Here is a 70,843-nt window from a genome sequence, read left to right on the forward strand (position 1 = left end):
AGACCTGTCTGCATTCGTGCCATGTACATATTTTTCTCAGGAATGCTGGCTGTAGCGAGTGCTGGACACGCACCTTGTGCAAACCCGCGTACCCTGGACGTTAAACACTGCCCATGAAGTACCGGGGCGCCGGGTACGGCGTCTCGGCACAAGCGCAGCTCTGTGCGCTCTGTTTGGGCCTCGGTTGCTTCAGCGCCCCGTTATTTTTAGGCAACGGAAAGGCAACCCCCGGACCCCGCTCAGGAACTGCTACCAGAAGCGCCGCCGGGGCGCGGCGCGGCCCCTTTAAGGCGCGGCGCGTCACCTGACCGCGGGCGGCACGTGGTGCCTCCGCCAACATGGCTGCGCCCGCAGCAGGCTGCGCTCGCCTGCCCCGCTGCTTTCTCCTCCTGCTGACGGGGCTGGCGGCGGCCGCGGCTCCCGACGGGGACTGTGGCTGCAGCGCCAGCCGGGCCGGCGGGGACGGGCGGCACGCGGCGGCGCGGCGGTACTCGGCGGCGGCGGGCGGCGGGCAGAGCGCCGGGCACAGGCCGGTGAGCGGCGGGGCGGTAGTTTCCTCCCCCCGCGAGGCGGGGGCCGAGCGTCGGGCGGGGCCGGGCAGCGTGGCCTCCTGCGGTCCTCGAGGGTGAACGGAGAGCCCCGAGCGGCCCTCTGTGTCTGGGGACTCGAATTCCAGCCGCTTCGCAGCCCTCGGCTGCGGGTGCTCCGGCGGGTCCCGCCTTGCTTTTTCCGCTCAGAAACCCCCCCGGGCCCTTCGTGTGCTCCTGTAGATGGAGGGAGGCCTGGGCCTGTGTCCTGGGGGCCTTCCCTGTGTTCCCACTCGTGTGTGCCCCGACTGCTCCTCCCTGGGCAAAACTCAGATGTGATGAACAACTTCGAGGTGTTTTTCTTGGCTGGCTGTTTTGGCAGGCCTCCCCACACCCTCACCTGGCTAGCATCGGGAATATGTGTGCCCAAGTACATGCCCGAGTGGGGCTGTCCATTGCCAGGGAGGTGGTAGCTCGGTTAATGTTGTCCCTGACTTAGTGACTATCAGTATTACTGTGGCTCTGGTTTGCCCCCGTCACCTCTTTCCGGTCTATGTTGCTATCAATGGAATTGAAACAAGTGGTGTGTTGGGTCTCTTGGGTGTATTTCAGCAGAGCCATCATTTATGTATCCTGATCTAGATAGCCTTTCAGGTTCTCTTAATTTCTCTTTAATTGCCTATTCCTTTCTATTTCTGCTGCTCTTCTGAACTCTTATGACCTTGTCCAGAGGTGAGTGTGCCTTCTTGATGAAGGCAGCGCTTCATGTGGGCTGATGTGCTATGATGGCACCTACTGCGATACTGAGACTTTTTGTGTTGTTGGAGACAAAATGCCTCACTGGATGAGACAGCTTCAGTTATTAGAAACGTGATAGCCGTTTCATTTCATAAAAGGTGCTAGTAACCTTTGGCAGACAAAATCATATCACAGCAGACTTAAATCTTGCTCTTGGGCAAGATGACTTGCAAACAGTTAAAATGTGAGGAGCTGCCTCTCTAGTTGCCTCTTGGTGTTGTAACACTGGGAAGCTGTGTCAGCTTGGGGACAGCCTGGCAGACATTTAGAAGGTAAAGGGAAGGATGCACAGTGGTAATTATGGCTTTACTATTGCAGGCTGCACTTAAGAAATTTGACTATATTTATAGAGTTTGAATTAAATAATCTGTAGGGCACTTGGGGACTATGTCACTGATCTACATTTCATGTAACAAATTTCAGCATTTCACTGTGAGTCTCACTGTAGGGTGAAAAAATCACTTGACTCTACCTTATGCAAGGCATCTGGCAACTTCAACAGCAGATAATGAAAACAAATTGCTGCTGGATTTTAAGCTATGTTCACAACATAACTTGTTTATGCTTAGCTAGAAAACATTTTTACCAAAAGGGAAATGAGGGAAAAATTGGCTTTTACCTCAACGACAACTGAGATGAATTATTTCCACTACATCTTTAGAAATGGGGACCCAATACTTCAGTGGGTCTGCTCTACGTTACCGTAATACTTTCAGTGTAAGTGTAATCATAGGCAAATATGGTCCCTGTTGTTGAAGTTGAGTTTCAAGGGCAATGAGCTGCATGCACTAGCTAAGTAACATTGTAAAGATGCAGGCAATTATTGTTGCACGCTCTACCTAATAGGGTAAATGATGTGTCTGTCAGCCTGTGCTGTTGGATTTCTGCCTCCACAGTTCAACGTTGATATTTATTAGAGATTAGTTCCTCTGTGTTAGCTACCTGTATTTTAAAACTGGATGTTAAAGCTGCTTAATTAACTGTATAAATGTGGTTTCTGGATGTGATGTCTATGGAGAAAATGTGTTCTTCACTTAGTGCTGTATTCCACCATTTTCAGCTGGAGAGTGCTGTCAGACCTCTGAGCCTTGCAGCCTCTGATGTGGTGTTATCGTGAAGCTGTCAAAGGAAGGTCCTGTTTCCAAACAGGAGGTGGAGCTGTGAAATGAGCCTTGGTGTGGAATGAATATTTGGTGTCAGCGTTGAACACAACATTGGTGGACCTGCCAGAGGTCTCAGGTCTCACTGTGTGAGGGGGCTGTAAAAGCAGCAGGTTTATAAGGAAGCCTTTGGACGTTCCCAGCTGAACATACCCTGGCTACCTATTGAGATTTTTCAGGGTTTGGAAATGAATGCTGGGCTGCAAAGCAAGAGTTAATTTTTCACATGCTTTTAGACGGCAGCTCACTAGTGAACTCTGAATCTTGCTTTGAAGACTGCTTCAAGGAGGTTTTTTTAGCTACAGTGGATTGGAAAGAGATTGGAAGGAAGTGGTGCAATATTGTACCACGTTGTCATTCCCTAAGTCCTAAAAAATGTAAGCAAATTTATCCTGAAGCCCTTTTATGGATTCAGTTAAAGGCAATCTAAGTGCTCAGATTCTTTTTAGTGGAGGAAAAAGTTATGAGGATGCAGCTAGCTTCAAATGTGGTTAGTTCAAAGGAAAAGTATTTGTAGTACTTCTTACAGGCCTTTTGCAAGTTGTGTGAATTTTAAGTGCTGCTGGGAGAGATCCAAGCAAAAGGAGAGATCTATAGTGGAGAAGAAACAATGAAATTGGATATGTAGGATTATGTCAAATACTCCAAGTTCTCATAAGAATAGGGAGAGGTGCTGGACAGCTGATGTGAACTTATTTTCTGATCATTTGGTATGTTATAACTAGATAAATAACAGTAAACTTCAGAAGCTGGAAGGTAACTAATGATTCTTTTTGTTTTTCTGGTGTGTGAGTCATTGTGGGCATCCAGATAAGCTGTTCTGGTAGAAGCATCCAACTTTATGAAGAGACTCTTGTAAAGTAAGAAAAAAACCCCCAAAAATTCCAACTATAGAAGAATCAAGGCCCTGTAATCTAGACTGTCCTGCAAAATGGCTATATATACAAAGTCCAAAGTTCATGTTTGGTTCTGTGAACTGGCCTCTTCCTTTAAATAGTGTTACATCAGTTCACATTTTTTACAACCCTATCTCTGGATTTTTGGCTATTTTCAATACACATATTGTACACTGTGTTATTCCACTACATGTATATGGAATTTTGTTTCAACTCTTGTACATCTAAAACCCAGGCTGCTTTTTCGGTCAGAAATTAAACTATGCTTCTGGAGTAGTGTTAGAAGTGTGCTACTCTGGAAACTCTGTCTCAGTGAATATTTCTGTTATTAGACTTGCATTTTCTGCGTACCAAGCGTCAGGATCGTGCAAAATAAAATAAATGCTGCGCTTAGAACGGGCTTTGCTCCTTTTAGGTTCTGTCACTGGTGTATCTGCTGGAATTCCTTGTACAAGTAGTGTGTGATCACGGATCACTGCTAGGGTATGCAGGTGCAGGATGACATGCCAGATCACTTTCCACGGGGGGGTGCCTGTGTCAGTGCTGGCTGGCTTTCTGGGGGCTCACCCACTCACAAGTCTCTGACTGTTGCCAGAGGAGGAATGAGGAGGCTGAATTCAATGTGAAGGTAGCTCAGGAATATTGAAAAGAAAGGAGAGGGACTCTTCTTCCCCAATTCTTTCATCTGTTGGTAATCAGCTGGGTGTAACATCTTGGCAAGGTAGCTCTTGGGTAGCCAGCCCTTGACATGTCCTGCCCATTGGGAAGTTTTTCTGCAGCCTGAGTTGTCATTCTCCATTCCAGCACAAGCTTCTGAGTAGGCATCGTGGATCCTCATGTTTTTTTGGTGAGGAGTGTGTTGCTCAATCTATGGTCTTTAGAGGGCTCCCAGGAAACATCTGATGAGGCACGAAAAGACCTCTGGGGCCCCTGTCTTCCTGAAAAGAGCCCACTAAAGCTGAAAGAAAATGTGTTTTGTTTCTCTGGAAACTGACTGAGGCCTTAAAGGGAAAACATCTTATTGAAAATAGTTAAAATATGGTTCTTCATTTACTTCTGAAGCTTGAGACTCTTGCCTGAGGCCAGTCTTCCAGAGGAGTGGAATACAACTGACTCGGAAGTCTGTCTCGTCTCTGGCACACAGAGCTGCAGGTGCTGTGCCTACCTGCCAGTGAGCAGCATGGTTGGTCGTAAAATGCTGCACGTGCCTGTTATTAAGTGAAAACCCATGTGTAGTTAGTAAGCAAACGAGCATAGGCTTGTCCACAAAAGAGCGCTTTACAGTTTCATAATCTCCAGATTCTTCATTGATGCATCAAGCCTTCCTAGGAATAGAGTGAAATGCCAAAATTCCTCATCTAAAAATGAGCAGAAAGGACTCTGCATTGTTTCTTGGCTATTTCTTGACTCTTAGGTACAGCAGGGGAACGTGTTTCTCCTCATTAGAGCACAAGCATTACCCTCAGTAAAAGTTCTGAATTACCCAGACCTCATGTAGAAAGAGCTGCAAATGGGGTTTTTATTCTCAATTTAAGTTCTGCTTGCTATTTCTTCCAAACAGGTGGTGATCAGGATGACACTGTTGCCATTTTGTTGTGCTGTTTTTGTTGGTGAAATGCTGCTCAAAGCAAAAATACCTCCAAAAATGAGGTGGGGGAGGAGTAAGACCGATAAGAGAATTTTCAGTCTTTCATTCTCATAATCTTTTGGGTGGTTTTCTCCGCAGATGGTCGCTATTCCAGGAGGAGTGTTCACAATGGGCACTGATGAGCCTGAAATACAGCAAGACGGAGAATGGCCTGCTAGAAGAGTCCACGTCAACAGTTTCTACATGGATCAGTATGAGGTCAGCAATGAGGAGTTTGAGAGATTTGTGAATTCTACTGGATACATTACTGAGGTAAGGCGGAAAGGCATACAGTCTCCTGTCAGCTTTCTTTGTGTTGGCAAAATCCCTGTTAAAAACTCTAGGGTTTTTTTTTTTTAAGGACATCACAATACTTGCTTGGGATTTGCACAGTATAATGTTTCTGCTGTACACAGTGGAGAGATGAAATTGTTTTCCCTTGCTGCCCAGGGGTTTGAAAAGGCCTTTAAATGTATACTGTTACATTTAGTAAGTGTCTTGATATCTGAAATAATTATCTTCCCTTCAGCATGGCTGAGGCAGACTGGGTGAGGCTGACAGATTGCTGAAGATGTCTGTGCAGGGTTTTTTGGGTTTTGTTTGTTTGGTTTGGGTTTTTTGACCTTTGGGTCCCAGGACATCTTTGTACCAGCACAACTGTGTTGTTAGATTTTCCTTATTTTGGAGGAACAGGGGAGAAAGGATTTTAAAAAACCATGATAGCTGAGGACTCTGCAGGCTAGTTCAGCACAGCTACTTGCTAATGAGCTGAGTGACAGAAAGCCCTGCTGTCTAAAGAAGATATAATAGCAAGTATAATAATAGTTTTGTGCATGTTAGTGGGAACAATGGACTAGGAAAGAATATGTTAAGGTTCTTCCAAGAAAGAAGCTACCTGTGCCTGAGGCTCTGATCTTTCCTGACAGTTGACTGTTCCTACGCAACTTTTATAAAACCCTGACAGGCCTTTTAGGCAAATAAAAGCTTCCTAATGATCAGGTCTCAAAGGAGGCACTTTGCTGAATTTACTTGATAAACTGGTTCTCATTTGGAAGACAGGATCCTTCTGGGTGGAAGAAGGGCTGCTTTTATCTATAGCACAATTTCTGTTTTTAAGTTCTTAGCTCAATAATTATGAAAAAAGGTTGCTTAACAACTTTGAACAGGGCTTACTTGTTGCAAACAGCTCCTGGAAGGAGCGCGTGTGCTGTGGCATTTGACAGTAGCACGGCATCAGTTGGAGTCTGTTTCAGACAGGCTTCATGGCTCAGTCGGATGCTCCACTTACCCTTTCTCCCTTCCCGCCTCACATGGGGCCCCTTTTTACGCTGGATTTGGAAAAATAAACTCAGAGTTAGAGTAAACAGCACTGATTCTGCAGGGTTTTTTTTAGGATGCAGCTGAGCTGTTTTTTGTGTATTTAAATAATGTCCACATTACTTACTGCGGGTAAACAGAGCCAACCTACTGCTTGGTTTTCTTTTATTAAGGACTAGACTGAACTCCAGCGGCAATTGAAACCTGAAAGTAAAGAGAAAGCTGAAGGAAAAAAAATCTCCAGATGTACAGCTATCTTGTTGAACCAAAAGTGTTTTTTTTAAACCAACTTCAAAAAAAAAAAAAAAAGCCCTTGATGGAGGTTGTCAGACTGAAATCTAGCGTCCTTCAGGTGATAAACCTGTTTGGGTTTTTCAGATTGGGCAGGAGAGAAAAAATAACTTTTTTTTCTTCTTTTTCCTTTCTGAAACTGAATGTATGAAGATTACAGTCATGTGCTAAAAGTTCTTGCAGTTTGGGTGGTGAATGGGATCCCTCTTTCAAACTGTGCTTCTTGAAGAGTTGTGAGCGTGCAGAAGCAGCTCAGGGTGATCATTCTCAGTCTGTGAATGCCTATAATAAAATGAAGAGATTGAGAAGGGCAAATGTGTTGAATTCCGATAACATGTTTTGACTTCCCTAGTGGTATATCCATGCACTTAGTTTACCAAGGGAAAAAACTTCTATGTGGGTATTGTATACTGGGATTCATTGAAATTATTTCTAGTTTTTGTTTCTTTTGGCTTTATCTAATGCTAGATATGATGATTGGGTTACTTTAAACTCTTCTATTGTTGTTGTAACAGCACTTTAAAACATGGTGCTAGTGATGATGGAGCAGCAGTAAGTGACAAGGCTGAAGTCTTTTATTGTGATTCCCAAAGGAAAAACAAGAGAAATGAAATATGCCCTTGAATGTTAGATTATTGACTGTACCATTTTAAAGCAGTTGGGACAATTGGAACTGCATTTTTAATTAACAGAAGTAAAAACATTTGCAGAAGCTCTATGAGCTGCCATCTGTCCAGTGGCTGTTGAAGAACGACATCCAGAGATAAAATGCCTTCTCTTCTGTTTCAAAATAGCTTCCTTGAAAGAGAACTCAAAATTACTATTGGAATTTCTTTATCCTTGATAAAATAAGGCTGTAAGCATGAGTGGCATTTTGAGACTAACATTCCTTTGATAATATGGTTGAATCTTTTGCTCTTTCTACAGGCAGAGAAATTTGGTGATTCCTTTGTGTTTGAGGGAATGCTGAGTGAAGAAGTGAAGGCTGACATCCACCAGGCAGTGAGTAACACAGCAGGGTAAAACTTACTTAGCAATCACTGGGGCGGATGCGTTAGCAATTACAGCAGTAATATCTAAATTGTGGGATGTTCCCAAAGCTATGTACAAAAAAATGGGGTTTATGGAGGAATGTTGGGTCTCAAATAATAGACTCCCTCAAGCGTGGAGAATTCGCAGTCTATTCTCTAGTCTCTTTTTTTTTTTTTTAAACAAACAAGCAATTAAAAAAATCGGCTCCTGGTTAGCAAAAGTTAGTATCACCCCCTGCTTGTCTTTTTTTGCCTCCTAAATGAGAGAGATTTAAGACAGTAGTAAATGGTGCAGATATAAGGCTGTTTATTTGCCTTATGTGTAACACAGCAATGCTCTGGAAGTTCAGATGTCAGTAGTGGCTCCACTGAGTGATGTGCTGTGTAGGCAAAGAACAGGAGTGCTTCTGGCTCCCAGGGCATACGTACATGTGACTGGCACGCTCTGCCAGTGCAGTCCTGTGTCCAAAGTGGGTAAATCCCGGATTTTACCGATTTAAGAAAATGAGGATAATCTGTGTATCTGATATGATAGCAATGCTTGCATGAGTGCTTTTTCTAGGTTAACTAGGGGCAAATATTCCAAAGAAGTGTCATCTCTATGGCAGACCTGAGTCTATAAGACTTCTTATTATGTTGTGAATGTTATACTGTCCCTCCTGCCTGTCTGTAGAAGATCCTGTATGCCTTGCTGGTTTTTCAGTTCCCTTCATCTTGCTAGGGCAACATAGTGATGCTGGTAGGTGCAGGGCTCATTAAACTAGATCTGATCCAGTTTTCCTGTTGACTCGAAGTGAATATTGGTTTAAAAATAACCAAAAGTTCAGTAGTGAAGCTTTGCTGCCCCCCCCCTCCTTTTTCTGTTGTGAATGTTTTGCTGAGCCTTTCTTAGGCTTCATTTACCTCCTCCTTAACCTTAACAGGGCGCTTAATCTGCTTACTATCAGGAGTGGTAAAGATTATGTCTTGTCATCTCCTGGATGAATTTATCTGCTTTGAGCAGAAGTTTGGACAAGATGACCTCCTGAGGTCCCTTCCCATCAGAATTATCCTCAGTTCTGATGAACATGCTGCGTTTCCAGATCTCTTGTCCCATGCCTTTAAAAAGGCCTTAGAAATGAAGCATTCTGATGTGCATAGTGTGGTTATTTTGGGGAGTGTGTGGTTTCAAGTTGCATATAGTCTGTATGGGAATTTCTTTGCTTTTCTGTTTAATTTTCTTTTGGATCAGCAAAGCTAACTTGTCTCATTCTGCAACTGCTTGAATCAACACAGGGAAGCAGGATGTACACAAGGCAGGGATGAGGCAGTAGCAGGACTGAAACGGCATCTTTTGGAAATAGTTCAGTTAAATGTAAGTAAGTGAAACTGCACCTACAGAGGAGCCCATCTTTTTCTTGCCACCCTTTGATGCTAGGTAAGCAAAGAGAGAGGTGAGACAGTCTGAGATGAAATTATTTCTTTTAGTTAGTAGCAAGGTTTTACTTGTGTGCGCCATTTGATCCAAGGTACTACTTCAGGAGTTTGGAGGATTATTATTAGGACAAACAACTGAGAATATCTGGAGCTTTAGTATTTAGTAATTTAATTTTCTCCAAAATATTTTATCACACAAAGACTTTTTCTTCCACATGCATGATGCAGTAACTTAGAGTAGTGACTATTCATTGTTCTCTATAAATGATGCTCTCATCATCAGGGGTGAGGGGAGAAGCCTTTTTATCTTCAAGGCACAGACTGATAGATGGGAGGTTTCAAGAAGCCCTATGTGAATGTGTGCTGTGAATGACTGGCAAAAAACGTGGGGTTTTGTTTCCTACTGCAAGGAAAGGATGATTACAAGAATAGTTTGTTGTCTTTTAATTCGTGACTAACATTTGTGTACTGTGAGATATAAGACTAAATTGGACTTCCCAAATGCTAGCATAACTGATGCTGAAGGTAGAATAAATGCAGATGTGCTCATCCCATCTTCACAACAGTCGATATTAGAGAAATACTTCTTCCTTCCCTAGCTCTGTGATGCAAAAATCCCTAAATCAGGGTCTCTGTTTTAAAACAAACAAACAAACCCTAAGAATGCTGGTGTAAGCTCAGTCTTGGCTATTTGTATAAACACATACAGAGTGTTGGGAGCCACTTTCCTGGGTGTGTCAGCCAAATTTTAAAGTGTTGGCTGTAACACTAACAGAACACGTATTATGCCAGAGAGCTGGAATAGAGCCCAAACTGGTCTTTTTGGCTGCTTCTTCATGAAGGCTTTCTGTATTTGTTAAAAGTAAACCTTAGGAAACTGTCGTTTTGCCATGTTTTCAGTATTTATTTGGTTGTTTTGTGAGTTGCTAGCATGCAGAGTATTGTTGAAATAGACACAAAGAAAGATTGTACTAATTATTTTGGCAAATTGATCTGGAGAATAGTGACTGCCTTTTAGTTTGGCATTTCTTAACTTCATGCTGATGCTGTGGACAAACTTATGTTCTAAAACATGGTAATATTGTGAGGAGGTGAAAAAGAAACTAGAAGCTGCTTTTCTTCCTCCTGTCTGCCTGCCCCCTCACCAGCCACGTACCATGAAATCCAGCTTTTAGCAAGGAACTTCTGTCTGCAAGAAGAAGGTGTCAGAAGGCAGCTCAGTGGTACAGCTGGCAAGAGAACTCTAATGTCTGAAAATACAGCTTAAAATTTTGTGTGTATGTGCTTCCGCCTCTCAAAACTGTCTTTTTGTAGTTCTAGGCTTTAAGGGTTCCACAAAAGCAAATTCTTTCTAGGGATCTGCAAGCTTAAATTAAACAATAGAAAATAAAACCTAGCTTCTTGTTACATTGACCAAATGTTTAAATTCTGCTAGTGTCTGCTGGGGAAAAATGATGAAAGGAATCTAATACAATTCAATTACTGTAAAAAAAAAAAAAAAAAAAAAAAAAAAAAACAAACCCAAAAAACCCACCAAACCCACTTCTTAAAACTTGGCTATTGCAGTGTAACTGTTCAAATGTAATCCAAAAAAGTATAAATTGCATGATGTTGGTTTGCATCAGCAGATTGTAATGATCAGCAACAGGGAAGACTAAGGCTTTTTTCTCAATGTATACCTTAGTCAACTAATATTTTAGCTTGTGGTATGTACCTTCTGGAATCATAGCTATCACCACGAAAAGCAGAAATAAGACATAAACAGTGGTATGTTATTGGTGCTGAAAATCCCACCAAATGGATGGGAGAAAGGGCTGTATTCTTACTTTGCCTTAGTGGCTCAGGCATGTTGTGATAAGGTTTTTCTCCAGGGGTGCGAAAGGCAAATGTGAACATAGGGCAAGAGCAATGGGAATGTGTATTTTGGAAGTAGTATTTCATACGCAGTGAAAGAACTGGGGAAAGGTGGAAGTGAAGATATTGAAGTAAATGGTATGTAACAGCTCCTGTAGATAACAAGGTGCATGGGACTGTTGGGGAGTATCTAGGGGTTTTGCTCTATTTGGCCACTTTGGCTTCTCCAGTTCTTAAACCAGACAAATTTGTCATAGGCCCTCAAAGGAGGCAGACAGCTAAATGAGAACAGAGGTGGGGCTGGTGAAAGCTAATGCGGGAGCAAACCAGCTGAGCACGTAGAATAATTGTTGGAGCTTTGGGTGTGTGTTTCCTGGAGGTGAGGTGGTCTCCTAGATAGCCACTGCTACAGGAATGTGGGTTGGACTGAACCCTCCTCTGGAAGGGAAGCAGAAAAAAGGGGTGTAGCAGCCAATAATTGAATTGTTCTAGATTTCTGGGAACTTGAGTTTTAGTTTTGGCCTCTAAATTTGCGGTGGTAACATGGCAGAGAGCAAAAATTTAGCACTGTAACAGATGAGGGTGTTACTGATGGAATTGGCAAGGACTTTTTCAAATAAAAAAAGGATTTTCTAGGGCAAGGGTGGAAGGTCCTTTGAAACCAAAAGGTTTTGTGTGGGCTTAACAAGTTTTGATAGCTTCGCATGTTAAAATCAGTTCTCAGACTTGCAGATTAAAACCAGCTGCTAATTACTGCATCTATTACAGCTATTAAGTTATGGCCTTTCTTGGGTACTTGGCCTTCGGTTTCTATGTCATAGATAAAACACAACCTAGAATTGCCAATAGCTTGGCACTTGGAGATTATTTTTTTTTCTTCTCTTTTGAGAGAATTTGTGGAAATGGAAAAAGCTCAAAATTTAGAGATTTTGACACTATTATTTTATGATTAAACTGTTTTCCTGCTCTTTTATCTCCCTGACTGAGTTAAGGAGGAAGCAGGGAGGGGGAAATGCATGCCCAGTGCTATTATTCCATGGCATTGTAAAATGCCATTTATATGGCATTTTAATGTATCCTAGAGCAAAAAGCATGGGGATTGTGCCTGTGAAATGAGAAGGTACTGAGGCGTGCTCGCCAGTGAGGGGATTTGAGAGCTTTTGCAAATAACTGCAAGAGTTTCACTTGCTGTGCAGCTACCATGAAAAAGGTAAACAGGATAGCACTTACCGAGTCTGCAGTACAGCGTAAGTCAGATTTGCTCACTGGAGAGTAGTGGGAACATTTTTATTCTTGGCTTGTGCACGATAGCAAAATTAATTTTTGTGTCTAGGCCAGATAAATTCTGCAATGAAGAGACCAAAAGCATAAAAATCTGGATATTTCATTTGTCTTTAGGAGGTATTGAATTTTTGGTCTGAGAATGGAATGAAATCAGTTCACTGGCAGACTGAAGCAAATACTATTAAGGAGTTTGGGTCTGTCTAGAACTGTTAGATGCTACTTTCATCCCTGTTTGTATGGAAACCTCTGCGGTGGTCCTGAGCTGTGCAATTTCCCTATTTATAGCAGTGCCTCTAGCCTGTATCTCCAAGGGCATAGTCCCATTCTAAATCCAGTGAAACCATTAGGCATTTCGAATGAGTATTTCAGATCAATACTGAAAGGAACAATGTTTGCAGGCCGGATAGCAGTGCTAGTGTTTGCAGCAGTTACTGTGGACAGTGTGCAATAATAACTTGCTTATATGTGGCTTGAGGGGAGAGCAGGTGGGTTATTGTATAGCTTATCTGATACTGCTAAAATGTCAACATACATAGGATTCATAAGCAGAAGTTGACAAATACACTTATTGTTACTTTAAGGGTAAATTTCATCTCTATGGCACTTGACTTTTGCTTTTTCAGAGGCCTTTCAGAGAGGAAACTGAAATCAAAGAGGTGGGTGAGCCTATTTCTTGTAGTCCCCAACGCTTCAGATAATCCCCGTAAGGAGTAGGGGAGATGGAGCTGTTGAACTGTTAACCTGTATATTATGCTGTACTCCCACCTTTGGGATAAAGAATGACGTGGAGGAAGCATCTCTCATTGGGAATTGCCAGTAATATCAGTCCATATTTATCAGTATAAACTACAACTTTAAAGCAGGCATTGCTTGTGCCTCAGGCTGTAGATATATCCGTGCACGCCTCATTTTCTTAAAACTCATATTCATTTGGGTATTGGAAAAAATGACTAGCTTGAGTGCAGATTTAGATGTTGGCTGAAAAAAAAGGCTTCCAGAGATGGAAATCACCAGGACTATCAGTTCCTCAAAAGAAGCTTCTTTGGATTCCAAAACTTGCACTTAATGAATCTTACTGGATTTTAGCATCAAATATCTTTGGTTCTTTTTCTTGGAGGATCGACATAGCTGTGAAGTATTACACTGTTTGAATGAGATTCAATGACCTTTCCTTATGCAAAGGAAAAGGTCCCTTCGTAAAAGTATAGTGCTAGCTTCCAATTAAGTCTGAAATCTTTTCTCTAACTGATGACTTAAAATATATTTATTTTTACTCTATAAAGCTGCTGCCTTTCCTTTTTGTGGCACTGCAATTTCGAAGTACTTTAAAATATTGTGACTTAACTCAAGGGAAACAATACCAATGTTCAGTATTAAACAAAACCCCTTACTGCTTTCACTTCTGAGCTAATGAGGGAGGCTAGAAACCTTAGAAAATAAGAATGAAAATAGTTTCTTCTCTAATTAGAACTTTTGGGGACCTGGGACTTTTAATTGATATAATAAATAGTATGGGACTTGCAGCAGCACTGCAGAAGCTGGCAACTTCAAGTATTAGCGATCTTCTGGAAAAAATACTCAACTGTCTACTTCTAAGCTGCTTCAGTGTGCTTAATTACTGATTTGGTGGAGAGTTTGACAATCATGTTTCAGTTCAGTTTATGTACATAATTATGGAAGGTTTGTTCTTCTCTGCAGAGTATTTTCAAGTACAAATATGAATTATAGCTGCGTATGTAGATTATGGCTCCCTTATGCAGCTACTATGACAACCTTGATAACTGGCGAGGAGAGATCTATTCTTTCCCTTGCGCCGTGAAGCGGTATTCGCATCCACACTATTTACATTGCAATGTCTCCCTGACTCCCTTACAGCTGTTTCAACTTAAACACAAGCCTGTTGCTATAGAGATGATGTACTGCATGGAAATAGGTCATGTTCATGCCTTTTTTGGTGTACCGATGAAAAGGAGAAGCAGAGCTGCAGAAGGTGAACAGGGAGCGTGCATCTGCCCAAGGGCTTTTCCTTGTGTTTGGAAAATGGCTTGAAAATCGAGTGGGACCACTCCATGGCTCCGGCTTGTTTCAGACTGTCCCTCATGGTGCGATTTGTTCTGAATCTGCAGAGCTGAATCAGAGGAGGGCTAGCCTTTGTCTCTGCCCTCCGCTGGTTTCCTCCTCTGACCCAGAGCAGGACTTCATGAAGGTGGTGGCAGCAGCCAGCCAAAATGCTGTGTGGGTATGTGTCTCCTGAGAACTGGGCTGTGCCGATGCAGCAGCCCGGAATAGCTGCTCCTTGCTGATGTCTGGGAATGCTGAATAGCCATCCCAGCGCTTGGCTGATCTGTTCATAGCCATGGTCAGGCAGGTGGAGGTTAATGTTACCTGATGACTACTGTGCCCAGCTCTGGGGCCTCCAACATCAGAAGGACATGGAGCTGTTGGAGCGGGGCCAGAGGAGGCCACGGAGATGCTGGGAGGGCTGGAGCCCCTCTGCTGGGAGGACAGGCTGAGAGAGTTCGGGGGGTTCAGCCTGGAGAAGAGAAGGCTCCGCGGAGACCTTCAAGCCCCTTCCAGCCCTTAAAGGGGCTCCAGGAAAGCTGCAGAGGGACTCTGGATCAGGGAGGGGAGCCATGGGACAAGGGTGAATGGTTTTAAACTGGAAGAGGGGAGATTGAGATTGGATATAAAGAAGTTCTTTGCTGTGAGGGTGGTGAGCCCCTGGCCCAGGTTGCCCAGAGAAGCTGTGGCTGCCCCATCCCTGGAGGGGTTCAAGGCCAGGTTGGACGGGGCTTGGAGCAGCCTGGTCTGGTGGGAGGTGTCCCTGCCCAGGGCAGGGGGTGGCACTGGATGATCTTCAAGGTCCCTTCCAACCCAAACCATTCTGTGATGCTATGACCAGCAGTGACTGGCAGGCGGAGCGGAGGGAAGGAGGCGCTGTAGTGATGCGCTTGGGAGCTGCGTGTGGATGGTGGGAGGAGATCTCTGCCCTGATTCTGTGTGAGGGAGGACATTTCTGAGGGTTGGTGGGAAGGTACGCTCATGCTACTTAAAAAAAAATAGGTGTAAAGTTACTTGTGACCAAGACCCCACTTAATGTGATTTCTTTGTGGTTTTTGAGGGGAAAATGACAGTGGTTCAGCTGTTGCACAGTAATTATTTTTATTTCTTAAACTCCCTGCCCTACTAAAAATGTTCTATTTTCTATCTGCCTTTTTCTTCAGTAGTCCATTAATCAGCTGTTCAGGGTTTAGGACATGACTTAAAGAAGGAAAAATTGACAGAGATTTATGTCTATCTGCCTTACATGGATAAAATAAAACCTCATCCAAAAATTCTGTTCTTTGCTGAATATCTATTTTTGTTTCTCACATCTTACTGATGCTAGCGATTGGTATATGCTTCATAACTTCCTGCTTCCAGCCTGTACGCATATTCCCTTTGCAGCCAAGAGGATGCTCTTGTGAATTTAAGATGTACAGTGCTTAACACAATCTGATTCAAAAAAGTGGTAACCTATTAAGTCAGCCTCTGAAACTGAAGAGTGCGTATCGTTAAGAACTCACTGCTTAATAAATGATTCTTGAAGTGTTTTCCAGACTTAGACTACTTTTCACTCAGAAAATCTCTTTTCAGATTTTCAGATTCCTAAGTTGCTAAAGTTCTTACTCTGCAATAACTCTTGCTTCTTCCAGATGTTTACCTTGACCTAGTGTTTGCAGGCCTTATATAAAAATAGCATTATAATGCTGTAGCACACTACAAAAAAAGATTTATTTGGTGCTACGTGTCTGGACAACAGCATGAATTTCTCATCATTTTATGGGCCTGACTTAAGGTTAAAATCTACAGCTTTGTTATTTCAAGTGACTTGCTGCATGTTAGAAATGGAATTAGAGCCAAGATTAGCTACTCAGTTGAGTTTATTTTTGGTAATTCTTCTAATATATAAATGTGAATCGAACTTAAAATCTGGAGCTGACGTGGGGGGTTGTGTTTATCTAACACGGCCAGTGCCATGTCAAACGCAAGACCAATATGAATGTTTTCACCGTTATTGGCTGGGGTTTGGGGGTTTTTTTGTGTGTGTGTTTTTAAGGGCATTCCCCTATTGCTCTTGCAGCACCCGTAATGGTGTAATGCTGATGATGAAACTCTCTTTCCTGATGTTTACCCTCCCCTTCATCTTTTCTATGTATATTTAGGAAGGAATTTTCTTCAAGATAATTGTAAAGTAGTCTAAAAATCTTGAAATCGCCAGTTAATGGAGCAATTAGAGTTAGGGTATCCCAGCCTACTTTGAAAAGAAAATTGAATACTTAAAACTTTGAATTTTAAGCAGGCTGATAGTGGGAGTATAGGCTTCAGTTCTGCAAATTGCTTCATTTGAGTGGAAAACTTGTAGGTCGAAGTTAACTGTTAGTGTGTCTTCCCAGTGTCATGTCGTGTTCTCTTTTCCTCACAGCGCTACGGGTCTGTGATACGCAGAACAGTGAGTTCTTAAAGCTTAATCCTGGAGCAGAGAGCTGGATAATCCAAGTTTTCAACTGGATCAGACCAAAACAAGCATCGAGCTTCTCTGCCTCTGAAACGGGCTTTGCTCCTAGAGCTGCATTTCCTTACGTATGGAGGCGGTTGTGGAACACTCGCAGAGCAGTTACGTTTAACAGATTCCGTTAGAAGTGATAGGCTGTGCTGGAAGGAGTTAAACAAAATGAAGGAGATGTTGTCCTCTAATTCAGTATCTCTTCAAGATCTACTCAGCAGCATATGCTGCTATTTTTACGAAATGAATCTGTTGCCAGTCTACAGAGCACATGTTTTGGAGTGAAGCATGAGAACGCTAAGCGTTATGAAAGTAACTAAGCTCATTAGTGGCAAGGGAGGGCTTTGCTGTATTAACTGTGATGTTGTAATATCTCTGTCTAATTAGCTCTTCTACTAATTAGATTTAGAGCAATTAAAAGCTTTAAAGACTTTTGAGAAGTTTTTTGAAAGGACTGTAAATTTCAGGTACATGACTTTCTCTTTTGGAAGGAGCATCTTGGTGTGTGCTCACTGGTTCAGTGTCTTAGATTAGTTTCCAATTAATTATTGAAGGCTGCACGTAGTCTATCACTGTTATCGCTGTCCTAGTACTATATGTGTAACTTCTCTAAAGATCTGGGTGTTCTGCAAAGATTGGCAGCCATTTGGTGTTCAGTTCAGTGGAGCCAGAAACAAAGACATGCACACGTAGTGCTCTCATGTGGAGAGATTATATTTTTCTTGGTTTAAAATAAACCATTTTGATTGAAAGCATCTGCTTTTTCTTTTGCATAACAAAAATGTTTTCCAAAATTAAAGTCTTCTAAAGCGTAAGTCTCTGCAGTCTCCTGCAGAGATTTTTATCCAAAACCCAGCAGTTTAATTTACAAAAATGTGTTATGCTTAAAACTATCATGATGAAGTCTTACTCATGATCTTTCAGGTTCATGGAGAACCTTTACCAAGTAGTACTGCGGTGCTCTTCTTTTCCTTAAAGAGCCATGAAATTCTAACTTGGGATTTCTGTCCTATCTTCAGTATAGATTAAAGGTTAAAGCTCAAAATATGCAAAGAATTGGTTAAATCAAACCACTTTTAAGCCTATTGATTGCAGTATCTGTTTAGGAGCTTAGTCATTCTGAGGCTTTAGTGCTACGAGAGTTGAGTATCTCTCTGAATGAAGACCCCACCTTTAGGTTTGAATGCTCAGTAACAGAGCTGTAGTTTCTAGAAAGAGATCAAATACTTCTCATGCTTTTTTGAAAAGGGTAAGGGCTCCAGTTGTGGGGAGAATGTTGTTAGGTTTGTTAGATACTGAGCCAGAATTACATGGTTGGTGTTGTTGATTTATGTGCTTATCATGCTGGGGGGATCATACAGCAGGATCTTTAAGAAATGTGACTATTTTAGTAGTATGCCTGAAGGGTCCCGTTTAGATGGAGAGCACATGGACAGAACGTCTCAGTCATCAGCAAGGTGCTGAGAGCATCTTTACTTCTCTTGTACTTAACACCGATGTCTTCACTCACTTGGGAAGAGGGAGCATCAGAATGTGAATGGCTTCCCAGCCTGGAGCAATCCTGCAGCAAGTTTAGAGATTCCAGCGCTTTTGCGGAGAGCTCGCAAAGAGCTGTGGGCTCTTCAGCTGAGCTTACGCCAACAACTCTGCAGCTTTAGGCCAGGATTGCTATTGATTTACAGTGAACCCCTAGGTGAGGTACCCAGATGTAAGCTTTAGGCTAAATCTGTATGTGATGATGGGAGAAGAGTGAAAGCGGTCATAGGAGCTGTTGTAGCGAAGATTGATCATATGCTTTAAAAACAAGATAATATGTCTATACATAGTAGCGGCATTTCTATTCCTTAGGCACTGCAGTTTATTTTCCTACTGAAACATTCAAATGAGGGATCTGATGTGTAATTTGGACCAGAGTTTTTCTTAACAACTTATGTTTGTCACAGATAACTTTTTCTCTCGCACACATGTAATTACTTACTAAGTGCTCATCACTATTGAAGGATGCAGCTTCCCCCTAGAAGTTGCTGTTAAAATTGTTTGACTGCATTGATGCTCTGTCTCCCATGTACCAGCTTTCAGTGACTCTTATTTTGGACTTTGCTGCGGAGGATTTGGTGAGTCAAAGGATAATGCTCTTGGCACAGTTCCTACCTGTGTGTGTAACACTTCACAAAGTTGGTTTGGCAGCATGATGTAGAGAAATAAATGTTCTACTTCTTCCCTTTGCCATCTCTCGAGTGGGGAAAGCTGAGGGGCAGTAGAGAAGGCAGAAGCTGCTGAAGGTTGTTCTACAGCTACCATTAGAGTAGCACCTGGATCTCCTAATGTCGGAGCTAACCAGCTGGTAGACTTGTTTAACTCCTAAAGCATTGGAGGCTTATTTACTTTGATTTTTGTTCCTTATGGAAATTATCTCTGTAATAGGAGTATTTTGGAAGCAAGCACTCAAGCTGATGGAAAAAACTCTACTGGTGGTTAGCATAAGTTCTTTTTTGCCTCAATTTTCTGAAAGGACCTACTATTAAGATAAGTATTTCTCAGTGAATGTGAACCGGAATAGAATAGTTAAATGTGCTGTGCACTGACCTTCTCAGCTTTGAAGCAAGCTTAATGGAAGAAATCCTTTATGATTGTATTCTGGGAATAATTCCTTGGCGTTGCAGAATCAAATTTGAGGCTTTTGGTTAGAGGGAAGTACTGGATGTCTGCATTGTTGCAGCATATTTTGTCTGCGTGATGTTGCTCAGCAAACCAACTGGAAAAGAAAAAAAAAAAAGGCTTCACTTAACTTCTGTGGCTCTTCTGTCTCCACCTTCTGGAAGCTGATAGCAAATAATTTAATATCAGCTTACTGAGTTAATTAACTGGAAAGCAAATGTATTTCAAGATGTGTGTTTTGACCCTAGTTAAAAGTTGTCATTAGGATTTTGTTTTAGTTATTCCAAAACACTGAGTCTAAGGAGCAAATAATTGGGATGAAAATTCTCTTTAAGACAAAACTGTCTTTTTTTTTTTTTTTTTTTATTATCTCTGCAGTGTGTGTCAGACTGAAGTCAGGTAGGAGGTCAGCTGGTTTGACTGTACTCTGGGCATACTGTTGTAAAAGAATTGAGTAAAACTGTGATGCTCCAGATGACCTCCTCCAGCCATTACCACCTGAATGTTCTTGGCATACGCTTTCAGAGGCGAAGAGCTATAATTAAGAATTTCTGAGAGGACAGTGTGGACCACCACAGGTAGTTTGCTGAAGGCTCTGCCTTCAAAGAGAATAAACTGTGCCTTGTACCTGGCTTTCAGGTGGGAAAATGTAGAAGGGAAGGAGAGGCAGCCAGAGGGCAGTGCTTCAGAAAAGTATGTCCAGGGTTTGGTCTCCTTCTCGCTTGTTTTTAGGTGGTATTTTCGTTGTGCTGTTCCCTGGCCAGCAGTATTGTAATGTGGATCAAATGATCATCTTTGTTCATCAGAGATGATTTGGAATGTAATAGGTCAATTGGCTGCAGGCAGAGCCATGAGCTGTGAGTGAAAGCTTTGTAGCCTGTAACCTTTGTAACCACCACGCGTGGTGGTTTTTCAGAATAGTCTTTAGCTGGGAATTCAGGTCGTCTTCCCTGGCCGTTCTTGTCCCTTTTCAGGTCGCAGCTGCTCCCTGGTGGTTGCCTGTGAAGGGAGCCAACTGGAAGCACCCTGAGGGTCCTGACTCTAATATCTCCAACAGGTAAGCCACAAATAACCATTCAGTTATAATACACAGTGCTTGTAAATATACCTCTAAACTTAGACCAGGAATGGAGGTGCAAGAAAGGGTTTTTAATTAGTAACCTGATTGCTGCTGCTTCTGTACTATTTTCACATTTTCTACTGCATTGTGTGGTCATATGGTCAATGGTATAATAGTATTTCAAAAGGTTCTATAAGCACTTTCCACCCAGGGGAAAAGAGACCATACTGAAACGCGCCTCAGTGTGTTTTCTATTCACATTTATACATCGGCAGTGAGACAGAGTAGGTCTTCAGAGCATCAGCAACTTTAGGACATTCAATCCAGATCTGGTTTTGGAGAGGAAGACTAAATACTAGCTGCATGCGTACTCTAGGAGTCCATGTAGTGTGTTCTCCATCTGGGATTTGGAGCCCTATCTCTTTGGCAGCAGATGACTGAAGGCTGTTGTGCTGTTTAATGTATTCTGACTTTGTAGGCTGATTATTGTTGAAAATCAGTTGTGTCTTTGTTATCTAGAAGCTCTAAATGCATTGGAAATCTGTGGTTTTTTTCTTAGCCTATAGTTAGTGCCATGCTTTGCTAGCATGAAACCTTGAAACTTGCTGATCCATGTCTTTACACAATCTCAGTTCAGAAGTGGAATGAATTTTATGCCTAGGAAATCAAAAGGCTTTGTCTTTCTCAGGTGCTTTTTGTGGATATGGCAGAACTAGCCCTGGGTTGCACATATTGAAAGCCATTGTTGTGGTTGGCTATATTACTGTATGCTTATCTAGATGTGACTGTCTTCATTTCTTTTTCTCTTGCAGGCAGGTGGCAGTGAAGTTGGCATTACCTGCTTAAGTTGAAGTTTCAAAAATGCTGTTTGAAGTAAAGTCAGACTCTCTAGCCTAGATCTAGTAGATGATGGCATGGTTTTGAGTCCTCTGAGGACAGGGCTATGTAACATCATCTGATGGCTGAACTGCTCAGTAACAAGTCCATTGTCTGTTCTCCAAGGGCAATGAAAGAATTATCTGAGGCAAAAATAGAGATAATATCAGGAGGCGTTGTTAGGGGGAGACAGAGAAATTTAGGTCACAGCCAGCAGATAAGAGTTGTAAACCTGCCATGTAAATCTAGTTGTGTAGAAGTATAGCACAAACCTAACCTAGTCCAACTGCTAGTGAGCTTGCCAGGTGGAAGTAGCCTAATGGACCAGGAGGCGTATGCTGGCTTGGTAAATGAGGCAGGAAGGACCTCCACGTCTGTCTTCTGGATCAGAACCCTCAGCTCTTGAAGTATCTTGGTCTGTTAGAGGCTTGGATGGGGAGGATCCTTGTGACAAGAATGACTAGCCATTGTTTCTGTCTTTTTTCTGAAAAAAGAGGCCACGATTGTAAGGGCAATCCTGGAACCAAACCTGTGTAAACTGGACTGCGTGAAACACCGAAGGAAAAGTACTTTTTTGTTAAATTTCTGCAGTTCACTGTTTCCTGGGTTGGGTGCTGCAAAAGATGGTGTTGCTAGGAGTAAGGGCTCTTTCTCATCTCACCTCTCCCTCAAAAACCCCACAACTGACCGCAAAGAGTGCACAGGGAAGTGAAGAGCATACGCCATTAGATTGCAATGTAAAATTTCCTATTGAGAATCTTGGCTTCTTGTTAAGATACTGTTACACTTTGGGGCCCTGAGCACCTACGATTCCACATTAGCCAGCGTATTGGTGGTTCTTCACTGGCTCCTGGCTGCAGCAGGTTTCTGAGGGGAGACCGTGAGAAAGCACAAACTACAAATGTCTTTAACTGTATAGAGCTGTACATAAAAGAGTGGTGAGACAAACAATTATTTCTTTTCCTCTTGTATTTCCCATGCAGCATCTACTAGTAGCTTGCTGTCTTTCTTTAAATAGCTTCTTTTCTATAAAAGTAATCTGATAGCTTGTCCGGTTGTAACTGAACTGTGAATCTCCTCAGAGCCCTTTGTGGCCATCTCTTAAAAGAGTTTCAGCAAGTGCTTGTGCTATATAGCTGTGAGATTGCCTGGTTCTGCTGATGAGCTTGTCCTGTTTATTTTGTTCCTCAGAATGGATCATCCAGTTCTTCATGTTTCCTGGAATGACGCTGTGGCATTCTGCACATGGGCAGGGAAACGATTACCAACGGAGGCTGAATGGGAATACAGCTGCCGAGGGGGCCTTGAGAATAGGTACCTGTCACAAATGTGTCCCTGATAAATGTTTAAAACTGGTATTGACGAGATAAGGAAGAGTTGTGTGGGTTTTTATTACTCTCGATGTCTTCTGTGCACCTCTGTGGTAAATATAACACTGAATTACTCTGAACAGGTTCCTTTACGTAAGTGAATTTCCCTGAATCACTAAATGGTGTATTGTCATCTGAACTCTGTAGTGGGAGGAGAACGCGGAGAGCCCAAGAGCAGGGGAGATGTGACAAAATGCCAAGACCCAGGACTGCTGCTGTTGCAGGAGATGAAAGGCATCATGAAGGACCTTAGTGCCAAGGCCAAACAAATTGTGAAAGAGCTTAAGAAGTAAATAACTCCATCACTGCACAGCAACTGTAGGGCCACTGGATCTACCTGTTACCTGACTGGGCCTGGGGAGGAGGGGAAGCCAAGGGGAATAACAGGCTTGTGTCTTCTCCGTCCTGTGTTCTGGACTACATGCTGCACAGGGCAGTGCGGCCTTTCCCTCCTCCGTGTACAAACTGTCCTCCTAGAACCCTTGCTCTCCTTGAAAACCTGCTAGAGGTTCCTGCAAATGGAACTGGAATACAAACAGTTCTCTGGGGTAAGGTGGGGAGGAAGGGGAATTTGAGGAATTTGTGTGCTGTCTCTTTTTTTTTTTTAATTAAAAAAAAAAGTATTTGCCAACTGTTCTTCTGTGTGTCTTTTAATAGACTTTTCCCATGGGGCAACAAGCTTCAGCCAAAAGGTCAACATTATGCCAATATCTGGCAGGGAGTGTTCCCAACCACCAACACTGCAGAAGACGGATACAAAGGAACTGCACCTGTAAGTGTGTCCCAAAGTGAATTAATTATATGGAAATGAACTTAGTCGTCTTAAAATTGAGATCTGCGTTCAACATAATGAACCAGGGCTGGTTTCCATTCTGATACTCTTTCACCTTTAGATTTTTAAAGTTACAGTATATTTCACTGCAGGCTTGAGTATTACCAAGGGACACTTTTGAAAAGCTAATTGAAAAGTAACGATTACTTTCATTTAAACTTTTGGTTCCTCTTAACTGACCTCTTTTCCCCCTTTCCAGTCAGTTTATAGTCAGATGCTGAAATCCTGCTTGCACTTTTGACATTGCAATTTTTTGAACTTTTGTTTTTTGGGTAGTTGTTCTCAAGGCACAGAAATTGTGCAATAGTTTAAAAGAAATGAAACTTCCCTTTTTGGAAAGATTGAGTCTGTCTAGTGTGGCAAGCAATGGAGTGAATTTTAAGTGCAACCAAGGGTGTGAATGAAGTATTAAATGGTAGTTAAAGCAAGTCCAAAAAGTTTCATCATCAGAGAAGTCTGCACGTGCAAGAGTTGACAGCCACCCTTGCTCTTCGTGGATGGGAAGGGGAATCAAAGTTTTAAGCATGGGTATAGAGGTCAGATCACTAATGCCATGTGCAGGTCTGTGTCTGTTGGTCCAACAGTGCCTCTCTTTAGAGAATCAACCTCCAAAACCAACGAGAAGATGCTACATGCCATAGTGGGAATGTGGTGCTAAGCACATGAAGGATGATAATAGTTCATTATTTCATTCTGGTTTATTTAAATGGAGTATGTTAAAGTGTTACGGTTCAGCGCTACTAATGTGGTGTCTGCTTCTGAGATATGAAGGTAGAAGCTCCTAGGAGAGACAGATGCACCTTCGGCAGACTGGTCTTCAGGATTAAAAATTGTATTTCATGTCGAGTGGCTTAGAGAACTGGCACTTGTGTTATATATCTTGTGTAGGTCACTGCATTTCCTCCCAATGGGTATGGCTTGTACAACATGGTAGGAAATGCCTGGGAATGGACGTCTGACTGGTGGACTGTTCATCATTCACCAGATGAAGTTCACAACCCTGTAAGTATTTTATTGGCATGACGTAAGGTATAGCATTCCCTCTTGCTACTCTGATGTGGTTGCTGTTTGAAAACCTACTGTTTGCTCCCCTCTGCTGTGTCTGGGGTGGGATGGGCTGTGTTCTGGTGAATTAGGAAGTATCACACCAGAGATCATCAACACTGGAATTGCAATGCAGGGTTTTTTGTTTGGTTTTTTTTTTTTTTCTGGATAGGCCTCCACACCTGGTTAGCAGTTGAATACTTCCAAACTGGCATTGTATTCCACAAATCAAGAATTTACCACTGCAGTGGAATTACTTCCAAAAACAAAAAAAAGGAAGTTTTTTTGTTAGCTTATATTGCTACAAGTTGTACTACTTTTTTTTTTATAAGTAGAGAATAAACCATCCTGAATTATCTTTTATGGCTTCTACTAGCTCATTTAAAACTCAATGTGTAATAAAGCTGAAGTTTATGGGGAGAAGTAGCTTACTAGCTTTGACAGGTTAATCTTTGGTTTTCTTTGTGGCAGGCAGAGAAAGAAGTCCTGCAGGGTAAGCTTTGTGGGGGGGCGTTTCTCGTGCGGTATCTCTCAGCAGATTCAAGTTCTAATGTTACCTCTCTTCCTCTCTTATTTGTCCAGGATGACTAAACCTGAGAAATGCACTGCTCTGCTCTCACAGAGCTTGTTTTGTTCAGACACCGTTGTCTGTAATGAGAAAAACAGTTAAACCTCACGGGGCAGGAGCTCTCCGTTTGCAGGACTTGAGTGTCCCCGTGCTGTGGTCTCTTTGATGTGTGTAGTCTGTCTTTGGTATGCCGGACATGACTGCAGGCCTTTCTGGGAAGTCAGGAATTGGAAATGGCTTGAGGAGCTTATTAAACTTTTTTTTGCTGTTCTGTACCTTGCAGAGGTTGACATTCTGCCTTCTAGGAGGAGGTTGCTAGCATGAGAAATAGACTTACCTCGGGGTCTAGGTTGCCCTAGGTCTGTACCAGCAGTTTCACCACTCTGATGGGGCACCTGGAGACCTCCCAACCCATACCAGTCACATCAGCCCATTTCTAATTAGTTGTATCCCAGTAAGAAGCCGCAGGTCCCTCTAGTGACATCAGCTGTTGTTGGGCAGTGTGCTACATGCATCTTCCCAAGAAATGCTTGGGACTGTAGCTTTTTTTTCTTGTTTGATCTTAAAATAGGATGGCCTATTCTTTAATTTTTGTGTTAGTGGCCTAGCAATAGCTAAAGAACCTCATTTTCCTTGGGGACCTTGGCTGTGTTGTATCTCCATCTACTACTTTTCTCACATACTGCACAAATTCATATGATGTGATTTAAGTATTTCATAGTAGCCAAAATTTTCGGCCAGTTTCTGTAATTCAGTACTAATGGAAAGCTGTATTGCATGAATTGTCTCTTGAATGTATAAATGCACCTGTCTTTTTCCCCACATTGGCTGATGGCTTGCATACATATACAGCTGAAATTTATATAGAGCTTACATTTAGCATTCAAACTGATGCTTTAGAATTATTTTTTTTTCCTGTTTGCATACTGATTGATTAGGGAAGAAACATCTGCTGTCTTGCAGTTCTGTTTCCATTCTGGTGGGGTTTTCACATGCAATTAAGGATAATTTTTTTTGTGTACCTTATGAATGGAAACAAGGCCACTTTAAGAGCAACATTTCTAAAGATGAAGTCTTGAGTAACTGGCAGAATGTAAATTTAGATGAAAGTGAAGGACAACAAAACTAGCAAACTTTCAGAGTAGAGTATTGATTTGACTGCAGCCTGGTAAGTCAGGGGAGGCGGAGCGTGAGCAGGGCTGAGCTTTCAGTTCCAGACTCTGTGGTCTCCATGGTTTGTGCCAGGGAAGTTTCTGCTTTGTCCCTCTTGCTGCTGAAGCTTCACCACGGTGCCTGGAACCAACATCGGTATGTGGTGCCTTAATTGGGGTGGGGGGAAGGACCCCTTGCCCACCCTTTCAGAGACAGACAGCGTCTGGGGAGAGCACGGCTCTGGCTGTTCGCAGCATGTTGCAGCTCTCCCTCTTGTTCCTCTCCCAGTCCAACACCTACTGCAGTTGTGGCTCCTTCTTTGTGCAGTGGCCACTCGGGGCCAGGAGAAGCAGTCGGCTCTCTAGGAGTCGTCTTCCCTAGCAAGAAGTGGCAACACTGGGAAGCAAAAATAGAGTAACTGGGACAAGTATAGGGAATAAAAACACTTTTGATGTTGTTTATATATAGACCTTCAGCCTGGAGAAGAGAAGGCTCTGGGGAGACCTTTGAGCCCCTTCCAGTCCCTAAAGGGGCTCCAGGAAAGCTGGGGAGGGACTCTGGATCAGGGAGGGGAGCCATGGGACGAGGGGGAATGGTTTTACGCTGGAAGAGGGGAGATATAGATGAGATCTGAGGCAGAAATTCTCTGCTGTGAGGGTGGTGAGCCCCTGGCCCAGGTTGCCCGGAGAAGCTGTGGCTGCCCCATCCCTGGAGGGGTTCAAGGCCAGGTTGGACGGGGCTTGGAGCAGCCTGGTCTGGTGGGAGGTGTCCCTGCCCAGGGCAGGGGGTGGCACTGGGTGGGCTTTAACGTCCCTTCCAACCCAAACCATTCTGTGATTCTATGAACGTAGAAGTCACAGATCTTGGGTCTATTGCACCTAAATAGGTTTAGAGATTTTCGTTTGTTTTTGTCTGTAGGTGAGCATAAGGTTCTGTGCATCATTTGTTTAAACAGATACCTGTTACAGGTTCTGTGTCATCCCTGGCAAAGTCTTAGAGCTTTTTTTTATGTAAGGTGACTGGCTTTTGTAGGTGAAAGGCATGGAACAACTAATTCATGTGGAAGTTACTGTGGTAATTGTGGGAAAAAAAACCTCCAGGAATCTTCATCCAAAGAGTAGCCTTCAGCTAATCCATTCCCTGCCATTGGTGCTAATTAACTGCATCTTATTTTGTTTTATAAAGAAAAATAGATTCCTCTGTCTGTGTCAGCCTTCTCAGCTTGTCCGAGTTGCACAAAATCCAGGTAGAATCATATATTTTGCTGAACTACAGCTACTGTGGTATGATGCTTGGAAAAAAAATAAATTAAAAAATCATTTTTCTTAAGTATTGCAGTGCTGCATTTTCATTAGAACGACTTATTTAAACGAGATGCTTTTGTGTTCATAATGTCAATGCAGCAGAGCTTCCGTGTTGAATTAAGGTAATGGTGAGAAACAACCATCGTGTGACTTTTGCTCTCTTAAACTCAAGTGGCTATTGAGTTTGCTTAGGTTTTTAAATTTGGCACAAACATTTTGCAGACACTTCAGAAAGTTTTTAAAAATTAGGTGTTAACAATGATGCTTTTAGTATGTTTTTTTTTTTTTTTTGGTTGGAAACTAATGTCAGAATGTAGTGTCTGAGGCAGAGCACTTCAAAGTGAATTCCAAAGGGTTTTTCTGATTAAATGGATAAGGAAACTGAATCTCATAATGTGAAAAGGTGTCCCAAAATAGCCTGGCTGCCGTATCTTCTGAGACATTAAAAATGATTAGCACCATATCTATCAGAGCCAATCTCTTAAGTCCCTCCAGAGTACAAGGCAGCGTAACCTATATATAGGATGTGTTCTTTCTGCCTAAAAGACTAAGAATTCTTCTAGAGGGTCAGAGCTTAGTGAAAGTTTAATGCATTTAGTTTAACATCTGAAATCTTCAAAGAGGTTTTCTAGTACTGGAGAGATTTTGGGTACACTGTGGACAGGTTACAAGGAATGTATGGAATTTGGCATACAGGTATTTATTTTTCCTGTAATTGATCGGCTTGCATTCACAAATAACTACCAGGAGCAAAAATAAACTGGGACACCTGAAAGTGCTTTGTAAGTTGTTTGCTGCTTTTTAAGGTATTAGATTTAAATTATGCTCTAACAATGGAACAAACGTTCTTCCTCTTCTGTGCCAGGTATAGGACCTGTGTAGGTAAGTATTGAAGCCAAATAAACAAACTTAAAAGACTTTTTTTTTTTTTTAATGCAGCTCAGTTAGTAGATAGAACACAGAGCTTGGTACTGTGTCCTCGAAGTGGTAAGCTGTGAAGTGCCACAGCGCTGGACACCGTTAGCAGTAGCAGGTTTGGGGGATGCAGCCAGACTCGCCAGTCGCTGGAAGTGAAAGGCATCGTAATGTGGTAGGGGCTTGACTTTTAAGAGCAGAGCATCAGTATAACTGGAGATTTGTTTGTACAGACCTTTCTTTAAGAATTTAATTAGACACTTCTACAACTAAAAGCCTCCTCGACTAGTCTAGTCCAAACCCTTATTTGTGTAATAGCAGTGGCTTGTGCAGAACATAAGGAGCAAGTGGCTCTTATTTGGAATTCTTCTTCTCACCAGATCTGTGTAGTGAACTGCAAATGTCTCTGGTTTTGACTTAAGCAAATGAAAGTGTCCCCATTTTACAAGCACACTGGACCGGTGGGGGTCGGTGGGCTGTACTTAGACCCGCTGTGAAAGCAAACAAACAGCACTGTATTTGGAGGGGGTTAAGTAACAAATTGTGTATGGTGAATGACTTGTCATCTGGAACACAGTGATCGGTCCCTCGATTTCCCGTGAGACAGTGGGCTCATTACTCCCCCAGGAAAAAATGGGAAGTATCCAAGCCAGTGACACTCACTTGGTGCAGCAGGATAGTCCAGTGGGAGTCTCCTGTATCAGGAAGCGAGAACAAACCAGAATAAGCCAAATCCACAATAGCTGCTTGTGGAAAACTTTTACAGTTGGAAGTAACTTCTAAACTTTCTGAATTTCAAGTGGAATGGTGTCTCTCAACTGTGACCTGTTCTAATTTCCCCTCGCCTCTCAGCACAGTTCTCGCCCGTGCTCTGTGTTCACCAACCACTAAAAGCCTTTCTAAGCAGGGCTTTGTCCTGCGTTTGAATTTAGGGTGCCAGAGTGGGGTCTGCCACGGCTCTTCCCCAGCACACCTTGTGCGTTCTGGGGATCCTTTCGTGAGGGATTCTGTACTCGAGTGAGTGCTGGGAGACTGGGGAGCTGCCTCTTGCTGCTCTTCTCTGAATTGTTTGGCTTGCACTTGAAGACATCCCGGAGTCGCACAGAATGGGGCCACACAGCCGTACAACCACAGCCTTGCAGCGTGTCTTAATCGTGTAGGTGAAATGGTTTTTTGTGTGGTCAAACTCAGTTTGGAGGGAGTTACAACATCCGCTTGAGAAAATGTAAAACTGATATTCAGCTCCTCCAGCATTGGTCGTGGTGAAAAGCTGCTGGCAGAAAGAAGTGCTTCTGGGCTGATTTTTTCCTAATGAGTGGGAGAAAAATCCACAGTTTAAGACATACTCACAAAACGTGTTTCTTTACTGGATCTTGCAGTTACTATTTGGTGCACAAGGGCAGGACTAGGAAGCACTAGAGTTGGGTTTTGTTGTTGTTTAAACAACGTAAGTGATCATTTGGCAGACAGCAGTCAAGTGGTGTGTGAGATCAATCAAACCACAATCCCTTTATGGGGCCATTTTAACTGTGGTGACTTCTGGCTCAGATTTTTTTGGTTTTTTTATATATATATAGTGCATAGTTTCTTATGACCTGCAGTTCTGTTTGAAAACTGATTTAGCTCAAAAAAAAAAAAGTGGCTGTGTAGCTGACGGCCTAGAAAATTATCATGCAACTTCAGAAAGTATTTGTTTGACGTAATGAAAGAAATACAACTTTCTTTTTCATTTAAAAAAAGCCCAAACAAACCTGTGGTGTTTTTTTAATAACTCTTTAAAGAATAATCCTACTTATAAGCTTTGGTAATTGAACGCATAAGCGCTTGTAATTATGCAATCAGACTATAATATGTCTGTTACAACATTATACTACAAAATAAACTTGCCAATACACAGTAGATTCTGTTCTTTAAATCTGGGATCAAAGTCTGAACAGCTCTGGCGCTCTACGTAGGGACAGCAAACGTCCTTCAACTTCTGCACCAGATGGTACAGTTCTCCAGACAATGGCATAAAACAGTATTGTTTGATGGAACAAAGATTTGCTTGTTTTAATCAAATGTGACCTTAATTGCCGTGCTCTGATTAGTTGTTTATTATGGATAAGAACTATTAAAGCAGGTTTCCTTTATCTATAAGGAAGACACAAGCATGAGCAAATACTAACATTGCAGGGTTTCTCCTTTTTTTAATTACATGAAATAAGTGATACTGGGCTGTGACATTGTCTGGCCAAAGTGAGATAATGTTTGTACGCTTGTACTTTACCAAGTATGTTAAATGCAGGCATTATTCTGGAGGAGCCTTTGACTGGGGCGATCTTGGCTTTCCAGGACGCCAGACCTGAGGTCTGGGTAGTTCTGTGGGAGACAAAGCAGTGAGGTGTTTTGGTGTTTGGTTGGTTTTCTCGGTACTCTCCAAGCAGCCAGCGCTCAGACAGGGATGAGTTTACACTTCTGCGTCTAAAGATGTAGGGACTGGTAAGGTTCTTTGTAGAAGAAGAGAAAGTTTAAGCGAGTGATGTAGGTAGGAGAAAGACCACCCTGAGGAAAGGACTCTGCTCAGAAGGGCACGTATGGAACTCTCATGTGCAGCGTCAGAAGCAGGGTGTTGCCTGTAAGGGACATCTAGCTCTTAACACCTTTCAAGAAATTGAAATCTCTTATTCCCGCTTGTCTGTAGGGACTTGGCTTCTTCCTTTACCTCAGCCTGGAGCTGGGAATAGGGCCTTGTTTTGCATAACGAAGATGGATCACGCTACAGGTAGAGCAAGACCAAGGAGCTGCAGCACCTTTCTACCTACCTGGAAAGAATTGTTCAACTTCATACGCCAAGGAAATAGAGACCAGGCAGCTTCTTCCTGCATGTGACACGTTTGAGGTTTCTTCAGCAAGGCTGGAGTAGAGAAAGGAGTGTAAAACAAGACATGTTTTACATGCAGTCCGGGGGAAGGACAGCTGCTTGCCTGGAGCTTTACCGTGGTGTCTGAGCTGGGAACTTACTGGGAGCTGTAGTAAAGGGCTCCTGAGGCAAAGGGATGCAAATCCAGCCCTTGGCTGCTGGGATGCCAACACATCATCAGGGGACTTCGAAGTCCTCAGTCTCTAGCGCTAAGTAGGGGGCTTGCACGGGATGCAAAAGCAAACCATTAGAGAAAGGATTCCAGTGCCACATTCTCCTCAGGCAGACAAACCTGGGGTGCAGAAGTTCCAAACAATGTAAAGGGTGGTGGGGATGTTCATCAGTCTGTAATAACAATGTCTTTTTCACTTAGTTTTGGTTGCTTTCAGATCAGCCTGCCTGGTTTGCCAGGGACCTTGGTGATGAGCTGCACGCTGAATAATCACTGCCTGCTGTGCTCGGTCTTGTGGTTTGGATTTTAACTCTGCGATAGCCTTCAAATGAGACTGAGGGGCCTTGTACGCTGCATTTTTGACACTAGGAAGGAGAACTGAATTCACTCACCTTCTGAGGCTCTGCGCTCCTTTTTTAACCTCCCTCAACTGGAGCGCAGTGACCAGCTGAGAAGGGTGTTAGTCCACTCGGTCTCTTGCACACAGTTACTTGCGCATTTGATTTTATACCTATGTAAGTAGCTGGCTACAACTATGGGAAATGTGTTTATCCCAGCTTCCTTTTATCTTTTTCTTTGTTCAACTGCAGTGCAAGACAGGGCAATGTCAACAGCAAGGGAACTAAACACAGCCCATGGACAGTTGTCAAATGGGCACATTGTTTCTCTGCCTGATGTCTAGTGATTTTTCTGCTTTTACAAGAACTTTGCCAGTTGTTTTATGATAAACTCTTTACCTTCAGTGTTTTTAAAGTGTGGTGTAATAGAGTAGACTATTGGAGAATACTAAATCAGATTTTTGCAGGTGATAAATCATTCCAGTGCTGTAATCCTGCTTCAGAGGCTGGGGGGTTTCAATTTAACTTGGTTTGTCGTTATCAAATAACCTTTGCTCAGTTTTTGCCTGGCAGAAGATATTTGTAATTAATAAAAAGAGCTTATGCAATTACCATTTTCTTTGGTTCACATGCTTCTTCAGTGTATGTTATCCCTCTGTAATGGCTGAAACATACAATAGTCTTATGGTTGGACAGTAAACCTTCTAATCCGAAATTAGCGTGCTCCTCTTAGTTTATAAAAGTTACTTTGGAGCTAATAGCAAAGACTGCAGCTCTGTGTTTGCGTTACAGTTTTTAATGGGAAATCCTGCTCAGCGGCTCCATTGTTCTCTGGTTTGTCTTGTTCTCATGTGGCTTTTTTTAGGTCAGTTTTATTCTGGCTGGCTCTACCCTGCCTTCCCCCAAAATGAGATTAACAGGCTGTTGGAGTTGATTGTGCTTGTTTAGAGCCTTATCTAGGAGCGGGGCTCGGAGCATCTACAGGCGGGTTTTGTGAAGACTGTTTCCAGAGACCTCGGAATCGCAGTAAGCCTGTCCTGTGGAGGAGCACCCTGGCTTGGGAAGGAGCGGACACTGCCTGTGGGTGGGGTTTCCTTGAGCATTTGTAGGGTATAAATGCAGTAGTAGGCTTTGCTTTTTCTTCTCCCCCCCCCCCCATCTCGTAATATTTTGCACTAAATGTGAAACTGCTGAAGTTTCAATAGGGTAAGCTTTCCATATGAAGACTCCCAAAGCAGTCCCACTCGGTGGCTGCAGTCAGTACCTTCTGTAGTACTGGCATCAGCTTCAGGGGTTTCTTACAGTCCCCGTGGTTTATATTCAGTGTTACAAATCCTTGTGGTCTCTTGATTCTTCTAGAACCTCACCTCTGGTAATGCCGGAGCTGGGTGGGGAACAGCTAGATCTCTTGATAATGAGAAAAGCAGGAGAGGTGTGAAATCCCCTCTTTAGGAACCTGCTTCTTACAGGGAAGCTATTCCTGGATCCAGGAGATGCTGCAGAACTGAAATTTTTCTTTGGTGACTGCATTTATATTGGTCAAGGTGTCATTCTCAAAGCTTTGCAGAACACACGGGACCCTGCAGGTACCTCCAGGATAAATGGCTGGCTGCTGGACAAATAATTGGCAGAATGTCTTTTTCAGCAGCTGTCTGTTTTTAACCTATTATGGTGCTTTTTTATGATACTATTTTATATCAGTTACATACTCTGTAGCAATGAATTCTTTTTTCCTAACTGGTAAAAACTGGGCTGATGGCTTTCTTGTAACCTGTATTTTTTGATTTAGGTAATGGTCTTAGCAGAAAGTGCAGGGATGAATGTCACAGCTTTTTTTTTTTTTTTTCTTCCTCTATTCCACAAGTTTTTCTGATAAGGTTTTGTCTAGAAATGCAGACTTGATTTAGACATGCTACCAACCAGTGAAGAAACAGCTTGTACCTCAAGTTAAGTGAAAAATTCTTCATTGGAGGCTTGTACATCATAAGAAAATGTTTTTGTTGCATGCCAGTGTAACATGTACAGAAATAGAAATACATGCAAATCTTACAACTTTGAGAGGATTCTTAGTGGCGATATGGACTTCTAGGCTAGGCTTGCTGCCTGACTAATAAAACACAATTGATTTTCCTGGTCTTGTTTGTCACTCCAATAAAACAGGTATTCTCGTGGCTCCTTCCTAAAAGTAGTTTCTCAACGCGTGTGGAGCGTAGGAAGCACGTAAGGATGTTTGGTATCAGGAGTGGGAACGTGAAGTATAGCAGCAGTCTCCAAGCAGGAGATGGGCGCAGTAGGAACTTCTACAGCTAAAAGTAATGAGGTGGGGGAATTGCTCGCCTGTGTAATAAATATGCATCAAAGCAAGCAAGAGAGTGTGTTATTGAGGAAGCCCAGGTTTCTTCTGCAACTATTAGGCTGTCCTCTGGAGTTGGAATTGGAAAAGAACAGTGAAATAACCTCGTTAAATCAATTCTAGGGCCAATTTCATAAGCACTTCAAATAAATCTCACACTGCAAATGTACATGCAGTTACAAAATTGTTGTTTGTAAGTGCAGTGCTTTCTGCAGACCTTTTTAGCTGTCACGATCTCACATGGTAACAAATTCAGTGCATAGTGGCTGGGGGATGATACGAATGTCTTGCTGCACAGTCACTAACTTGGGTTTCAGACTTGATTTTGTGCTGAAAGAGAATAAGCAGCAAACATGGGGCACTACAGCCCCTGATTGCGACTGGACACCAAACAATGTAACCGTGTTTAGAAAAGTTAAGTTCTCCCCGTACCCCTTTGGGAGGCTCCTGGGTTTCCATGTGTTTGTTTCAAAGCAGTGGAACTGATGAGAATCACAGATTTTGCTCCCTGTGCAGGCCAATGTGGGAAAATTTCCTAATTTCTCATTAGGAAAAGTCTAGAACTACAGAAAGGTCCCCATTTTCATAGCTCAGTGCTGCTGGTGGTTGCCACCATGCTTTTTCCAGCCTGTGATCAGGTGCTTTATGGAAACGCAACACGAGGTGTTCTTGGGCAGTGGGCAGCAACTCTGATGTTAAATATCTGCAGCTGGGGGGTAGGGAGAACAAGTACTGTCACCTGTCTGCATGCCTCTTACAACAGAATTATTTCAAGCTGTCTGGTTCAGACAGACACAGCTGAAATTTGCTGACTTTGAGTATTTATGGCTGCTCCTTAGCCATCTCCCTCTTCTGACAGCTTTTTACCTTTACCCTGTAATTGGCGGATTTTCTTCCTCGAGTACTAACCCGTGTCCTCATCTCTGCAGAAGGGGCCCGCATCGGGGACGGACCGAGTGAAGAAGGGTGGATCCTACATGTGCCATAAGGTAATGTGAAAAGGCCTGGGCTATTTGCATATTGATCTTGCCCCTGCAAGTACCTGACTTGACAACAAAACCATCTTCTGCTGGAGTTTCCTGGCAGCCTGGGTGCTTGTTAAGGGTTTTCGTGCAATTTAAGGAAGAGTGATACCTGATGTTCTTAAGGAATGCTTTTTGGTTAGTTTGGAATTAAACAAACTTCTTTATCCAGTATGGTTTTTTAGATGTCAGAGTTAACATTGAGGTATGCCTCTAATGCTATTTTTACTCTAGTGCCTGGGTGACACTTGTAAAAGTATGGAGGTGACTTTTTTTAGTTCTAGAAAGACTCTGGATTCAGAAAGGATATCAGGTGTTTGCAGCAAGATCTCTGGGAGATGAATGTTTCAGCTTCGTTGACAGCGGACTTGAAATTATTTCTGAAAAGTCTGGATGCCAGATCGCAATGCAATAGCTGTTCATGAGATAAATCATGTTTTAAACTCTGTTCATGCAGTGCTGGAAAAAAATGCTCATTGTAGATCTCCTTTTTCATTAAAGCTGTCCTGTTCTTTTTCCCTTTCAAAGCCTGCAGCTGGCAAATCAGTCTCATAATTAGATTAAATTTGCTACAGTGAGATCCCATTTTCTACACTGATTTCCTTCTTAGGTGAAATCAATGTCAGATGTTAATTAGCAGTTTTGATTAAATTAACAGTGGAATAGACTCTTCTTCAGTGATGAATAATGTGACCCATTTTAAAAGCTTGTGAAGATTCTAGTCTGTCCTAGTCTTTTTTTTGTAGGTGATAAAACTAGGCTGTGTATTAAGACACAAAAAACCCCCCACTGAATACGATTAGTAGGAGGGCTCTTTATTAGGTGCCTAAAAATCTATTCAGATTTTTTTCAGATGCTGTCCTACCTCTCAGAGTTGACAGAGGCTAAAATTGCACCTTTTTACCTGCATGCTTCGCAGCTCCTTTTATTTTCAAAATAGTTCAGCTTCTAAGTACTGCTGTGGGTCGGGGTAGACGTCTGAGTGCGGGAGGCAGAGTGTGCGTGGGCTCTGCCCTGCGCCCCGGCTGCTGGGCAGGAACCGGTATTTGTGTCTCCTTAGATGGAGATGCTGGGAACTCGCGGAGATAAACATCGGTGACCCGCTGCTCTGCGGGGATGGCCTGGTTCACGGGCTGTTCCCGTGATGACAGAGCCTGTTTGAGTTGTCACCACCCTCGCGGTTGTACACGTTCAGTTGTTTCAGGAGCTGTGCCCAAACTCACCCCCATACCCCCCGCAAAGAAAAGGAAAAAAAGAATTAAAAAGGTATGTTTGCCTTTTTAACCCAGCCATTCCAGAAGCCTGGTTCAGAGCCTGACTATACGCAGCTGAACCAGCCTGAATGAGAGTGGTGTGTGTTTGTTGGAGGCCGGGAGCCCGTAGCTGGAGGAGATCAGAGGGGTGGTAAGGAACAAAAAGCCTCAGCCAAATCTTTTGAAGTAAAAGCAAAATGGGGCAGAACTTGGATGGTGGATTGCACTGGAGTTGCTACATAAATGCCCAGTCTGCCACCCCAGCGTGTTATCAGTGAAATGACGAGTGTGACTGTCCTCATTCCGTGCTACGATGGACAACTGCTCCTGGGCAGCCTGATTTAATGTAGCAAAGCACTTAAACTGGTTAGTTCTGCAGTTCGGAAACCACTGTTCCTAATGCCAGATAACTGAGAATCAGTAGCACTGCAAATAGCACAAGTTTTTCCTTTTTTCAAGGAGTGTAGGTGTATTAATGCGCACTGAGACATGGCCAAATCTGTACAGCCAGGCAGGGTCAAAGCATGTTATAGACCAGCGGCTCTACGCTGCTGTAACGATGTCTGACCTACTCCTGTTTAGATTCATTTGGCTGGGTATAAACTAACAGCCTTTCTCAAAGTAACTTGTACAAAGCACCCTGCAGCAAGCCTTTTCTCAACCTTGTAAAATGCCGCTTTGGATCGAAACTGGTCTATCGCAGGAATATCAAATCCTACAAGCATGAGATAAACAACACTGGCAACGAAAGCGCAGAGCTATTTCCCACCAACACGCATCAGCGGCATCAGACAGCTGTCTCTGGTGCGAGGACAAGCCCTGTCACAGTCTTGTGCTCCTTTCTCACTTAAAGAAACGAAATGGTGATGATGGTTCCTCCTTTAATTCTTTGAGAAACAGCTACTGTGTGGTTGTAGTATTTGTGGTTGTCTACTAGGAGTATCTGAAATGCAGTTGAATCATCTTATCAGTGGCTTAATTTTAAGCTTAAATGTTTTTATAGCCACTAGTCCGGATTATATCTGATTATAAATATCCTTACAATGTTAGCCATCGGATACTGGGAAGGAGTTTGCCCCCTCTTACTCCTTTCTTCTTGTTGCATCTCATTTGGTGAAATGTTTTATGACAGGTGCCAGTACCTGCTTGTTTCCAGTCGTTCCTCATCACGCTGATAAACGGAGAAAGGCTCTGAGCTCTCTCTTCCTCTGAGAAGCAGAATGAGCATCTTAGCTTTTCCCCGGAGCTCGATGTATTATGAGTTGACACTCCTGTTATCAGACACTTTGCATTCAAACTACCTTTTGTAGCCGCTGCAGCTGATCTCTGTATACGGTGGGATTTCCCTTATTTCTAACACAGTGATTTTTTGCTCAGTGGCAGTTCGTTGGTCTTTCCAACAGCATTTGAAATGTTTAGCTATATTCATCTAACAGACCCTTGCCTAAGGGAATGCACGCTGTGATGCGCTCTGAAGTTCTCTTCCCCTGCAGTCTCACTGCTACAGGTACCGCTGCGCAGCCCGCAGTCAAAACACTCCCGACAGCTCTGCCTCGAACCTGGGCTTCCGCTGCGCAGCAGACGCCGCGCCGGAGCTGCCGTCACGCCGGGACGTCAAGGGCTGAATTTCACCCAAGGAGGAGAAGAGATGCGTGGAGTGTCACTTGCTGGTGACACAGAAGAGAAAAATGTAGTGCTTTGAAGTTCCTGTTCAGGGAAGAAAATCCAACACTACTCAACGTTGCTTGAAGAACTTTCCTGTATTTATCTTCAGGGAACCTGGCCTGGACTTTTCTCCTGACCAAACCTTTTATCGGTGAACTCTATTTGGTTTTTAGCAAGAGTTCTCTGGGGTTAAATAGCACAAAACTGAGCAGAAACATGCCGATTGTGTTTTAAAAGGTTAATTAATAGCTCCTTTAGAAAATATCTTTATTAAATAGTTTTATTTATGTATAGTTTGAATTTCTAAGCTCAAGTCCAATAAACGAGGACTTTATAAACTTCTAGACAGCTTTAAAAGAAAACTGAAGGGGTTAAGAAGAGGTGAGGATGGGAAGACAGAGCGCTATCGCCAGGGGCAGTTAGTGCAGCCCTTGCATTACGTTCCTGTTGTAGTGAAAATCAGGTCCTGAAATGTGCTTTTTCTGGTGAGATACTTGCACCTCTTTAGAAAGTGCCTTCTGCAGCTGAGGGGTGATAATCCTCAGGGTCATGACGTGATCAGAAATTATGTACATATTTGAATAGAATTCCAGGCATTTATTTATGCTAAAGACTTTTATTGATGGAAAAACACTGGCAATTTCTTTTTGAATTTCTCTTGGACATGGTGCAGGCTTATTTTGGGGACTTGCAAACTGCAAAAATGGTATCATTAGAAACTGAAGCTAACACAAAATTTCACTCGAATAAAAGATCATTAAAATGAAAAGGTGGGAGATGTAACTGTGAGACCTAAGGCCTAATAAGGTAAATTTTGAAACTGTTCTGTTTAAAAAAAAACAAACAAAACCAAAAAAAAAAAACCCCAACACACTAAAAAACCAAAGGACTTAAAAGGAGAGGCATTCTAGCAAGGAGGAAGGGAAATGGGAATAATGAAAGCAGGGGATAAAGGTAATTCTAGCAAGCAGAAAAAAAACAATTCCAGAATGACACCACTATGACTTGGCACTCACACGAGCATGATGAAAGCTGTGGTAAATATTTTGCGTAGTAAAGTCTGCCTTACCAGCATTAAATGTTTAATTAAAATCTATGCATTAAAAACATCTATTTTACTGGAAGTAATAAGGAAAGAGTCTGTTTCTATCTTTCTAAAAGTCATGTCTCTGCCACAAGAAGGAATACACTTTATAAAAGATTTTGCCTAGAGTTGGTTTTATTTTTTATTCTGGAAAAAAATACAATTCCGTGTATTGGAAAATTCTTACAACTTTTATTTAAATAAAAGGCTTTGTGATGCCGCACCATCAGGTGTATGTCAGTCAAGGCTCGTTGTGCTGCGGGTGGCACGAGGGGGAAAGTCTTCCTGGTCTGCGGAGATGGTGGAATGTGTCCCATTTATGCTGCTTTTGTTTGCGTAATGGTTACTGTATTTTATTACAAGATCTTTCATTAAACATCTTTGAATTAATCTGATCAGATTTCAATGGGAAAGTAAACCTCCAAGCTTGAGTGAGCATTGACTATTGAAATATTGCTAATCATTACTGCACTTTGAGAGTAGAAAGGAGGGAGGATTACACGGAGCTCGCAGTCTGAGCTGTCTGATGAGATCCAGGGAGAGCGAGCGCACTGAACTGAGAAGGGGCAGACTGGGACCCAGTGAAGCCCAAAGGAACACAGAGGGAAAAGCGAACAGAAATTCAGCAGGTAGAAACAAGAGTCTGTTTTCTTTTTTAGTCCCTTATGAGAGGATTTTTTTTCTTTTTAGTAGGATTTTGCTCTGCACCCCCAGGCATATAAAGTCTAATGCGTGTGCTATATGGAAAAAGGCTGTTAACAATTACCATCGTGCTTTAGAACTCAAGGACAACAGAATTTCATGTTCTTGCAAGGCCTTTAACGTGGCTGGCTATTTTCAACAGTACAAGGCTCTCCTGTTCCATGCTGGGGAAGTTTGTTCTAACCAGGTAATTGATAGTCAGTTCATGTCCTAGAAGCCGCATCAGCTGGCTGGGACTGAAAGGGTCGGATTGCGGAGAGACAGAAGGCTCGTCTGTGTTCTCTGGTTTAAGGCTGGTGATGCAAGGACTAGATATTCCGAATGCTGTTTGGGGGGTTGTGTTCTGGGGTTATTTTTTTTTGAATCTACACTTCCTTAACTACTCAAAGTCATGCCAAGTACATATTCATAACAGGAAGCCAGCAAACAGTGCTGTCATCTTGAAAACCCATCTAATCTTGAGGAATAGAATACAGATGGTATAAAACTAGTCCTGACACTTTTTCCAGGAGGGAAGGAGGAAGTAGATTGGATCATCCACTCCCACCCCTCCAGTCCAGCAGGCTGAAGGTGGCTGGCGCAATGCCCTTTTGGGGAGGAAAACCAGGTAAGCCCTGAAATAGGACAAGAGACCTCGTAACCTAAGCTGAATTCTGGTATCTCATGCATCCTGAGTTACAGGACCTGGAGAACTTCTCTTCTGTAGAAGCAGACACCCTTTGTTGGACAAAGAATAAAGTTAATGACCCCTCGGCTTGTAAACTGCTTTTGACAAGCAGCTGAAATCCTTTGGAAGCTCTTGCTCTGGCAGAAGTGACACTTAATGATTAACCCTAAGAAAAATCACGTGGTCATCTTTATATTAAACTAAAACCACAGCTGTATCTAAATCTCAACAGCAGTTCTTCACAATTGAAGCATGAGATATTTATTAAATGGGGGAAAGCTAACACTGAAGCTTATCAAGGAGGTATAGGGAAACACAAAGATTTTGTTTAGCAAATAGCAAAATAATAGCAGCAAAATGTCCTTTATCCCATGTCAGTATCAGGTTAATCTTTCAGGTCCAAACCAAAGTTGTCTTTTATTTAGGAAAAAAAAAAAAAAGTTACCAATGGTCTGCACAACAGCTGATCCCCCCGAGATGCGCTACTGTGTGTGTGTGTCAAAGGTAATGAATACAATTAAAAATCAAACTGTACAGAGCAAATAACCCAGGGGTTTGTGCCACTGATATGATACTGCAGTGACTGTAAAAAGTAGCACTGCAATTTATCTGTCTTGTATATCAAAGTTGGGGGAAATTCAAAACAAGCCTCTTTGAAGCTTCCTTAATTTGATCGTTCAAGAAAGGAAGTGACGTGCAGTTGCAGAATGTACCGCCATCCGGCAAGTGCTCTCGTGTGTCCCTGGTGTGAGGAGATGCTCAGTAAAGCAGAGTATGCGTGTTAGATCTGTACAAGAACGGTGAAAAGAGGTAATGACCTTCGCTGGCTGCTGGGAAAGGACAAGCCTTGCTTAATGCTGTCTGGTTCTGTAGGAACAGTGAAAACAGATCAGTTAAAAAGTGAAAAGAATGCTCATGTATCTGCCAGCTTTTCAGCCGTGTAAAAAGACAAATTTTTTGTTGTTCAGATGTACTTCTCTATTTCCTACTTTAATCCATTTCAGAAGTCAGAATAGCAGCATCACACTGCTTTGGACTACAGAGTCTGAATTTGCTTCCTGAGTGTGTAATTATAGTGCTGGAAAGTAACATGGACATGCTGCTTACTATTATTGCAGAAATCTTATTAGATGAGCCTTGAGATAGGCACGATTTAAAAAGACAGGATGATTATACGGCTCAGAGCCTAGAGTACTGCGCCGTTTACGCAGAAGTTAAATGGTAATGAAACCAAACTAGTCATTTAAAACCAGGTTTCGGCATGCAGCTAGCTGTGACTGGAGATGGAAAACAGGGCAGGGACAAAGCATTCAGGCTGATCTTTCTGGGCAAGTTTTTTACATCAATAATTATTCATTTATGTGTTATGGAACAAAAGAATTTATAGCAAGTAATTTTTTTAAAATAAATTATTTTGATAGGATTTAAGAAACCTAAGGCCCTTTTTGCAAACATCAACATTCCTTGGTCTCATTCTCTTGTGTAATTTTTGGTGACGTTTCTCATTGTTATCACATGTCCTTTCTGTGTACCAACGTTCAAGTTCATTCTTTGAGAAAGGTACAGATTGAGAGAGGTGCTTTATCATACAGCAAGCTGGCAGAAGAAAACAAGAAACTGGTTTTGGAACATCTTGAAGCTCTGGTGCTCCCTCGTATCACACCATCCACTTTGAAAATGGTCTCTAGGATGTTGCATGAAATTATTCTCAAAACTTGTCTTCTAGCTGTTACTGAAAACCACACGTGCTTCCTTGGTGGAATACACAATCAGAATTTTATTTAACTACTAGGGAAAATGACATTTTTAAGATATTCTTAGGAACTGAAAAGCAGTGGAGAGCTCCCCGAACAAGCCTCTGGTGTGGAAAAGAGGGAGCTGTCCCAAGGTAAGAAGGAAGCGCATGTGCGGGAACCACAGTAGCAAGGTTTTCTCAATCTGTTATCTTCCTCTAAAGATTTTTGTTCTCTATTACTTATTGGTAAATTATGGAATCTTCCAGAATAATCATATGAAAGTTCCTCTCCAGCAGAAATATCAGTGGCTGCAAAAAGTGCCAGTTTAGGCACCATTGAGTCAACTCGAACTGGCACCATAAATAAATTCGGTTCACAAGAATGATTCAGGAATCTGCCTACGTTACCGATGTACGTAGGGTCAACAAAAGTCTCCATTATCCGACCACTATGGAGGTGCTCCCTCACCGCTATAATGTAGTTCGAAGCCTTTGATGTCTGGGCCTGAATTCTTCTACGTGCCTCATTAAAGCCTAAAACTTCACCAGCGTATTCACAAACAAATCTTCCTTTAGCTATGAATTCCAGAGTGCGAACACCCCACCCTTTCTTCTCAGTCTTGAATACCTCAAGTCTGAATTGCAAACCCCTCTGAACAACCCTGTTTTGACAGGATTCACCACACTGGCACATGGAATTGCATTCAAAAACAGGCCTGGCATATTCCTCCTCTTTCTCTGTGGGCTGGAGGCACAAACTGTTGTAATTTTCACCACGGCAAAGACAGGAGCATGTGTGAACCACACAGGAGCTGGTAAGACAAGAACATCCTGGAAAGGTGATTTCAGTGGGGTCGATGTCTCCGTCTGCTCCAGCCACGTTGTCTGGGCTATACTGCGAAGAGAACAAGAGTCAAATCCGTGTCATGTTCAATGCTTCTTTCCACAGAGGCTATCGAATTTTTAAGAAATTCATGTCTGGCAATGACTGATCTCTAAACTGAACTGAACACATCATTTCCCTGTAATTTTCTAACCACAAGTCTAACATTTCTAAAATATTTTAAAGAATACAAATCAGATATTCCATATAGACCAAAAAAGAACTCATAGTTTGTTAGTAACTGAATTTCTCAAAATAGTCTACTAGCCAGAAAAAAAAAATTCTTAGCAGAAAAACATGTCAGCTAGTTTACTAAATAGATACTATTTTTATTTATAGAAATAGCAAACTATCTTTAAAGTAATTTCCCCCTTCAAAATGCTCAATAAGCTACTTATACAGTTAGTCTATAACTATGTTAAGTCACAGAATTTCAAATGTCCATTTTTGTTAAAAATGAAGATACTTTCAATTTATCTCTTCAAAATGTTGCATTCAAAATTGCTCCTGCTAATTCTGTGAGAAAGTGATGATGGTATTGCACTAGCACACCTCTACATATTTAAAAAATGCTGAGCTAACTACTCTATTGTCAGAAAAGAACACAGGATGGTATTTGCTTCACCCTAAATTCTGTCTGCGGGAATAGATGTGCTTCAATTCAAGCAACCCAAGCTGAAAATCAGGTTCTCAAAATTACACTAATGCCCCCAGCAGGTGAATGATTATAGAACAACGGGGCTGTTGCAAAATAAAAGCTGACAGAAACTTTGCTGAATGTGAGAATCAAAATATAAAGACAGCTACATGATATTTTTACTTTCTTCTCAGCATTCATCTTGCAAAGCTTTATTTAGAAACCTGGAGTATGTGCTATTACTAAACATTACATTTCATAGTAGCTTATGTCTGGTAGCTTCTGGGTGTTGGCAAACATCCAGTTCATTCAGGAGGTTCTTTTTTTCATAAACATCAGCTTTCTCAGTCATTTGGCTTTACTTGGAACCAAGTTTAATAGTCCCTTACCTGTTCCCATCTTCTCCCATTCAGTGACTACAAGCTTTCCCATTTTTGATAATTAAGAGCACACCATGCAATTTAGGAAGATTAGGGTCTGTTTGGATTAAGTCTTTCTTTTTCCCCCCAGGCGTATTAGAAGCGACTTCATTCTGGTTTGTGAAGACTCTCTAACACCACTGAAGCGAGCTCCTGAGCAGTAAGGTGTACTTCCAGGAAATGTGTTTGGAACTTAACAAGTAATACAGAAGACAGCAGAGACTGGGCTATGCCTGAGAAAGTATGAAACTAGTTAAGAGTTTAAAGTATGGTCCTGTATTTCCAGATTACACCTGTTCTTGTAAACCGCTTCAGACGGTTGCACAACGAGAAGTGTCTGCCAAGCCTGTCAGATTTTTACTCTCAGTCTAGTTTCAGCCTACAGTCGACGCTAATGCCCTGTAGCACAACAAGTTTATTCCTCCTGAAAGGTGACATGTTAACTACGCGATTAAAAATCTACAAAATGCCACGTATTGAGGAAAAAAAATAATCGCATATGTATGTAACCGAAGCGCACGGCCAAGAAAGAGCGTATAATGAGGCTTGTACCGAGGGGCCGGTCGTGGAGGTGTAAGGAGCCCCACAACCCTCTCTGGCGTCCCCGCCTCGGGGGTGTCCGGGACGGGCTGGCGAGGGGACGCACCGGCAGGCGGGCTCCCTGAGGCGCCGCGGGCCGCGCTGGCCTCTTGTCCCCTTCCTCTCCTCTCTCAGGTCCCCCTTCCCCCCACCGCAGTCTGGTTCCCGGGGCGACCGCGGCCCCCACCCGTACCTGAAAGGCCGGCGGGGCCTCCCCGTGCGGCCACAGCCCGACAGCCACCGGCTCCTGCCCGCCGCTCAGGTCCGCCATGGCCCCGGCCACCGCCTGGACCCCGCCCCCCGGCCCCGCGGGGATTGGCTCTCCGCCCCGAAGCTTCTCTTTGATTGGGCAGAAGGAGTGACGCGCGGCGTGCGGGTGCGTAGGTGCTGCGGTGGCGCGGGAGTGGGCGCTTGCCTGGCGCGGGTTGAGCGCCGCCATCTTGTGGCGAGGATTTTCAGCGAGGCCGGCGCGGTGCTGGGCCGCTCGTTGCGGAGGGGCTGGGCGGCCGGGGCGGCTCCACGCTGCCCTGCGCCCGTGGGATGAGACTGCCCTCGGCCGAGGGCTGAGGGAAGGCGGTGCGGTTGCCGTCCTGGGTCACTCCCCGCGATGGGGCTGCCCCTCTGGAAACGGGTGCGGCTTTGCGTGATACGTGTGAAAGTACTCAAACCTGAGTAATTTTAAATGTTAATTAGAGGCTACTGAGTTATTTTAATTTTTCATGTGACTGTAAATCCTTGCTTATTTTGAAGGTATTGGAGTGGGGCTTTGGCAGGTTTTTTTGGTGTTTTTTGGGGGTTTTTTGTTGCTTTTTTTGTTTCTCTGTTTTAATTCTTCCTGGCTGGTTTACACTTTCAGTTAACCTTTTATATATAATTTTTTTTTTTAAAGTAAGTTAATGCATTTTGTAATGTGGGTGGGAAGTCTTGTATTCATATCTTACAAGGCCTAGAAGTTCTGTCAGCTGTGGCTGGGCAGTGGGGACTGGCCACCTCCTGTCTGGGGATGGAAAAAGCTTTGGCAGGTTTTGTACCTACAGCAATGTAGAGCGAGGCCATAATCTTCCCCTTGGCTACTATGTCAGGACGTAATTCATTCAATTGGTCTTCTGGCTGAAGGGAGATACGGGCCCATGGAATCAAGCTGTGGATTGATCTGGAAGGCTTTTCCAGTCCTATATATGATGTTCTTCTAGAGCAATCATGACAAAGTTGCTTCTGTGCTGTGTGATAAGAGTAGAGCAGTCACAATGGGGTCTCGCCTCCCCTTTTCTCTGTGAACAGCAAACTGAGCTGTGGCTAGGCAAAAGGAGTCAGACTCGTGTTCTTTGGATGCTGATGGTTCCATTAGCTTTTGTATTTGCCCCTTGGGTCAGTTTTGGTGCCTAAGGTTGAGGAAGCTCTTACTGGCTCTTCACCTCCTTTTCCCCTTTGTGTGAAGCATGTGTTTTCCTTTTGAAATCAATTACCACATCCGGAAACGATCTCCTCAGACTTAGGAGGCAGAAATGCCTGGAGCATGCTCTGTGCCCCGCCAAGAAGGTGTTATTTTTGTGTGTGTCTTTCACTGTGGTGATTATTGATGTGATTTTTCTGATCCCTCTTTTGTGCACCATCCAGGAAATGAAAGGAGTCTTCATGTATTGTGTCACCTTCTGTCTGCCTGTGAAGAGGAGCTGAGCAACACCAGGAGAGGTACAGGTGAGACCAGACAGTGAAGTCCGTGTCTGTGGGTTGGACGGTTAATGGGGTAGCAGAATTGTTAGGAAGATAATGAATGGGGTTGTTTAGGATTGCACTCAGCCTGTAAGAGAAGGGAAGGTATGGAAGAGGAGTTTCTAGAAGTCTGCCTCCCAGTATCTGGCCAGTATAATTTTGGGGAAGAGTTTGATCAGTTTAAGCCTTGGATCAGTGTATGCTGCTGTGAATGTAAAGGAAATGTAGCATCGGCACTTCATAACTGAATGGAATGAAAACGGTGGAAGGCTTTAAATACACATAGCCTGTCACTTGCAGTTTGTCCACCCAAGCGGCTGTACAGCTCCTTCCTGTGGATCGCTCTGAGCCCTGCCTTCTTGGGGCTGATGCTTTCCTCCTGTGAGGACTTACCATTGTGGGGATGGTGGTAGATCCATTTTTGTGAGACAGATGATGAAATGTTGAGTGATTGCAGAAATTAAAATAGGCTTTGGTTTTGTAGTTTAGGGCTTTCTGTTATTACCAAATTGACCTTTATCTCAAGACACACATAATTTGGCTGCTAATCCTTAGTGCCAGATGGAATTCTTTTCCATTTTTAAATGACAGAAGTAATAAGTCATTACTCTGTAGTAAAAGAAACAGATTGCTTATATGTACAGGAGATGGGGTTTTGGAAATCAGCAAAAGGTCATGGAAAATCTAGTGTTTTCCTCCTTCTCCTCCTCCCCAGGGCTTCTATTGTATTGAACTACAAATGGGTTGAACTGTTGAGATGTCCAGGTTGGGTGAAAGATTGATGAAAGCTCATTTTAATTTTTGATGTAAAATTGTTGTTGAAACAAAGCTTAAAATTGAGATGAAAGTGTGAACTGTGTGTGAACTTTGTTATGCTGAACTAAGGCACCTGGTGCAGCTGTGAATTTCTTTTGCAACGCAGTATGCTGTATCTAGGATGAGACTATATGAATCATTTTTCTTTGATATGTTGCGTGCATTTAGATGTTGTTTTTTCTCCCTGAACAAATAATGCTTTCTGCTCATTAGTCATTTTTATGACTGTTTTCTGCAGTTTGTCACATTTCTTAATATCCATCTCATATTTGGAGTTTGGAATGTTAACTGTGCCTGGAACAGTGAGTTCATTTGAGAGCTGTCTTCATCTGACATCATCACTGAATTTTTGTGGCTGATAACTGTGTATTGTAATAAGGTGGTGGAGCTCAGGGGTGTGTGTGAACCAGACTCACCAGGCTGCAAGTTAAGGGAGCTGTGCTCAGGAAGCTATGCGTAATCCTAGTCTAGAAGAAATTAGATATAAAGCTTCTTGTCTTTTCTGGTAGGCAGAAGGCCCTGGAGTCAAAAGAAGCTTTTTCTAAGAGATTTCTTTTTAATGTCAGTGTGCTGAAAGCTAAGAAATCTCAGTGATTTTGTGTATTCATAGTGTCATCATCAGTACTATTGATTGGAAGGGAACTCTGGTGATCTGATGCAACCCTTTCTTCAGCTGGGAGTGTTGCCAATACTTGATCAGGTCAGCTGTGGCTTTCTGGAGGTGACTTCTGGAAAACTCTCAAGGTCTGAGATTTCACAGCCTCTCGGGTCCAGGTTTCAGGACTGTGCCAGCCTCACAGTGAGAGTTTTTTCAAAATGTCAAACCTGAACTTCCCATTGTTTTGCTTTTGTGCCTTATTTATCACTAGTGAGAGGAGTGTGACTCTGTTATCTTCATAATTACTCTTCACAGTGTTCCTTTAGATGAGCTCATAGTGTCCTCCTTGCTGGAATAAACAAGCATATGTCCCTCAAACTTTTCTTGTTGGTCATGTGCTTAGTCTCCTGACATCTGTTGTTCCCAGGTTGAGTGTTTCTTAGCTGCCTTATCCATGCTCTCTTTAGGTTGTGTCTTCTTCCTTCTCTAGTTAATCTTAGATACTTTTTTTTTGTTTTTTTAAATTCCCTTGCTTACAGACTCTTCTCTTTGTGCTGCTTTTCGTCTCATGCCAGGTGTGGATTTTCCTTTGATTTGACCTTCATTTTTGGATAATCATCTCCATCAGGTTAGTGGGCATGTACTCTATCCTTCTGCCAGTCTATTGTGCATCTATTAGAATATTGATTTACAGAGAGTGAACTATAAAAAATCAATATCCCATTAAGTGGAGTAGAGTGACAATGTTCTAAGGCTAGTCAAGTTCAAAGACTAGTGTCTAGACGCTTAGGTGGTGTTTTTTCCCCGATGTGGTCTTGGCTAGGCAGGTAAGATAAAACATACGCATCTTGTTAGGGTTTTGTTTACATGTGTTTGTGGCTGGAAGACTCATTACAAACAACCACATTTTGAGAACTGTTGGCAAAAAAGTACTTTGATGTATTATGACACTTGCAGTTTATTGGTTTTTAGTAGTGAAACGGTAGAATATATATTTTCTCCAGGGTATTTAGGCAGGATATATAGACATGAGCAATCATCTGATATGGCATACTAGTGTCTGCTCTTAAGTGCTGAGAGAATTGTGGAAAGACCAGGTGTAAAGATTTTCTTTTTTTCTTTTTTTTTGTCAGTATGAGATACCTACTACATACACATGATGAATGCAGCTCCCCTGCCTGCCCCTTGTTCTCTGCACAGTAGTCTGCCATCTGAAGATGGTGAATGAAAACATACATATTTTTCTATTTCCTACTTTTGAACCATTCTCAGACCAGTCTGCAGTTATTTTAAGACATGTTACTTGTACTTCAGTATTATTTGTGAACATCTGACTGACCACAGGTATGATTCCCCTTCATGCACTGGATTGCTGTTACTGTCTTTTTAAAAATAGCAAATATGTTAATACTCTCAACTATTAGCTTAGCTAGGAAACTAGATTTTTGTCTGTTTATGGTTCAATTCATTTATGCTTTATAGCTTATAAAATACATTAAAGTACTTCATGGGCTGAGGATTTGAAATGGTGAGAGGCTGCAGTCTCTGCAGCGAGCGTGCTGTGGCGTTGTGCAGTGGTGTGTGGCTGGCATGCAGCCTGCTCTCTGCAAGGCCCAGCTCATTATCTGCGAGTCACACCTGGCCCTCGCTAAGTTTGGAAGCAGGATTTCTGAGGGTCAGTCCTCAGCTTGGGGCTCCTGCCTGGTGAAACTCTCTCCTGCTGTGTGCTAATGAGTTTCTAAATCTTCCATGAGTAAATGGATGCTGGAGTGAAATGTCTGGTAATCATGTTTGTAAATCCAAAAAAGGAGAAGTTGAAGATCAGTTTATTTAAGTATGCCATAGCTGTGCAGAGAAGACTGACCTTGGAAAATGCTGTGTTTGAATAACATAGTTTATCAAAGTATCTCCAAGTGCTTTGCAGAGATAGATGGACTTTGTTTCCTTTCTTGTACAGATAAGAAAACTGATGCAGAAACACATGAAATGAGTTATCCAGTGGTTGAGCTATTGTTCTTGGTTATCGCATTTCATCTGTCACCATATGCTGCTCTTGCCGCATCGATTAGGTGATATGAACCATAAATCTCATTGCCAATACACAAACGCAAAGTCTTGACTTTCATATGAGTAAGAAAGTTATATAACTTAACATTTTGTCACATCCTCAGTTGTAAAAAAAAAAAAAAAAAAAGTCTAGAACAATGGGAACAATTCAGATCTTGCCATGCAAATTGCTTCCTGATTAATAGCAATGTATTTCAGTGAAAATTAGTCTCAGGATGTATTTCACTTAAATAAACTTGCATCTATAAAGTATTTTGGCCTGACAGCGGTAGGTGAGCCACTTGCAAAGACTAGATGGACCACCCATCTACTCAGTAAAATTATAATAATAGTTTTGCAGGGAATCTGTCCTGAGTGTATTTTTATGCTTTTGTTAATACAGAATGCTATATAACAGCATTCCGATTAAATAGATTTCTGTGTAACGATATTTCTTCAAAAAAACCCTCATTACTAAGTGAGGCATAGAACTGCCTTGCAGACTGAAGGAGTTTCATCCCTATGAAGTGCACGTCAAATTTCTTCTGTGCTCCCCATCTGCCTTGTGTGAAAAACCTTCCTTTGACATCAGTGACCTCTGGCAAGCCCTCTGTAGATAAGGAAGATGTATACACCATTCAGGTCTTCTATGGACTACGTATGTAATGGACAGTTTCAAGGGACAAAGCCGGTGTTTCAAATTGATGTATTAGTACTACAGTGTGCTTAGCAAACTTCTGCTGCAAAATTTGGTGTGTAGTTTCACTTAACGTGCTGCTGCTTTTCAGCAGTTTGCCAGAGACAGAATTGCATGTTCTAGCACTTGCAGGAAATGAGTAAACGAAGCTGAGAGAGTGCCATGTAGATTTACTGGGCTGCCTTTCACCAAAATGGTGGTTGTGCAGTTCCTTTGACCCTTGCCTCTACAGGGTGGTTTAGTTTATGGCTAGCGTGGCATGGTAGCTTTTGCGTTTTTATTAGGCTGTGCCTAATTTATTATGTGTCTTCAGCACCAGATATATTTGACTGCAGTAGTGTGAGTAACTGTTTTCACACTGCAAGTGCTTTCCTGGCCGTTCAGGTGGGTCTGTCCTGTATGTTTGGGACCACGCATATTGTGAAATATACAGCTGAAGCCAGACTAAGGTAAAGCTTCAGTTTTCTGTTACAGCTGACAGTGACAACAGCATCTTGTCACTATGGGCTGCAGCGTGTCGGAGGCTCACTGGTTTGGCGCGCACAGAGCAGTCACCATGGTGTTGGTGAACGATGTCCTCATAGAGATGTGTGTCTGGTGCCAGGGCAGGGCTTGCGGCTGCTCAGAAAGTTACTGGTAGCTTTGCATAGCTGGGTTTTGCGGGGTATCTAAAGTTTATTTCAGGGATACGTGTTTTCTTAGCCTTTACATTGCATGTTTTATATATATAGGAAGCAGTTCTAACCTTTTGTGCTCGGAGGCGTGGCCGGTCACTGCAGAGGTTCATACTGCGCCCTGTCAGGAAAGGTTCACAATGCCGGGATCTTCAGGTTTCTTTTGTTTCATGAAGATGTATTCCCCTACTATTAAGGGTATTTTCAGTGGCTTACTGTCAATTCTGTTGTGTGTTGTACTGATTCAAGCTGTCTTCAGGCACACATGCTGTACATCAGCCATATTTCTGGTCAGCGTGAGCCCAAAATCAATGTACCTGTAGAGGGAAATGTACAGTTTTGTCTTGGGAAACTGGGGTGATCTTCCAAGCTGTAAAAGACAAGTAGGCAAAGACTGTGGCACTGAATGTGAAATGAACTCTGTGCACTCTGAGACTGTAGTGTTAATCACGTTTCGTCTTGCTGGTTAATGTCTCCCAAGAACTGTTGGAGTGCAAGTCGTGTAAAACCACACATAAGCTAAGGCTGATGGAGAACTGTACTGCTCTGTGAATAAAATAGGAGGTTGAGTTAGGCATAACCATTTGTATCTTCAGCGAATGTTGGGTCAGGCATGATGGACTGTGGAACAGCTCCTTCCAGTTCTTGTCACACATAGCATCTTGGTCTGTAGCCTTCCCTTTACTGAATGATTTGACAGTAATAAAAATGGCTTCGGAGTTTTATGTTTTGGTTGGGTTTTTTTGTGGGTTTTTTTTTATTATCCCTAAGCAATATTTGCTTAATATATTACAAAATTTTCAACCTGATGATCCTGTACTATTTATGCTTTCAAAAAGCTTATATTTTTGCATTTTTTGTATTTGCATTGTTGAGAAAGATGTGTTGCAAGAGAATAAAAGAGTCCCTAATCTATCTGCTCCATAACTGTACTTTGGTTTAAATGAAATTAATGATTTTTCCTTGTTGGTATGACAACAGAAAACATAAAGTTGAAATTAGAATAAGAATATAGGTGAATGTTAACTGTATGTGCTGTAGCAGGTAAATAAATCATTTGGTGATTATAGAATAATAATTCAGTATGGCATGCAGTCAAACATAATGCTTTTAAGAGGGGAGGAACCGTATGAAGAAAGAATTATGTGTGTTTAATATAGTATTTCAATGTGACAGTAAATCAATTCCCCTCGTCAAATTATATGAACAAATTTATGAGTATGTGCGTATCTGGAGCAATTAATAGGCCATCTTGTGTAGGACTGAGATACCTAGTTTTGCACTGTAACCTTTAAATACGATTTATCTCAAAGGCGTAATGCTTAAAACTTAATGTTTCTTTCAGAAGAAAATTCAGGAATAAAAAAGGAAAATAACACCTTAATAAAAAAGTTAGTTTTCGTAGCGTTCCATTGCTTAGAATTTAATTACCTTTCAAAGCTATTAATTTTGATGTAATCTCTCAATTTTTATCATAATATTCTCTGCAATGCTATTTCTGCTTATTTTACAAAATGAACATTTTCGAGTACCCGTCAGTCATTCTGAATGCTTTACAGTCAAGTGCAATCCGAGTAACTGGGAGCCATGAGAAATGGTCTAATGCTGTACCCTTAAGCATGGGCAAGTATCGTGTAAGTGACAGCACTGTGCGTGCAAAATCCAGGTAGCAGGAGGCATGGCCTGGATGCCCAGGGAGTGAATCAGCAAATGTGATTTCTGTTCATAGCTTGGCCACTAACTTCTCATCAGAAGCCCTTGTAGCTTCTCTCTGCGAGCTCTTCAGAGCTGGGTCCGTGAATGTGCGCTGTGGAGTGCTGCTCTCGAATGATGCCTGCAGGCTCTAAAGCAGGTAAAAAAGGGAATAAAAAAGAAAGAGTTGGAACTGAGTTCTACCTGAGCAAGTAAAAATCTATTTCTGTACACGACTTTAAAAATATGAAGAATCTGTCTAGATGCCATCTTGCTTTTGGTAGCTACGTTTGTAACACTGCTTTCTCCGTAGCAATCCTTTCTGAAGCAGGTAATTCTGGATTGATAGGGGTATCAGAAATTATTTGCCTAGTGAGGGTCTAGCTAGAGAAACGATTTTCCATGTAAATTTTTGGGATATAAAGAGACAAATTAATTGCTGTTTTTCTGGTAAGAAGCTGAAGTCATCACCAAATTTTTGAACATCATTAGTTAGTCTCTGCTCTGTGGCAAGTTACTTGCCCTTTCCTACTTCTGGGGAGTAGGAACAGCAGCTATCATTGTAGGAGGGAAGAGCAGGGAATGTTTGATAAGGTCAGCAATGTTGGTCTTAACCATCTGCAGTGCTCTGTGAAAAGGACATGTTTTGAATATGTTTGTAAGTCATCTCCAGCCAGCTGTCATCCTTATTTGTTGTAACACTGACTACTTTGAAGTGCTCCTCCGTATAAAATGAGCAGACTACAATGGGGTTGTGTGCTGTACAAGTCAGCTACATGTGTACCAACAGCACTGTTGTCAGTGAAGGTGTGCATAAAGGTGTCGAAAGCAAGATCCCTAGGCTTTGCTACCACATCGCAGCGTAAGGCAGCTCAGGGTCTTGAAGGAGGCCCATGCAGCCCTTCCATTCTGTGGGGTTTGTTTTCGGCAGAGGGCAGCAGTTTGCATAATCTAACAGTCAGTATGGGGGGTAAAAAAATGTGGTTATCTGCTTCAGGTAGCAACCAGCAGATCTTATTTTGTGTCTCCTTTGAAGAAGGAAATAGCCCTCAGGAGCCGAACAGCTAGATGAACTGGTTCACCACTGCATTGACAGTGGTAGACCTTTCCTTCCCTTGCACCAGACCACCCGTGGCCTCTTCTGTGCCAGTGGCTGCTTCCTCAGGGATGTGATGGAGCTTTCTCCGTTAGTTAACTCATGAAGCTCAGTGATGAGGAAAAAGTAGCCAGCCTTCTTGTGCCAAGAAAGTCCTGAGCTTAGCTGTGCTGTGTGGTCATAGAGTCTTCAGTGTCTTCAGTAGCAGCTTGAACCTCTTCCCCGGAGAGAGCTTTACTGGGGTAAGTGTGTGTTTGAAGAAGTTCTTCAAGTTAGGCTAAAAGCACAACAACTCTTTGCATGTGTCCAGGCTCTGGCATCCCATGGATTAAGAGTTCCCCATGGGTGTTCTCCAGCTCTGTTAAGGATCTCACAGCAGGTATTTCCAGACATACAAATCAAATCTAAAACTACAAATGTGAAGATCCCAGTGTTACGCTGGGGAGTCTCCATGTAGAAAGTTAACATTTTAGGAATTTATCACTGAACATCATTAATCTCGTCTTTGGTGCTGACCTCCATGATGCATATCCTTTGCATGCAGCCCACATCACAAACTGCTGCATAGGCAAAGGTGAGGGAGTGAACGCTGCTCCTGTTTGAAAAGCAGTTGAACTGCTGTGGAAATAGTCTGCTCTGATTTTAGGTTAGCTTTAATTGGGTTCGATGCCATTTGTTTCTATTGTTTTAAAGAGTTTGGAGAAGCATAAAGACAGTTACATAGTTAAGATATAGCATGAATCACACAGGAGTTAGCATCTTCCTCAGAAGTATTATTTAACTGGCAACATCTAAAAGCTAGTAGCTGACAGGTGTGCTTGGGGGATTGCATTTAGCAAGAGTATTTCCCAAATGTGACATCATGTTTTCAGCTATGGCTTGTTTTTTCACCTTTCCTCCCAACTTCTCTAAGTGCTTCTTGATTTATGGTTATTTCTCCCTTATCATGTGGCTGAGAGCGCATTACATTTGTTCAAAACAGAGGTCAAATAATAAGGAAGAGGTAGAAGACCTGTACTTCTGAAAGCTGCAAGTAAGCTGCATGTCTTCTCACAGAACAAACCATGAACTAATTTGAACATAGTGGATTTAAAAGCTGTAATTAGTTTTCATGTCCACATATTTTTTTAATCTTAGAAATGAAGAAAATTAATTGTCTGCAGCTAGTATTCCTGGTGACGTGGCCACTAAGAATAAGCAATTTTGATAGAGATCAGGATGTTTCTAGAATCAATTTAGGAGTGATTTAAAAAAACCCAAACCAACAACCCAACAAAAAAAAAAAAACCCCAGAGAAACTTCTATCTGTATCGTATTTTATGACTCTCTTTAGGGGAAGGGGGAGTGAAGACTGACTGTCGTGTCCCAACCTTTATGTAGACCACTGAGCATAGTAAGGTTTTCAGTTCCTCTGCTTGTTGCCAGAGTGCAAATAATAGAAATATTTTAACAAACATTAGAAAATTAGTTGTTTGTACCAACATCCTTACTGATTATTTTTAAATTCCTGCTGATAATTTGGCATGCCTAATAAAGTGGTATATAATCTAATTTTATAATAAAGGGAAGGCTGAACTTCTTTCTTGGCCAGGCGACTGTGTAGTATTGCTGTTGTGGACTAGTCAGCCCTGATAGCGTTCTATGAAATGTGAAAAAAGTGAAAAGCAATCTTGCTTCCAAAGGATTGTTGGTGACCTTTAAATTAGGGCTGGGAGTCTCATCATAAACTGCAACTGCAGGATACATGACTTACTTCCCTTTCCTTCTGAACTGAAAGGTTGTTTTTACTGAAATTACCACTTATTACAGAAAGGTCAAATTCGTATAACTGCATCTCGAGTAAGTAGATAGTGACCTTGTTCATCTTGGCACAGTGTTGGCAACTTCATAGTTCTGTGTTTTCTTTTTTTTTAAAGACCATGCTGTTGTCATTCTTTTATAACACGTTGCAAATAGACACATTTGGGCTGGACTTTCAACTGCTGCAAATTGTTTCTGTTCACTCAAATGAAATAATGGTAAATTACACTGGTGCAAAGTTTGATGCTTTGTGAGTTGTTACTCAACTGGTCTTTCCACTGTCTCCCTAGAAAGCAATGCTTGAAGACTGTGTTTTATGGGTGTTACTCTGCTTTTGCTATTAGGCCTACCAAGACTTTCTATGTCATACGCTGCAGGGTAATTTAAGTCTGCATTGTACTTTGTAGTTGATGACTTATGCGTAGTTATAGGAAGAGTCCCCTAAGTGCCACTAGATTTCAGTATGACCAAATTATCAAATTGTTTAGGGACCTGCTCTTAGACTAGATTTTACAGCTCTGAGTTAGATACATAAAGAATTTCTTTTCCCAAGGCTTGATAAAGGTATTTAGAAACCCAATGCAGTGCTACACAGAAGATTCCCCTTCTACAAGGGCATCATTGTCTTTGGGAAGGAGCTCTTTCTTGCAAAACCAGAGCAGAAGTCACTCTTCACAACTTAAGCAGGTGGCTGTGTGTGCACGTTCTCCCTCTGTGATATCTCTGTTAAAACACTTACTGATGTTGAGAGAGACTTGCATTTCACTTCTTGTTTTGTGTATGCCAAAAAATTTCAGCCACTGGAAAGTTACGAAGCGTGTACATGTAGAGGAGGAAGGGATCTGCAGCAGAGGGTGAGAGATCTTGAGTACCAGACTAGGCTACCATGGATGTGGAAACTAGAGTTAGGAACATGTGGATATTAGTATGGACAGTGTTTCCGCCAGTGGGTGGTGATGTGTCTTCTTACAGAATTGTTTCTTTAGCTGGTAGCTGTCAAAATTTAAGTCCTGATGATGTTTTCTGGAGCTGTTACTTGCAATATTTTGGTGACCTCTTAGAGCTCATATTGCAGGGAGTGTAAACATTGTACATCAGAATCTGTTAGTAACTACTTTCTCCTGCCTCTGCATTTCCGATATATGCGGGTGGCATTAGGCTGTACTTCTGTCTTTGTCTTTGCTGTATGTTTTAAATTATGTTATTTATGATTTTATGTACTTGAAAAGGCATGGTTTTGCCCACAACTCTGCTAGCATTTTGGTACTGTTTTAATCAAATGGATAAAATCTTGAGTTCAGGACTGTACTACTTCAGTATAACATGACCATAAAAATCAGCTGATCTCTTTTGTGGAAAAATGTTAAAAAGACTTTTAGACCATATTTAAACTCTTGACAGGTATGTGTCTGACATAAAATACAGGTCTTGTGAGTCAGGGAAATAGACTGGATATAGACTAGACTCTTCACCTGTGGCTTCAATTTGTTTTTATTTGACTAGTAAGAGAAACATATCTCTATATATTTATCTTTTAGTGTCTTTTTAATGTCAATTTATTCCTGTACTTGTATAGAATTTAGATTGTTATCTAAATATCTGCCAAGAGATGGCAGTGCAATGCTGTTCAATATGCTGGATGAGATTATAGGAAAATCTAGTAGCTATGACAATACAGAGCCTTCTTCCCTGAGGTTTTTGGGGACATCTCCTAGCACAGAACAACATATTTATCAGCGTACTTCCTATATGCTATATTAAACTTAAAAATAATTTCCTGCTTTGCAGTACTCTGTTCATCCCTGGAAAGTGTTACAGTTCCATCCTGCATGCAGAGTAGACTTCTAAACTGCGCCTTGGCTTCTCAGTGTCTCTGCAAGAGAAATCCAAAGGCAACTCTTAAGGCCAGCATCCTTTCCAGCTTGTGTACAGCTGATGTAGATCCACTGACAGTTGTGATGCAGCACTGATTTCTGTTATCTATGGAGTATTAAAAAAAACAAACCAACCAACCAAACCCTAACCCCCCAAATACGAATCACCTTGTATTTCTAGTAGATGCTGTATGTATTCAAGTGAGGCAAGGCTTGTAAAAAGAGGTAATCTCTCTTATTTGTCAGAGTTACAAGGACAGACGAGCTTACTGGTATGAAAGCTCTTCTTCAAATCTCCCTTGCACATTCAGACATTCTAGGCAGACTAGAACACAGAGCTGTTAATACTGAAAAACTTCTTTTTTTGTCTCCAAATACCAAAGTGTTTCTTGGAAAGGGTGGGTAGGAGATCAGAGGTATAGCTGTAGAGTGCTCCATTTCACTGTTAATGTTAAATGGACTTGAGAGGATGTCTGAAAGAGGCTTCTCTGTTCTGTTTTGGTGGGTTGTGCCTGCATTTGACAGATGCATGTGCAGGCTGTAACAGTTTGTCAGTGCTTGTACCTTCCTACACCTCTAAGTGTAATTTAGTTCCTGATGTCAGTCAGAGGCAGTCTGGAGATGCTGGTATTGATAGAGTTGTGTTTTAGAAGAGAAGCCCATGAGGAGCAAGGGAAGCCTTGGTGCTCATCTTCAGAATACACACCATCGCCTAACCAGAGCTAACCCTCCATCAAACATTGTACTGCAGGTTTCACATTTTCTAGTTGTGCATTGTGTTCGGTACCAATGACACTGGAGACTGGTGTTTCTGCTGCACTGTAATCCTGTTGCATGCTCTGTTGCCGCTGCATGTGAAAGTCTTAAATTCAAGCTGGAAGTCTGTCCTTTGAGAATGTCCCCTTTAAAAGAAATATTTGTACAGAAAGCACTTCAATTGGTACTGTTCATTGCTAAAATCTGAGCCTATGTCCATGATACAAGTACTAGACTGTGAAGTAGCCATAACTAAGCACTGTGTTTCTTCTTATCCCTGTAAAAATATATTTGGGTACCTCTGAAGAAAGCTACAGTAATAGCTTTATTTAAAAAAAAAAACCAAACCCTTACTTTATTAACACTCCAGTTGGCCGCAGCATTCCTTAGCTTTTTTTTGCTTAAGGATACTATTCTATCCCCGAGCATTCTCATGCGTTTTGCTACCTTGCCAATGTGTCTGTAATAGTTTAAGCATATAAGTAACCCTCCTCCTTGTGTTGGGGGATGCCAGCAGCAACAGGAACCTCTCATCCACCAGGATGCACCCAGGCACCTGTGTGTGTCTCTGTTAAGTGCTTACCCTTGAATTCTGCTCATTCCTTCCCAGCTAATCTTAGTAACAACTACGTTGGATGTAGCTTGTGCCTGACTAGCTGCTTTTGAGTAACAAGGGATGTGTAGTGACTGGCAAGAGGTACAAAAAGCAAATTACAAAATTAACATATTAAAAAAACACAACACAACAATTGTAAAAAAAAAAAAAAAAAAAAAAAAAAAAGCAGTCTGTGCCCAGGACCTGCTTGATGCAGGAGTTGGCAAGCTTCAGTTTCCACAGGTATGTTGAGCAGACAAAGCTTCAAAAATAAACAAAAAACCCCATCAAAGCCCCCCTTTATTCACAAATAACTTTGGCCAGCTCCTCCATGCTTTCTGTGTGAAGTAGAAGGCCTGGATCTGGCCGTTAGCTTTCAGGGCTACCTCTGTTCCCATGTCCCAACTACGTGCCAGTGAAAATGCGGAGTAGTTGCTGGAGGCTGCTGCACATGTCGCAGTGATCCCACCTTGGCAGAGGTGACACAGGAGAGACCGAGGGGATGAAGGTGTGACGGTGCAGCTCTGTTGATTTACTTGTCTGAAGGCTCATAGTCCTCAAGGGTGCAGATGGCGCTGATGTAAAGCAGAGCGGTCTCCAGGTGCTCCAGCACGCAGTGGGGTCAGGAGAGCGATGGAGTTCAATCACCCGAGACAGAATGCAGGTTTTGAAGTCTTTCTCAAGAGCTTTCAGTGTTCCACATGAATGACCTGAAAGTCACCAGTAATGGGCACAGGGCAGAAAAATCTGGTAATGAGCTTAATTTCTTTCCTCTCCAGATATCAGTGTATCTGGACCTGTGACACTGGCTCACCTTGTGTGAGAAGCTGGTCTTCACTTGACCCACTTGGGCCTTTTATTTGCAATGCAGTGGCTCTTTTCCAAGCTGGCAATAACGAACCCAAGGCGGTAAAAGAACATTAATAAAACATGATGAGGTGTCAGACTGGTTTCATTCCATGTGAACTTGGATAAAGACTGTGTTTGGACTAGGTTTATGTGAAGAATTTGCCGTGTTTGGCTGCTTGTGGGAGAAGATGTTAAATGTCATGTTCCTGGTTTCATCAGCCCACTTCTACAGCTAGGGTTCTACCTCAGATTAACTTTCTGGTGTTTCCAAAATACGCAGTTTCTAATGTTTTCAAAATATATAGTTTTTGGAAGGGAGGGGAGGAGGACCCAAGTACCATTCGAGATAGGTGCTGCTGCTTTCTGTGGGCAGAAGCAACCGGGTTCTTATTGAATTATTCCCCCTTGTACATTTACTGGGCTTTTTTTTCAGTCCAAAATTGTTTTCATTGTCAGTTGAAGAGGTTCCCTCCATTCACAGAGGATGTTACTTTTCTAATCAATACCACTTTGTCAGGACAGTTTTCTAATATTCAGTCCAAATTTTCTCTTTCTCAATACAATCCAATACTGCTAGCTAATGCCTCCCTTACTATAGTAAATATTTTATGCACTTATTCCAATTTCATAGCTTTTTATAATTTGTACTTCTGAGTGCATGTAGTTTCTTGCCTAGTGCAGATCTTGGCTATTTTTCATTTACTCTTGAATTTCAGTGGTCCAAAAGCTTTAATAAATACTCTAGTCATTCTAAAGACATCCTTCAGTTGAAGAAAATGAAGGACTAACCTTTGTAATAAGTAAACAAAATTTATAATAATTTGAAAAATAAACCTAAACTCTGTTGTCCTTCATGGTGCCGGCATTGGTATTACTATTCCAGAGTCATTATTGCAGTCATGATCTCAGTGGTTATGTGTCTCAGCTCGGCTACATTGCAGATGGCTGGCATGGAGACCAAGTTGGTTCTTGGCCAACAAGATATAAAAGTGGTAAGATAAACCCTGAACAAAAATCCAGAGAGGACTGGGCTTTGATCTGTGTCAGCAGAGGCCAGTGGAACTTCAGTGTGCTGGGCTTTTTTTTTTTTTTCTCCAAGGAGATCTTGGAGAACTTTACAGCAGAGGTGAGTGAAGGACTGGAGAAGTGAGGTCCAGAGGACAAATGACTCATCAAAGATCGCCTAGCAGGATGCAGCATGGGACTCGGGTCTTTTGAGTCCATCCTGGTCTTCTGGCCAAACTGCCACAGCAAGAGTAGAGCAATCAGTGCCTGCTGCTGCCATGGTTCTCCTCACCCCTGGGCTCCAGCAGTGCAGTTTTTTCCCCCCTCTGTGTTCTTGCCAAAGACCAGTGAAGGCAGCAGGAGTCTTCCATTGACAGCAGCAGGCTTTTGGTTAGGCCCAGTTTTGCAGAGGAGGGAACATAATCTTCAGCATTAAGCATCTTTAATTCTTGTGGTGTTCAGGGGTTTTTAGATCAAATATTGAGTGAATTCTTGCTTCTTGGAAATGATGGACTGTGTCCTGTGCCAAAAGCATGCTGAGGCTGTTGTGCGTTGTCACTTGGAAACTTGTGTACAATGGCCAATCTGTGTTCCCACTCAGTCAAAATAACTCTTGCTTAGCATTCAGAATCAGCCCTGCTCAGGATTATCTACACATATGCCAGTATTGCAGTGAGTTGAGTGTGCAGGGCAGAATTGAGAGAGAAAGCCTTTTGTTGATAACATCTGTACAATATTAGCTGAAATGTTTTGGATCATTTAGTAGCTTAGACTAGATTTTGTGTACTTGCCTGAACAACCCATTTGTTTGCTCCTGAGTTTTTAGTTGATACGTTCACAAACCTGTGGTCATGGAATGCTAATGAATAAAGTGTGTTGTTACTAACATCACAAATTTGTTTTGACAACAGAGTATTGGGAAACTTTTATGATTAAGGGGGCAAAAGTAATTCCTATTTATAAGAAAACTAAATGCAATTACCAAAGGTTTTTGCCGTCTGTCAGCATAATTTTTCCCCCCATCACCCCAATCTCTGCTGTCATTCTGAAAACCACTTTGATTTTATCTCCTTCCATATATTCTCATGGAGTGCCCTGCTCTGTAAACTGATTAAATTTTATGCTACAAACTGATTTATTTACATTGCTGAATTAACTGTGTCTTTGCTGCACTTTGTTGTTTAAAGGGCTTCTAACATGCCTCATCCATGTCTTTATTTTCCATACATGCTCAGAGTATATTTTTTGGGGTTCTTGGGGATCCATCCTTCTCACTTCAGAACTTTTTACTGCAGACAGCAGTTAAGGGGTAAAAAAAAAATCACTTGACCTAGTTATGGAAATAAAGACTGCAAAATGTACACTGTTAGAGATTCGCCTTGCTGTAACTCTGTATTTTGATTCCTGGTTGGCTTTGTCTTTCCATCTGTTCATCTCATCTGCAGCTCTTCCACTGTCTCTCACCGAAGTCTGCTCAGAAGCCGGTAATTACTGGTATGTTTTATTGTGCGCCAGACTGTTTTGGGACTGGCTGCTGACTTGTTTCTACTGTACTGATCTGCTTTTGTTCCCCTGACTCAGATCTGCGTCTCTCTGTTTCTCTCTCTCTTTCTGACATAGATGCTTTCCTTCCAGTGAAAAGACTCTCACAAGAATCCTTTTTATTTTTATTTTTTTTGCATAGGACCTACTTCTTCATGTGGCCTTTTATCTGAGTTTGCTCTTGTATTCTACCTTCACTGTGTCATTTCAAAACTTTGTGTTTCCTGTAGTTCTGTCGCATAATCTTAGTGTGATTTAGGTTGTTTTCTGTTATGGTTGAAAAACCTTTTCTTTCATCACTGAGAATAATTAGTTGAGCAGTCCTTTGAGCTGTGTGAAATATTTCCCCCTTCCCCACCAGGTTTCTTCCCCTTTCTTTATTGTGGGAGTCAACTTGGTTGAATTTCATGCTGGTGTAAATGCTGAGCAGCTAGACTTTCTGTTGGGTTACGCTGGATTACTTATAACAGAGGTGGGAATCTGACTGCTGGCTTTCTTTTACTAAATGCATCACCAGCTTTAGAAATAGAAAACTGGTAGTATTGATTAGAGGCAGCTGCCCTTCAGTTTTGTTCTCACAGTGCTTTGTAATTTGGGTTTTTGAATGAAGATGCTGGTGTTCCAGGCTTGGCCTGTTTTGAGCAGATATTTTCAAAGTGACTCCAGGATATAAACAAATACATAAGCCTGTGATCATGAAATGCACTTGAGCTTGTTTCTGGTGGCTTGAATTTTTAATTCCAGTCACTTGAGAAGGATGTACGCTGTGTTAAAGCAATTCAACTAAGCAGTTCGTGTCCAAGATTCAGATAACTTTTTTTTTTTTTTTAAAGGAAGAGAGCTTCAAACTTCATAGTATGAGAATGTTTCCCTCCCTCTTCTCACGTGCCCACTTCCCATTGTTTTTCTGGTGGCTTTGGAAACTTAATTAAGTTCTAAATAAATTTTTATGTCACACTTGGCACACAGTACTATTGACAATATAAGCAAAGCAGACAAATTGTTTAATGCATGAGAAAGAGATAACAAAAAAGGGAAATAAACACTAGCTTGCTTACAGTGGCTGCAATGAGGACTGACTCTTTGCATTTCTAACATCATATATAGCAAAACACAGCAGTTTCAGATTGTTTCAGTTCTAATATCCCTAGCCATTAGTCACAAGTGAAATTTAGCTACCCTGCACTTCCTAATGGTGCCCATCCTCCCATTCCTGGTGTGCTGGGAGGTCAGCCTGACTTGTGATTCCTGGCTCCTGTGCTCGGCTCGGTTGCTGCTTGGTGGACCACAGGGTGCACGCTCTGCAGAGATCTCCTGTAGTGGAAAACAGGCCAGATCTTGTGTGTCTTCGCCCATTTGCACATTGCTTTGTGTTCCCTGCACATAAATGTTCTTGACCTTACGGAGCCACTGCTGGGGGTACTTGCTGCCAAGGGAGATTGTGCATTTGGTATTTCTTTTTGAAGGAAATCTGTTTTCTGGGATTCTGTTTTATGGGAAATACAATACAGTAAAATGCAGCTCTTCCTAAGGGAGTAGCTGGTAAAATTTAGTGGACTCTGGATTTGTGTGGTTTTTGTTGTTTGTTTTTTTTTTTTTTTTTTGCGGGGCGGGGGGGGGGAGGCCAGAATATATGAGCAATGGCACTTTTGGGCCTTAAAAGCTGTAAATTGAATCTCTGGATACCTAATGTATTGTAGCTAAATTTTCAGAAAAGACAAGTCATTGTGTTCGCCTTCAATCCTGGGGTCACAATTTGAGACTCCTCAAGGGAAATGGTAGAACCTGTCCCTTTGCAGTCAAGCTGCTGTACCAGCTTTTGCTGTGTTTACAATGTCTGCATGTGTGTTATATACAGGGTGAAAAGAGCCGTATTTCATAAAATATATATAGTCCTATTTTTGTCCCAAGCAGTCAGACACTTTAGAAATGTTAAAACATATGTTTTAACATAGAAATGTTAATAAATGTTTAACATAGAAATGTTAAAACATGTGAAAACAGTTATTGGACCAGTTTAAATGGTTGTTTGTGGTTTGCCCCTATAAAACCAATGAGAAGTGGATCTTAGGTGATACAAATATTCCTACTTTAATTGAGGTCAAGCGAATTGTGACAGTTGACACCATCTGAGGATCTGCCACTAGGGGACATCAGGTTGGTGGTTGTCTGATTGCAGAAATTAAAATTTTTTCATATAAGCTTCTATATGATTGACTCACCATATCTTACTGGTTTTGTTTCACTTAATTTTGGGTGAAACAATAAAGTAGTATAGAAGGTATTATGGTAACATAGCAAGTATTATGGTATTTAGTGGACTGAAGGAATGATTAGAAATGTTGGGATTGTGTTAGAATCTCTTTGGTTGGTGTTTTGTTTTGTTCTAATGTTAGCTTTGACATTATGCACTTTACCACTGCCATTTCCAAATTTCTTTTCTGAAAAGTAACTGAATTCAGGAGCCTGACACAGTCTCTGAGGTTCACAAATTAGCGTTTCGATATACACTTCTGGTACACACTGATTTGATTTTGGCAGCTTGAGGAAATTTGATAAGCTGGGCCATCCTTTTTCCTCACCTCTACATATTGTGTAAGTCCGTAGTTACACATTTGAGATTTTGTAGACTAGTGCTCAGTAGTATAATGAGTTCTTTTAAGCATTTAAACAAAATAGGAATTGAATTACTGAGACACTGGGCTTTAAAAAAGGAGTTGCTCTGTGTGTGATATATCTACTCCTCCATGAAGGCATCCTGAATTTCTGCTTACTCTGCATGTTTGGTAGAGTAAAATGATTTTAAGCATATTATTTTTGAAATATGTCAGCTCCCATTGGCGTTGTAGAACATAATGACATTTCCTATGACACAATCTGCAGACTGAAATTCTTTTAGTAAACATTGTCCTAATGGTGAAGAAGCAGTTGTAGTTTCGCATGTTTTTTTAACCCTTATAATAAGGGATACTTTTGTACATGGAATCGTTTTTCTGTGGTGTCAGTGATTATTGTGTGAGATGTGCGTGCATCAGTACTGAATGCTGTAGACTTCCTGTACTTTCTAAGAAAAAGCTCATTTTTCTACAGTTGTGTCTAAGTTCAGCTTGCTCAGGATACTTGGCATGTTTCGTGTAGCCTTCAGTCCAATCAACTTCTATCAGTTCATCTTCTGAAAGAGAATGAGATAGATCTCACTAAGGAAGTTAAAAACTGCTTTAAATACTATGGCACCTGTAATCTTTAATGGTCGGTTAGATCTCTGAAGCGAAGGTAGTTTTGGTGCAGTGCTGTGGTAATTCCAAACTACAGGAGGCCATGCAGCCCCAGGAAAGGCTGGGAAGCAGTACCAGCGTTTGGTTCCTCCTGCAGCACAAGCTCCCATCTAACATCCCCTCGCCCTTTGGGGGTTCTGCGTGGGGTGTGCTGTAAGCTGCGGTACCCAGAGCAAACACCCATCTCTGTAAAGCTGGGGCTAGTGAAGGTGACTTAAATGGAGCAAAATGGTGGGGTCTGCAGGTGAGTGCTAAATATTTTGCTCTTTTACACTGGGAGGGGAGATGACCTCTATCTTTGCTGTTCCTCCAGTCCATGTGTAGTGTTGCTTCAAAGCCTGTGACACAGTCCTTCCTCTGATAGTTGCCTTTAAGAGAAGAGGGAAAATCAGATGCTGAAAACCTGCTGAGCAGAACATTCTCTAAATTGCCATTCCAGTGGTTATAAAGGAAAAATAAGACCCTAAGGTGACCTCTGTTGTTTGCTTCCTACTTGTACAACTTATTGAAGCTGTCAGTTGTATTGTGTGGTGTTTGTGTAGCAGTAACAGCAACGTCCCGTGCTTTTCATGGAAAAGCAGAGTAAGAACAAGAGAGTGAGTATTTAACAGTAAAGTCAGGTCTTTCAGAACGTGACCTAAGCTGTTTGTAAAAAATTTAATAGACTTAAATTCGGAAGATGTTTCCTGCCAAGTTGTACAGGTATATTCTGGCCTAGAGGTGTTTGCATAGGTGTAAATCACTAAAACGACTGAAAAGAAAACTGTTCAAAGCAAATTTTAAAGTTTGAGGGATACTTTAAAAAGAAACCTAGACTTGAGGGGGGGAAAAAATATAACTGTAACTTCGACCGTCTTTGTGATAAGGTCTCCGAGATTTTTCTCAAATAATTAGTAGGATATAAATATATCAGTTCAAAGAAATGTGCAAATCTCTTCTGACAAACATTATTGTCTGGAGGCATCCTTTTTATCTGCAGGCGTTGTTTCTTGTGCATCCATGGTTACTTACTCTCCCAGAAGGGTAAAAAAAAAATACTGTTACTAGGTATCGTGTTTTACCTCTGGCTAAAACCTTGCTATGAAATAGGGTGAGATAGTTGCTTCTGCATAATCTGTCCTGGCAAATGGTCAATAACTAAACCAGAGTAGAAGTTAATTACAAACCAGTTGGTACTGCCATTAAAAGTATGCCCGGGGTAAGAAGAGGCACACAAGAGAAGAAGGAGGTGAGAACACTTTTCAGTAGGATTGTGTGTGTGAAAGGGAAGATGGTAGTTTATGTACATAAAATAAGAGAAGGTGAAAGATTGTAACTTCGTGTTTAAATCCAATACGCTTGAAGCCTTATTTAGTAAAAAAAAAATTAAAAAAAAAATATTAAAAATTAGTGAGTTTGTTTCAGATAAGCTGTTGTTTACAGAAATTAAGAGGCAAATGTCCTGCGTGATGGTGCTCTGGGTATGTTTACTTCTAAGATTTATTTACATACCAAAGAGGACTGCATGAAATAAGGTGTCAGGAGGGCTCTCGACAGCCTTTCTGACCTCCCTTATGGACAGATAAAATTTTAACAAGTAGAGTTATTTGTGCTTTAACGAACATCTGTGTCCCACATCACAGTCTGTGGCCATTTGAGACTGCATAGTCTGAGGGGTAAAAGCGAAGACCCCAAACCCAACAGTTCCTCCTCTTCTGTACTGACTCATGGAAAGTAATATCACCTGGGTATGACAGCAGTCAGTCTTTTCACTGATGAGATGCTCTCCAGACAGATTTTTCTTAAGATTAGATTGGGTATGTGCTTTATGATCAGAGCTGCAGTGAAATGAAGGTGAGCACTGAGGTCCCGCTGTGATGAGCATCCGCGCGAGGCCGGGGACTTCAGCTCTGGCCAAGCGCAGCAGCCTGCTGCTGCCCCACCCTGCTTTGTCCCACGGCTGGGGTCCCCGCGGGCCGTGTGTGCTGTTGTTATGGCAGCAGTGTCCTGGTCAGGTGCCTGGGTATCTGCAACGCGAGGAGGGCTCCTGGAGCATCCATCGGCAGGGGCTGCTGCTTCGGAAGGCTGGGCTGGGTGTGTGCTCAGGGGGAATCCTGTGCAGCAGGTGGGGAATTGACAATGCAAGCCAAAAGCTAAGCACTGTGCTTTCAGAAATCAGTGGCATTCACTGTCCAGCAGGGATTCACAGAAGGAATCTTGACTAAAATGCTGTCAACACAGGCTGTGAATATATTGCTCTTCCAAGGAATGCTGTCATAACCAGACAACTTGTCTATACAATTTTATCACTGTAGTTCTTGTGTGTGCAGTTCTTATCAGTCTGCTGATACCTGATAATGGACAGGCTGAAAACACATATTTGTTCTTGCTTTTTATATTCATATCTGGTTTATTGCAGAAGGCAAAGATCATGTAATATTCTTTTTTTAAGAACAGCAGTTCTTCATCTTGCTGAAGGAGAGAGTTTGGGATATCAGTGACTGTTCCCTCTTATGCCATTTACACTCTTGACAGAATTTATTCATTAGTTGTCTAGTATGTGATGCGTTGTTAACTGTTTCAAGCATTGGTGGTTGTCCACACAAAGATGCCATGTAGCATGCAGCACGGTTGATATTTTTTGTGAACAACTGCTGGGAGCATCTGAGAAAATTCTGTTTTTCCCAGTTTCTTTTGCCAGAAATGATGGTAGCACACAAAGGCACAAGCACCACCTTTTCTTTAAGAGGGTGCCCGTGTTACATGGATTTGCCACTGATGGGGACATAGATGAGCTGGCTTTTGGCTGGCTAGCGCAGGTCCTGCTGCAGTGTGGCCATGGTAACAGCGAGCTGAGGGCGGGCTGGCTGCCTGCATCCCGGCCAGCTTCAACTCTCAGATCAGGAGTAGCCCCGGCAGCTGGTTTAAATTTGACACAGTATAGATATGGGCTAAATAACTGATGTGATGGAAGATCGCACACTGAGATGCCAGCTGCGATCTTGTGGAAAGATTTGTGGATTTTGTGAAGTTTGGATAGTTTCACTTCTTCTGTATATCATTTTGGTGGCTGCTTGGTGGTTCTTAGCATTTTAATTTCTACCATGTTTATCAACAGAAACAACAGAAAGGTGGGGATATGAGCAAAAACTGGTCTCTGAGATACTTTGCTTGGTTTAAGTTTCTTCCTGATGTGCTTTTTAGTATGAGTTTGATTTAACTGCTTGAGAAAGATGCCTGGATATTGTTCAGCCTAGGTAAAAATAGCCCCATTCTGTCAGATAGTCTGTATTTTAATAAGCCTTGTGCTAAGAGTATGTGTGTTTCACAGCATAGCAGAGGTGACCTGAGAGACTTGTGGGTAATAATTCATGTTCTGTAATAATGAGTTTTCTCTAACCCTCCTTGCTGCTTTCCATCTGCCTTAGGTTTTTCGCTAAGTAAAAATTAAGGGGTTTGTAGATCAGAATTCAAATTCTGCTTGTTGTCATAAAGCACAAACATGTGCTGTGTGACGAGACGCAAGACCTGCTGTGGGGGTAGAGCTGCGTGTGCTGCTGTCGACCTTTGCAAGGAGTGCCAGGGAATAAAGGCCCAGCTGAACATGAGGAAGAGTACTGGATTTTATCTTAAATGTGGAGGTAGGTCTTCATTCAGTCTATGGGCTCAGCAGTCTCAGCTTGGTGTACATTGGCAGCCTTCCTGAAAAGGTACATGTCTCATTTCTGCGGCTCCAGTTAGATGAGACACACGGAGATGTCAGAGACACAGTGAAAAATCTGTACGCTCTGGCTGCAGGATGGTGTTGCTGCTCTCGTTGCAGCAGGTGGAACACAAAGCACCAGAGACGGGTGTTAGAACAGGCTCTCGCTGCGGGCAGCTTTTCTTGAGCTTTCCTGGAAAGGCTGAGCACTGTCAGGGCCTGAAGGATGAGTAGGAGACAGAGACCTTGTGAAAACTGGGACTGTGGTTTGCTTGTGCAGGAATTTGCAGGAGACCTGGAAAGCGAGTTCGCATTAGGAGAGGCTGCAGAGAGCCAGCAGATGCCTGGCCTGCGGAGCAGCAACAGGCCACGGCGATACTTCAGGCAATAAAGGGGAGAACTCATTTCAACATGCTCATGGAAACTGCTGTGGTTGTTTGCTTTTAGCAATATTTGTTTCATTTAAAATATTTTACAAGAATTACATTTCTATTAGTTAGTTTATAATTTGGAACCTAGCTTTTTAGATGTGACTGAAAAACTTCAGTATGGAAGACAACAGGAGTTTTACAGTGAACGATACTTCCCTAAAATGGCCAATCTGAAGCAAGATACAGAAGTAGCTGAGAAACAGTGTTAGGAAACATATCTAACGTTTTTAAGCTGTCAATGAAGCTTTCTCATCCATCTCTCCTGCTAATACAAATTAGTCGAAAGACGACATCTTAGTTGCAAGGGACTAATTAAACTTTCTGATATGAACAGTAATATACAACGCAGACAAGTAAATGAGGACGTTGTGGTACCAAGGAGTACATTTGCCAAAGAGAGCTTCACATCTTCTACTGACTACAGAGGGAGAAGAATAACTGATAGCTAATGCAGGGCCCTCTAATAGGGTGCTGTCAACTTGAATATGTCACTTGCTTGGACTTTCCTTTATTCTGTGTTGCAAGCAGTGCCTCAAATCCTGATAATGAACTAAGTGAAAGCCAAAGTTTGATGAGGAATATATAAAAACTATTTTTAGGTAACTCTGTCAGCAAGGATAAGACTAACCAAGCAGCTTTTGGGCATATACGTCCAGCTTTAGGTGTTTCTTCAGGGTTTGGGTACTTCAAAGTTTATATGGGGTTTTTATTTCCCCCCAGTTATATCAGTTGATCTTATTAAAAGATAGCCTTGATGTTCAGAGA

The 70,843-nt window shown here is 42.1% G+C and overlaps 2 protein-coding genes across 3 annotated transcripts; one reads left to right on the forward strand and one right to left on the reverse strand.

Moving 5' to 3' along the window:
• Positions 1 to 323: 323 nt before the first annotated feature.
• Positions 324 to 39,538, forward strand: SUMF1 (sulfatase modifying factor 1). The gene is made up of 9 exons (XM_063347830.1): positions 324 to 533; positions 5,108 to 5,281; positions 7,544 to 7,618; positions 20,380 to 20,462; positions 22,533 to 22,655; positions 23,369 to 23,483; positions 24,432 to 24,545; positions 35,221 to 35,280; positions 38,060 to 39,538. The coding sequence occupies exons 1-9, from the start codon at positions 339 to 341 to the stop codon at positions 38,189 to 38,191; spliced, it is 1,071 nt and encodes a 356-aa protein (XP_063203900.1). The 5' UTR covers positions 324 to 338; the 3' UTR covers positions 38,192 to 39,538.
• Positions 39,539 to 39,637: 99 nt separating this feature from the next.
• On the reverse strand, positions 39,638 to 45,264 carry LOC134521404 (histone-lysine N-methyltransferase SETMAR). 2 transcript variants are annotated; one of them, XM_063347832.1, is made up of 2 exons: positions 45,131 to 45,234; positions 39,638 to 43,314 (listed from the first exon to the last, which is right to left on the reverse strand). In XM_063347832.1, the coding sequence occupies exons 1-2, from the start codon at positions 45,206 to 45,208 to the stop codon at positions 42,502 to 42,504; spliced, it is 891 nt and encodes a 296-aa protein (XP_063203902.1). In that variant the 5' UTR covers positions 45,209 to 45,234; the 3' UTR covers positions 39,638 to 42,501. The 2 variants fall into 2 exon arrangements, 1 of the variants encoding a protein (XP_063203902.1); XR_010072746.1 differs by having other exon boundaries at positions 43,172 to 43,309; positions 45,131 to 45,264.
• Between the last annotated feature and the right edge of the window lie 25,579 nt (positions 45,265 to 70,843).

Source organism: Chroicocephalus ridibundus, chromosome 10, assembly GCF_963924245.1.
Source record: "Chroicocephalus ridibundus chromosome 10, bChrRid1.1, whole genome shotgun sequence".
NCBI lineage: Eukaryota > Metazoa > Chordata > Aves > Charadriiformes > Laridae > Chroicocephalus > Chroicocephalus ridibundus.

What these genes read in the sequence shown, in the direction of transcription:
- LOC134521404 (XM_063347832.1), bottom strand. Translation starts at nt 45,208, where the DNA reads ATGGCGGACCTGAGCGGCGGGCAGGAGCCGGTGGCTGTCGGGCTGTGG. An exon ending in AGGCCCCGCCGGCCTTTCAG is followed by an intron (nt 43,315 to 45,130) that starts GTACGGGTGGGG and finishes TTCTCTTCGCAG; the next exon opens with TATAGCCCAGACAACGTGGC.
- SUMF1 (XM_063347830.1), top strand. Translation starts at nt 339, where the DNA reads ATGGCTGCGCCCGCAGCAGGCTGCGCTCGCCTGCCCCGCTGCTTTCTC. An exon ending in CGAGGGGGCCTTGAGAATAG is followed by an intron (nt 22,656 to 23,368) that starts GTACCTGTCACA and finishes GTCTTTTAATAG; the next exon opens with ACTTTTCCCATGGGGCAACA. An exon ending in GATACAAAGGAACTGCACCT is followed by an intron (nt 23,484 to 24,431) that starts GTAAGTGTGTCC and finishes TATCTTGTGTAG; the next exon opens with GTCACTGCATTTCCTCCCAA.